Genomic DNA, 72,089 nt, shown 5'->3' on the forward strand with positions numbered 1-72,089 from the left:
ATTATATCAATAAAACGATTTAATTTGTCTAATCGTCAATTTAAACTTTAAATAACAATTTGAATATGATAACATTTTAAATAAATGTATACTCGTTACATTGATAATTTAGATTTAATATATTAAAATATGAAAAAAATAATAAAAATTAATATTTTTAAATACGTTATATTCAAATTATCTATATAATGATATTTGCATTTTCCAATTTCATCAATGTGTTTGATGGTTATGTAGTGCTTGTCTTTTTTTATGCCCAACTTTTTATATAGTTTCTCATAATTAACATATGGAAATAAATCGTGCTTTGTCTGTATTAATCAATCGTGCAAACATGAATATGACATAAATAATAAATGTGTTATAATTTTTTTAAATAAATAGTATTATTTATATTTTTATATACAATTATTTTATTAAATATTCTCAAATTATTATTTAGATTTTAAAATATTTTAATTCATTCTTTAAAGTGTGAGTATTATATCAATAAAATTAATTTATTTTTGTAGTTGTCAAATTAGGCTTTAAATTTTAATTCTTGCGAATTCATCATATTAATAACTTGATTCAAACATATTAAAAGCATGACAAGATTATAAAATTTAAGAGTATTATTTCTTTTTTATTTTAACACATTAGATTCAAGTTGCCTATATTTGAGCAAACATTTAATGCTCAAGCTAATTATTAAGTTAATGGAAAAATAGGATAAATCTCAAAATTATACATGAATTTTAGCCTAATGTATAATTTTATACATGAATTTTGATTTTGTGCAGTTTTATAAGTGAAATTTCGATTCGATTCGATTCAATTCTCACAAATTTTTAACACAATTATTGATATAACAATAGTTTATGTTTATCTATTGCATAAACAAATAATTATATTTATCCACTACAAAAAATAAATTGATGTATTTATTTCTTTAAATGTGTATGATTAATCAAAATTAAAGTTTCATATATATATATATAATTGCACCATATCACAGTGCATATATCAAATTACACAATAAATCAAAGTTCATTATAATTTTGAGATTTATCCTTAGAAAAATTAAATTGGTATGATTATAAAATCTTGAGAATTCAATTAGAATGTTTCGAAATTTAAAATCTAATTGAAATTTTGGGTTATGATTTGCAAATGGATAGTGCAAGTAATCATTTTATATGTTTTTATTTTATTTATTCTCTTATTTTAAAGGAAATTTATTTCATATATTATTAGTAAAGTTTAAAAACTAAACAAACAAAGTTAAGTGGGTGGCACGTATCTTTTTAAGGTGAAGTAAAATAATTTATCTTTTGGTGAATTATAAGAAGAGAGCAAAGCTCTAACAACAACGCTACTAGCGCAATTTAAACTCAAGTCACATTTGGGGCGGTGAACACCCTCACCATCAAACTAACACACGGGATTCAAGTTAAATAATGTTTTTTAATGAAAGGTGTGATAGAATTTAAAACTTACTTGTAAAATTAAAAATTTTCATTGATAATACATTAAATGCTAACCTTATTTTAAGTACTTTTTGGGGGGTTAATGCACTATTTGACTTGAATTTGATAATTATTCTAGCTTGAACTTTTTTGTTTCAAGTTAATCCTTCAACGTGGCAATTATTTACACATTGAGACTTTTTTTTGGTTCAAGTTAGCATTTGATATTTCATCTAAAAAAGGTTCGAGCTTCTATATGGGAACAATTACTGAGTTTAGAAGTTAACTTGGACAAAGAAAAAGTCTAAGCCATGGGAACAGTTGGCTAGTTCAGGTCCTAATATTAGAACAATTGCTAAGTTCAGAGATTAACTTGAATAGAAGAAAAATTCAATATTAAACCCTAAAGTGGGAATAAATGTCTAGTCCAAATCTTAATCTAAGAATAATGATCAAATTCATAAACTAACTTTAAAAAAAAAATCAATTTAAATTCTAACACGATAATAATTGCCAAATTTAAACCCAAATATTACTTTATCGAACTTGGTATTTTCTTTTGTTTGCCTAATCCATTTCACAATGAGGGCGGGTGAGGTTTACAAAGTAAAACATTTTACATTCTTTTTCTACTGAAAGGTGTTGTTTACGTTAAGAGAGTGTTAGTTTCTTGCAAAGTAAGATATTCTTTTATGCTTAGTAAAGAATCAAGCAAGATGGAAGAAAATTAGAGTTTGGCTCCTTTTTACTTTTGTAGCTTAGTAATTGGTTTTACCGTGTGTGCAGCTTTTGAAGCTCATTTCTCCGACATATTTCAATTATATTGACAAATTTTGCCCAAGTTGTTGTCTTTGTCAGACATTTTACACAATGGGACCATTTCCACCAATCAACATTCTTTTCATTTAATTATACTACTTGGGGGGTGGATGGATCCACATCTGTGTTTCATCTTCTTCCAATCATTCTCATTTGACTCCTCCTCTTGCAGTAACCAAACACTTCTTTGCTTGATTTCTGTTTGAACCAGCAATGGCTGAAGCAATTGCATTCGACCTCGCCCTACAGCTTATTACTAAATTGAGCTCCTTTACTCTCTCTCAAATTGGACTGTGTTGGAATGTCAAAGATGACCTCGACGACCTCAAAAGCACCGTCTCTACAATCAAAGCTGTGCTTCTTGACGCAGAAGAGCGATCCGTGACCAGCCAACTCGTCAAGGATTGGCTTGAAAAGCTGAAAGATGTACTTTACGATGCTGACGACTTGCTCGATGATTTCTCTACCGAAGCTTTGCGGAAAGATCTATTGGGTGGGAACAAGCTGACGAAAGAGGTACGCCTTTTCTTCTCGAGCTCAAACCAGTTTGCTTACGGTCTCAAAATGGGTCGGAAAATTAAGACCATTAGGGCCAGGTTGATTTCAATTGGAAGTGAAGCCAAGGTGTTCAACTTGGTAGAGCGTGACCGTCCCATGGAAACCTCTTTCATGACTAAAAAGAGGCAGCTAACGCACTCTTTTAAAGATAAAATAATAGGGAGGGGCGATGATAAAGCAGCTCTTCTAAAACTCGTGTTAGAGTTTGAAAGTGAAGAGAATGTTTATATCATTCCAATTGTGGGGTTTGGAGGGTTAGGGAAGACTGCTTTGGCTCAGTTTGTCTATAATGATGAAATGGTCGAAAATCATTTTGAGTTGATGATGTGGGTGTGTGTTTCAGATGTTTTTGATGTCAAAATAATTGTAGAAAACATGATCAAATCTGCAACAGGCAAAGCACCCGATCAAAATCTCGAAATGGACCAATTGCAAAAACAACTTCGGGAAATAATTGGTGGGAAAAAATATTTGCTTGTTTTGGATGACATTTGGAATGAAGAGTGGGAAAAATGGGTTAGTTTAAAAGAGTTATTAGTAGGTGGGGCTAAAGGAAGTAGGATAATAGTAACTACTCGCTCTTTGAGAGTAGCAAAGATTACTAGTAAATGTCAGCCTTATGTTCTGAAGGGCTTGTCTGATAATGATGCTTGGTCTTTGTTCAAAGAGGTAGCATTTGAACAAAGATCTGCAGACTCAACAGATTCAGGCTTTGTGGAAATAGGAAAGCTGATTTTGGAAAGGTGTTGTGGAGTTCCCTTAGTCATAAGGACGATAGCTGGTACTTTATCTTTCAAAGAAACTAAAAGTGAGTGGCTTTCTTTTAAAGATAACGAACTTGCTAGAATATCTCAGAACGAAGGTGAGATATTACCTACACTTAAGTTGAGTTATGATCATCTCCCGTCTCATTTGAAGCATTGCTTTGCTTATTGCCGATTGTATCCAAAAGATTACGAAATTGAAGTACAAGCGCTTGTTAAATTTTGGATTGCACAGGGTTTCATAAAGCAATTGAATCAAAGTCAATCTCTCGAGGAGATCGGGTTTGGGTATTTTAAAGATTTAGTTGAAAGGAGTTTCTTTCAAGAGGTAGAAGGAGACTTGATGGAAGAAATGAGATGTAAAATGCATGATTTAATGCATGATCTAGCTGAATCAGTAGCAGGGATGGAGAGTAGTATTGTAGATTCTAATAAAAATGCAAGTGATGTTGGTGAAAAATGTCGCCACATATCAATTAATCCTTCATTAATTCCTTTGTTTAAGGGAAAGAAGTTGCGAACCTTGTTACATTTTCAAGACGGAATAATTCAAGATTTCAGCTATGAAACTTGGGATTTGATAATTGCAAATTGTAGATGCTTGCGTGTATTGGATTTGCGGTGGTTAGCTACTGAGATGATTTCACCCTCCATTTACAAGTTGAAACATTTGAGGTACCTTGATCTTTCTTGCAATTTCCATCTTAAGATTCTCCCAAAGAGTATTTGCAAGATTCAGAATTTGCTAGCGCTGAAACTTGACTTTTGTACTAGGCTTAAAGAATTGCCAAAGAAGATTGAAAAATTGGTGAATCTTATCCATCTTGGGTGTAAATATTGTTGGGATTTAACTCATATGCCACGTGGAATAGGGAAGCTGACTTCACTTGAGACGTTAAGCATGTTTGTAGTGGATAAAGATGGGTCCCATGGCGGTGCAGATCTAAGTGAATTGAGACTGCTTAACAACTTAAGGGGAGATCTAGAAATAAGAAATTTGGGATTCGTAAAAAATGCAAAAGAGAAGTTTAAGGCTGCTAATTTGAAAGGGAAGCAGCATTTGAGATCTTTGGTTTTACAATGGGGCGGTGGTAACCATGATGATGAGAAGTCACTTGAAGACCTCCAGCCCCATCCTAATCTCAAGGAGCTCTGTATTCGAGGATGGAGGGGTGATGCCAAGTTTCCAAGTTGGATTTCTTTTCTCACAAATCTCGTCAAATTTTTCATAAGTGATGGTAATTTCAAATATTTCCCGTCCTTTGCTCAATTGCCCTGCCTTGAACTGCTGGAGATTGGGGGTTGTACTAAGCTGGAGTACATGGATGATAATAGCCTAAAAGGAAGTCAAGGAGAACCACAATCATTCTTCCCATCGCTTAAGCTTCTTAACCTCGAGGATTGCCCAAATATGAAGAGTTGGTGGAGAACGACAAAACCAATCGATGATGATTCCAATGAGGACGACACAACAGTTATGGGAACATCAACCATGGCATTTCCTTGTCTTTCCTCTTTAACAATTTACAAGTGCCCTTTGACTTTAATGCCACTGTATCCATCACTCGATGAAGATCTAATGTTGTCGAATACCAGTTCAAGGCCGTTAAAGCAGACTATCAAGATGAACATCAATGGTAAGGCCCCATCAGCTTCAACCTCTTCTCTTCCACTCTCCAAATTGAAATCTTTCCATGTACACAGCATTGAGGGGTTGGACACTCACACGCTAGATGAGTGCCTGCAACATCTCACCAGCCTCAAAAGATTAACAATAGGAGATTGCAAGGAGGTTGATTTAGAGGGCATGCAATGGGAACCCCTTAAGAATCTCTCTTATTTAATGGTTCATGATATTCCAAAGCTGGTGTCTCTCCCCATTTGGCTTCAACATCTTGTTCAATTGAAAACATTAGAAATTCATAACTGCAATGGATTGAGGTCACTGCTTCCTGTGTTCCAACATCTCACTTTCCTTGAAGAGTTTGAAGTAAATGGCTGCAAGGAGCTGGAGTTATCTGGAGCTGGCATCCAAATATTCCAAGATCATACAAGCCTACGCTCTCTAAGGCTGCAAAATATTCCAAAGTGTCAGCATCTGCCGGAGTGGCTTCAACATCTAGCAAATCTGCAACTGCTTTATCTCGTTAATTTGCCCAATTTAACATCTCTTCCGGACGAGATGAGTTGCCTAACCAGTTTGGAGTATTTAGAAATAAAAGAAATTCCTCAGTTGGAGGAAAGATGTCGGAAGGACATTGGCGCTGACTGGCATAAGATTGCTCACATCCCCGAGATTGGGTTGGATCAGGTTGGTCCGTCCTTGTTATTTATTTATTTTGATGATCTTATCTTTTTTTGAAGAAAAATAAGAGTGGTATATTGAATCTCCAAGTCAGGGGTCTGATGCCATTTTTCATTGAAGTTGGATACTGTTAATTTCCTTGTTAAATCCCTTTGCTTTCATCCTACTTATCATCTTTCATAATATTTTTGGTGATTTATGCAGTAAGGCATTGGAGAAAGGCATTAGTGAACTTCAATCATTTTATATGCATAAAAAGAGGTGCTAATTTATCTATTTGCTTTTTACTTTTAAATCATAATAATAACTTGACAATTGCTTCTAATAATTTAATTCTAAAAAGATCATTGATGTGGAGAGAGAGGCCTATGAAGCCTTCAAAATAGTTGTACTATATGCTCTGCTTTCTTCATTTAAGCACTTACCTATCATATCTTTATATATATTTATGTTTTCTCTTAATATATGCCAACTGATTATTATCTTAGATAGTACCTGTGCTATTGACAGGCTTTTGGAGGTATTCAAATTCATAATATTCATTGATGCAGGGCACTCTTTTAGCTGTTTGGAATTCCAGCCAAATTTGTTATTGAAGGTCCAAACAGGAAAAAAAAAGAAGATGCTTCAGAATATTTGGTGCTGAGGTTGAAGTTGATAAAATGTTTCATTATTTATATATCAACAGCATTATAATAAACACACATATGTGCAAATATAAGGCTGATAATGGTGAGCACTTTAGTTTTGAGGTGTAAATAAATAATGGATTTGTAACATATTCCATGTTGGCATTTACAATTTTCAGGTTCTTTGTTGCTTTTGGAAGAGTCGTTGTTCAAGCATGACAATTGCCAGACATATTGCATTTGAAAATTTATTATTCCACTTTACATGGAGCTTATTCAGAGCTTGATTCATAGTAGGAAAACCATCTTAGTGTCGAATGTGAATTTTCACTTGCATAACTAAAATGAGTTGGGAGAGAATTTACTTCATTGTACAAAAGTGAGATTGCATCACGTGTTTGAGGGGTTAAGCTTAAATCATTTCTTTATAGTGGATTCATCTTTGGGCAAAGCCCCGCAGACGTAGGATGAGTTCCGAACTGCGTAAACATCTTAATTGTGTTCTTTATTTTCCTTGTTGCATAATATGTACCAACTCAAGAAAAAACACATTTTTAATGTTCCAAACAGTATTCAAATGCAGGGATGCACAATTGATTATGAGACAATAATTGTTTTTGACGGCATTCAAAGGCTATGTTCAATTATAATGCTTGAATTAGGACCCTTCCAAAAGATGTCGATTTCCTGCCTGTATATACATATGACTTGTGTGTTGATGCTTATGTTGGCACGCGTTAAATTACAAGTTGAATAACACCTTGTAATTTGTTATTGTCATTTAAACAAAACATAAGGCTTTTCCTTTGGAATCTCGATGCGACGAGGTACTGCAATCCTCAAAAGGAAGGAAGGACATGGGCAATGGCAGGGGCGTTTCTTGGTGAGCTAATGAAATCAAAGTCTCCTAGGAGGATACTAGCCCATCAATTCCCTCTATATAGCAACAATGAACCTGCAAACTATAAATATCAATATACAGTATGATAAAATTGATCTTGTATAGACCGAGCAGTGTCCAAATGTAGAAGAAACACTTACTCTTAGTAAAAACATAACTCCATATTTTGTGCACAAATGGTGGCCAAACACAAATCCGTTGTCTATGCTTTTTGATTCCAAGTTTAAGAAAGGGCCAAACATTGGGCATCCTCATCCTCATCTGTAATAGTAACAAATTCACATTCCTATTAGTGTTTACACCTCAAAACTCAATTCCAACTTGATCAAATTTACTTTCAAAACATAACTTGATTCAAGATAAAAATAAACTTGGACTTCTTTACCTAGCAAAAGATGAACATGATTCTCAAAAATCCAAGGTTTTCGAAACCGGACCAATAGTAAAACTGATCAGGCCACCAATTCATCGGTTCAACAGGTGCAATTAAATAAATCATTAAAAAATTCATAAAAAATAAAAACCTGATTTAACTGCCAGGTTCAACTAGTTTTTCGCCCAATACAATCATCCATACCGGTTCCTAGGCCAATCAATTCAATGCCCTTCTCCAAACCAGGATCCTGGTCCGGTTCAAATAACCTTGACTAAACCTAAAAAACTATTTAAGTTCGGATTTCAGTTGGTGTTCTATATATTAGCTCAAAAAAGAAAAACCCTTAAGTAGGCTTACAAACCACTCTAAGTCAGACATTAAGGTATTTAAATTCAGCTTACTCAATAGCCCAAGCTTGGCTAACCAATAATTAAACCGAATTCCGCTAACATTAGCAAAACCAAAACACGAAAATCTCAACTGTAAATAAGTTAGAGATAAATTTCAACCAAAAAGTGAAAAAACAGGAAGGAAGCAATAGAAGTAGAAAAATAACTGGATTCATATAATCATATGAATATTTATAGATGCCATTGGTCACAACCTCAAATATACAATGGACTGATTTCGTACAAACAACAAGATTGATCCAATGATTATCATCACGATGCACCAATTCTACACTTCCACATTTAGTAAGGCTGCTTTTTCAATTTTGGTATGTAAAACACTAATGACTAATTAAGCAACACAGATAAAGAAAAGGATGTTGTTAATGTGCATATATAACCAGATTAGATAGACCAGAATTCTGTTGCCGACACTTTTTATTTCTATAACTAAAACCATGGGATAGGAAAAATAGCTCAACCCTGAAGAAAATTGGAATAACCCCTAGCTGGCATTTGTTCTGCAGAATTTGGTCAGGAAAAATAATCTTACCTATCGAGTTGATTTAAAATCAGAAGATGGCACTTCAGTCATTCTAGAAGGTAGAGTTTCTAGCCTTGGTGTACGACCTCGGCCATTCCAAAGTCTGAATGAAGCATATCCACTCCGCTCCCTTCAACAACTGTCATTCTAGGAGTTAAGGATTACACATTCACCTGTTGTACCTCTGAATGTATAAATAAGTTTGTGTGCTTTTTTCCTGCCTTTGGGGGGTTAAGCAGATAGATTAGCTAAAATTTATAGAAGGATATAATCTGTCATCCACTTATCCATAATGCTAACATTGGCATCTGATAGAAGCCAATAATCCGCATCATTCTGAAAACAAGGGCCAAAAAAGTTAATAGACAAAATTATCAATTTTGGTGCAAGATGAAGTCCTAGGGGGAGAAGGTGTTTGAATCTTGGACCTTACCCTCCTAAAGAGGGGTAACCAAGGCTTCTAATGAATTATTCCAGATTACCTAAATTCATAAATAATCTTTGACATGAACCACTGTCCATATATATGATGTTTGTAAAGCTTGGCTAGTGTAGTAACTGGTCAAGACTTATGTCCATATCTGACGGAACAATTCTCACCATTTACCCAACAGACTATTGTGAAGCATTTATATAAGAGCAGATCTGATGAGTTTGCTGTGCCTGTGGTTCAATCTCCTTTTGGATGCTCACTGTATTGACCAACTCAACTTGGTTTTCATTAGAGCCAGAACTTGAAGCAAATGGGACACTCAGAGGTTGTTCAACACCATTCATCTCTTCAAATTTCTCCTCAAATTGGCTGAGGAAGCAACAATGGAAAAGAAAGACATTAAAACAACCTATCTTCTTATCATCAATTAAACTTATTCCAAAGAACACCTGACTAGGTAAACAAAAATCGGACCCAGTGTGCTTCTAAGGAATATCCTGTATCTCCTTTGTCGGTAATCAACATCCTGTAATATATAGGAGCAATGCGACCATGAGTTTAAATCATGAAAGTGGAAAATGGTAGTAACTCATTAAAATTCTCTATGCCATCTTACTTCATCAGGATCAGGTACTTCGAGAGTTGTTCCATGTGGAGCTTTAATTTACTATCAGGGTTTCTTTCTGCCAAAACCAAGGTGTCTTGAAGATTAGTATCAAATGCAGAATATCATTGCAGAAGTGTTAATTCAGAAGCATGAAATAAACGAACCTGAAAACAAGGTATACCCTTGATGTCCTCTTCAGTCACAAAAAGCAACCTGAAACAGTGTGAAGATATGTAAACGTATAATTTTTTTTGCAAACAATTAGCAGTTAAACTTCCATTAATTGGATCACAGTGCAAGGCAGACAAGAAAATCGTACTTCTGGTTGTTGTCATTCTCACTCAAATCCCTAAATCTTTCCTGCATTTCTCTGCAATATTTTAGAAGCATCAGCATTACTAAACAGGTTCAAGATAGTAACAGTTGCTACTTTAACAAGAGAATAAGCCATGCACAACCTTATTTGATCATCTAATCTCCTCTCTTCCATGGAAAGGTTCTCAATTTCCTCCTGCACTAAAGAACCGAAATTAAGCTCATAGTTATAAGAAACAAGCAGCACAAATCAATCAATCAGGAGTGATTGAAAATTCTCTTGAAAGTCATTAACAAAAATAAAGAAACAGAAAACATCCTAATGAACCATATCAAGAAAATTTGTTGGCTGGATGTCAATGAAATGAAAATTGACATTACTTTCACGTACCTGTATTACAGAGACATCACCATCTGTTTTTCCTGGCTTTGAAGCACCAACACCCCTAGTAAATTTGATTAATCCTCAAATAAGTTTCACATTTTTCAAACGTTAACCAGAATGACAAACCAAATTAAGACATCAAATTCTTGAAAAATGATTAACATCATCAGTAATTACTTCCACTGTATTCTGTTTTTGAACTTCTTTTCGATAAGACCAATGCCCTCCAAGACATCTGTTATATCATATATCCTCCTCTTCTGCACCTGTTACAACATTTACAGGGAAAAATAAAAGACAAAAGAACCCTTTAAGTAACATGAAAAAATACTCAACAAACACCCAATGATACATAAGCTCACTAGTATGTCATTACCTCCAATGTTTCGGCAGCCTTATTTAGGTCAAGGATACCATCTTCAGCATGCTTCATCAGATTGACAAACTTTTTCGTCAACGGACTAAAAATGGTGACTGCATTATTGTCTTTCTCACCATCCATAGCAGGTTAAGGAGCTAAAACAGACTATGTTAAAAGAAAAAAGAATGGGCAGTAAAGATTACCTAAAGGACTATCTAAACGGCAGCTGCCAGCAGATCTAAGAGGAGATGGACAACCTGCCAATTATCATATATAAAGTCAGTGATTCCTCTTCTACAAAATCCATCTCTCTTAATTCGAGCAATGAGGTATTGATGATAGAGCCGTGGAGTGAATCATAAGTTTCCTTCTATGGACCAAGCCAGTAGGAAATAGTATCGCACCAGCATTTGACACAGGTGTGTGAGGCAATGATTTATTGGCTTTTGATGTCTTTGATCTATTATTTATCCTTCCTCCTTTAGCATATACAGGTGTCTGGAAAGGACTGTTGGATATGCTGGTAAACCCCGGACTGCTTGTCCATTGGCTAGACTCAACATCATTTTTGTCTGCTGCACTCTTCCTTTTTAATTGCTGAGAAAAATCAGCAATATTTCAAAGTACAGCCAATGGCAGGCAAAATTACAAGGTCCCTTAGTATTTGTGCACGGTTATATCTACGTTAACAACCAATTGAATTAAAGAAAATAAAATAAAAAAGAGCACAAGTTTAACAAATGCATATGTACGAGAGCTTGTACAAGAAAACTTACTGTTAGCCATAAGAACCATCAGAAATGCTTCGCTACTTGATTCAAAAGTTAATTCACAAAGGCCAAAACTCAAATAGATAAATGCCATGACAAAATCAAGTAAAGTAACTAGTAATTCACTTGTTATCGCGTTGAAGACAATAAAGAAAAAGAATATAATATATGAATATAATTTTGTCCGGAAAACTAGCAGAGCAGTCGTATTATACATAAGGGGGGAAACTATAGTGATAGACATTATGGATATCAACTGAATCGTTTTTCAAACATCCATCAAAAGACAAAACATCAAAAGAACTAACACCCATTAAGCTTTCTTCATATGGAGCATGAGGCCAGCATTCATTCAATTTCAACTTAGTACAGCAAACGAGCACTTTAATCTACCAAAACTCCACTATATCATCAAATACATCATCACAAACGGAAATACCTCACACATTAAAATACAGACATCACAATTTCACTGCAGAAACAAATAATGCTACTCATAATTTATCCCCTAAGAAACTTAGCCACCATGAAAAGCTCTATTCGTGAACAGATTGAAAGATCACACACACAAAAAAAAGAAAAGAAAAAGCAAATGACATGAAGCGTTAAGTGAGAGTACAATTCTCATCAAAATTGAAATAATATACTACTAATTACATGACAGCCACCGTTTTCAAAAGAGAATTTTTAAACTCACTGGAGATCTCACAACAATTGCTCCAACTTCTTGATCGGCGACGATTCCACGACTATTACTAGATGAAAATCTGTGATAATCATCGGGATGAACAAACGGCGGCTTCGTCGAATCGAAGGCCAGGTGACGACGTATCGGCGTAACAACCGGAGGAACCGTCGAAGCTGGTAGCGTTGAAGCCGTAGGAGGAGGTTGATACGGCAGCGTGAGACCATCCCGGACATGGAGGTTTAAGTTCAGACATTAGAGAGAGTAGAAAAGGAGGGAAAAGAGAGGGAATCTTTTGTATATAATTATAAGTTAATGTGCTAATTTCATTTGTTTTTACCTTTTTGAACTCTTACTTTTTTCAATTTTTCAATTTCATCCTAAAATAAAATTCAAATACATATATAAGGGTTGAAGTACCGGTATTATAATTATAGGGACTGCATACAAATTAGTTCCTCTATCATTAAATGGTTAATTTATTATCGGTACTATTAAAATTGATCTATTAATGTTAAATCTCTTAAAATTTAACTTTATTTGGTTCTTTTTAATAGTAGTAGAATAAAATTAGTTCATTTAATAATAGAGTGACTGATTTTAAACTTTCCAAATATTTTAACCCTTATATAAGCTAAAATATTGTTTTTTTTTTAAATTAATCAATAGATTTGTCTATAATTTGGTTAGGGTACAATTTTTTTTAAAAAAAATTTCTTCACGCTGACCCTATTTCATTGTTCTTTTAATATTAAAAATTAATAATTTAGTAATATTTATATATTTTTTATAACTGTGTTAAATAAGTAATTTAGTGAGTTTGAATATTATAGTGGTGAGATTAAAGTTAATTATGGAATATGTATTTCAATTCAAATGCAGATGTAGCAATTAGATAAAAATAAAAAATTACTATTAAGAACATTAAGTTAAAACGTATGTATATGTAAAATAAATAATTAAGAATATATTTAAAAATAAAATATTTTAAATAATAATTAAAAATATCAAAACTATGTTTATATTAAAAAATAATTAAAATTATATTTTATATTAAATTATAAAATATACATAAGAATTATATGTTTTAATTTTTTTTGTTAAATTAGTAGTTAAAATAACTAAAAAAATTATTTCATTATTATTTACTTTTAAACTTTTATGTTTGAATTTTTTATTGTTGCACTATTTTAATTATGTACCACAATATGAATAATATTATTTTTGAACTAATTACATAAAATAAAAATATATTATTCAATGAATAAAAAATAAAATCACGTATAATAATATTCAATGAATAATATCAAACCCCTAGTACTTGAAAGTAGTTATAGAGACCAATCATGGCAGAAGCCAAAATTCCAAGCGTCTAACTGTGATTTTTCTCTTTATTTTCCTTATCAAAATACAAGTAATTTTCAATAACGTAACAAGGTGAAAGCCTAATTCCAAGCATTCAAATAAACTATAAGAGAAGAAACGTAGCCAAATTTGGAATTAAAATTTTCAAAAATTTTAAACAGTTTAATGAGAATTTCAATAAAAGGGTCTAATTAAAATTTATAAAACTATTAAAGGGTTTAAATAAAATTTAAAAGAAATTGAGGAGTCTAATTAAAATTTTTTAAAAAAATTGAAGGCTTAATGAAAATTTTCCAAATTTGGGGGGTGGGGGCAAGGGGAGCTTTGACTCATGTTACGTTTTGTCCCGGGTAAATTTTTTTAAAAGAGATCTATTAATTCATTCAATAAATCAATGAACAATTTAAGAAAAAAACAAACAAACAAACACTCGTAGGCCTTAAAGAACAAGCTCCATCAATATAATAAAAGCTTCAGCTTCAGTATCAATAGAATATTATAGCACGTTGACAATGGGCTCTATCACAACTGAAGCACAACATATCAGAAGCGATTGTAATCACTTAATACAATAAGAAAATCAACCCCAGATGGTCCAAAGCGACGAGCATAAATCAGTAAAAGAACCAAGCATCCACCAAACTAGAGAAGACAACGACTAAACCAACCCTAAAATTATTTGCAAAAGCAAAACTAAATGCATAATCAAGACTAAAAAGCATACTATAAGAGTAGACAAAACTTCTAAAAGTCAATACTTATTAAACAATAAAAAATATATAAAACTTAAGATAACACGAGTCATGAAATCATTTATTATTTTGAAACTCTCAAAACAGAAACATATTAAGAAGTCAACGAAGAGCTATCTACTTTCTAAAAGAAACTATCGGTGGTCGATGGTATTATAAACGATGATAGGCACCGTCATCTATCCATCACAACTTGTGAAGACAATAAAAATACCCACAAATAGATCTGTAAACTGAAAAAAAGAGAAGATGCATGGAGTAAATAAGAAGAAGAAAGAAAAAGAGGGTTATGGGTAGAAAAAACAGGCGGGCGGTAGTTAACCCGTTCTGCCCCCGAGTAATTTTTGAAACTATACAAATCATACTGAATTGAAATTATATGTTTGTGTATTTAAATCAAATTAGATTGCAACTAAAAAACAATTTATGTAAGGTTAGATTAAATTAATGAAAATTTGAAAAAGAAAAAAAAATTCTCAAGAAACATTACATGGAAATGTAACTTTTTTAATGTCTAAAATTGTATTGCTAAGTGGACCTTAAACGAAGACGCAAGAGTTAAAGAAATAAGGTTTAAATTATGTCATAGAAATTCTGAAAAAAATTTAACCTTAATGTATCGAAAAATAATTTCTATTAATCACACAATTATCTAGAAATTGCAAACATTTAGATTTTGTTCACATATTAATTGCCTTTTTTTTTTCTTTCTATTTCCTCCTATTTACTATAACAAAATTAAAATCCCCCAAGTCCTATATATATTTTTTGTAAATTTAGAACTTAGTTTGTATATTTTTATTTTTAAGAATTTAGTCCTTATACTTTTTAAATTTTAAAATTCAAGTTCAACTGTTAACACTGTTAAAATTATTTTATTAAATTCAAGTTCATTAAAATGTCATATTCTTAGTTACATGGCTACCAAGTAAGTAATTTTTTATTTATTTCAAACTGTCACACTAACAAATTCAACAAAAAAAAATTTAACAGTGCTGACAATTGGACGTGGAAGCGATTTGCTGACAGTCCCCTGACTTCGCGCTGACGTGGACGCGATTTAGGGGAAAATGGCCCATTCCGATAAATAATAAAATATCAGGCCCATTTCGGTAAATTTAAAAAAAAAGTGGTTTTTTTGGTATTTTGCCCGAGTACAAAGACATATGACATATTTTAACTTAAAAAAGGGCAACATACTATAGTAGTCACCCAACTAAGTTTTTCTTTTTAGTCACTCAATTATGAAAAGTTACAAAATAGTTACCCAGCGATTCAAATTTATCATTTTTATCATCAGTTGCTCATGAAAAAAAATAGAAAACACCAAAAATCCAAGATAATTGGGTGGAAAAAAAGGAAAAAATAATAGTTTATTGAATATTTTGAACTTTTTATAATTAAATAAAAAATTAATAATTTAGTGATTATTTTATAACTTTTTAAATAGTTGAATGACTTAATGATGTTAAATAGAGAACGCAAAAATAAATTTAAAACAAAGATAAACAAAAACGATGTACTTAACGACGTTATTTCCTTCTTCTCCAATCAAAACCCCGTCGCTTTGTTCCCCAATAGTAATATAAGCCGAACACCTTACATCAATATGATACCTCCCAGGGACCATTCAGAAATTTGTGTCAAACAACATTAAACATGGTGGGACCATTTCGAATCAAACAACATTGTTTTCATTTAATAATAAATGTGTTATTTGTATTAAATATTCTCAATTTATTATTTAATTTAAAAAATAATTTATAAATTCCAAAATATTTTAATTAAATTTTGAAAGTATGAATATTATATCAATAAAATTATTTCATTTTTATAGTTGTCAATTTAGGTTTTAAAATTTCACTTCAGATTTGACATGAATTAAATTGTAAATACTTGCGTACCATCATATTGATAACTTGATTCTAATATATTAAAAACACGATGAGATTATAAAATTTAACAGGATTATTTCTTTTTTTAACACATTAGATTCAAGTTGTCCATATAACACGTACACGTGTTTTAAATAGGTCTCCTATCATATTTGAGCGAACATTTAATGCTCAAGTTAACGGCTAAGTTAATAGAAAAATGGGATAAATCTCAAAACTATTTATAAATTTTGGCATAATATGTAATTTTATACATGAATTTTTAATTTAATTCAATTTTCACAAATTATTAACACAATTATTAATATAATATTATTTTATATTTATATATTGTATAAGCAAATAACTATATTTATCCACTACAAAAATAAATTGATGTATCTATTTCTTTAAATATGTATGGTTGAATTAAAATAAAAGTTCATGTATAATTTTAAGATTTATCTCTAAAAAAATTAAATTGGTATAATTATGATATCTTAAAGAATTCAGTTAAAATGTTATTTGGGTTATAATTTGGGAATGTATAGTGCAAGCAATCATTTTATATGTTTTAATTTTATTTATCATCTTATTTTAAAGGAAAATTATTTCATTCATTATTGATAAAGTTTAAAAATTAAACAAATAGAGTTAAATGGGTAACACATACCTCTTTAAAACCATCCAAATTTAGTAAGGCTGCTTTTTCAATTTTGATATGTAAAACACTAATGACTAATTAGGCAACTCAGATAAAGAAAAGGATGTTGTTAATGTGCATATATAACCAGATTAGATAGACCAGAATTCTGATGCCCACACTTTTTATTTCTATAACTAAAACCATGGGATAGGAAAAATAGCTCAACCCTGAAGCTGGCATTTGTTCTGCAGAATTTGGTCATGAAAAATAATCTTACCTATCGAGTTGATTTAAAATCAGAAGATGGCACTTCGATCATTCTAGAAGGTAGAGTTTCTGGCCTTGGTGTACGACCTCAGCCATTCCAAAGTCTGAATGAAGCACATCTACTCCGCTCCCTTCAACACCTGTCATTCTAGGAGTTAAGGATTACACATTCACCAGTTGTACCTCTGAATGTATAAATAAGTTTGTGCGCTTTTTTCCTGCCTTTGGGGGGTTAAGCAGATAGATTAGCTAAAATTTATAGAAGGATACAATCTGTCTTCCACATATCCATAATGCTAACATCGGCATCTGATAGAAGCCAATAATCCGCATCATTCTGAAAACAAGGGCAAAAAAAGTTAATAGACAAAATTATCAATTTTGGTGCAAGATGAAGTCCTAGGGGGAGAAGTTACTGTTTGAATCTTGGACCTTACCCTCCTAAAGAGGGGTAACCAAGGTTTCTAACGAATTATTCCAGATTACCTAAATTCATAAATAATATATATGATGTTTGTAAAGCTTGGCTAGTGCAATAACTGGTCAAGAAAAAGGGCACTGACGTCCATATCCGACGGAATAATTCTCATCATTCCCCCAACAGACTATTTTGAAGCATTTATATCAGAGCAGATCTGATGAGTTTGCTGTGCCTGTGGTTCAATCTCCTTTCGGATGCTCACTGTATTGACCAACTCAACTTGGTTTTCATTAAAGCCAGAAGTACTTGAAGCAAGTGGGACACTCAAAGGTTGTTCAACACCATTCATCTCTTCAAATTTCTCCTCAAATTGGCTGAGGAAGCAACAATGGAAAAGAAAGACATTAAAACAACCTATCTTCTTATCATCAATTAAACTTATTCCAAAGAACACCTGACTAGGTAAACAAAAATCGGACCCATTGTGCTTCTAAGGAATATCCCGTATCTCCTTTGTCGGTAATCAACATCCTTGATCTAGATATACATGGAGTTAAATATACATGGAGTTCCTCAGTTGGAGGAAAGGTGTGAGAAGGACATTGGTGCGGATTAGTATAAGATTGCTCACATCCCTTCATGTTGGTCTTTTCATTAATTTCCTTATTGAAATACTACTTCTTTAACTATCATTTTTCATAATATTTTTGCTAATTTGTGCAGTCACCCATCGGCCTTGGCTTGAATTTCTCTGATAGGCATTTGACAATTTTAAGAATTTAGATGCAGAAAAAGAGGTGGTAATTACTTAATTGCTTTACATTTTTAAATCATAATAATTTCACATTTTTAAATATGTATGGTTGAATCAAAATAAACGTTTATGTATAATTTTAAAATTTATTTCTAGAAAAATCAAATTGGTATAATTATGATATCTTAAGAATTCAATTAGAATGTTATTTGGGTTATAATTTGCGAATGCATAGTGCAAGCAATCATTTTATTTGTTTTAATTTTATTTATCATTTATTTTAAAGGAAAATTATTTCATTCAATACTAATAAAGTTTAAACAAATAGAGTTAAATGGGTAACACATACCTCTTTAAAGTGAAGTAAAATAATTTTTTAATGGGTCACTATGATCATTGGATCATGTTGATTGAGAATTTCTTGCAGGCATGTGTTAGGCCGTGTAGGCCACACGGGCTGGCTAATTGGGCTGTGTGGACCCATTTTTTGAAAAAATTCACCTAAGCCCATATGACTCTAAAATTTGTAATTAGGCTTTCCGTAGCGCCATACTACTTCATTAAGGCTTGGAAACAATGTATTTGTTAATATGCTTCTGTGTATGATGTGTTTAAGGTATGTGGAATATATTTGCATGATCTGATACTGATAGCTCTCATGGTATGTTCTGATTCGCTATGTCTGTATATGTGTGTATGATGTGTGATTTTGTTAATTTGTATTTCTAAATCGGCCATATGACCATGCATGTGACATTGTGGCTTTTCTGTTAAGGTGATTTGTAATTATGATATATCTATATACAAAGCATGAAATCACATGCTTACTAATTTTTGTTAAGAATATGAATGCATGTTCAACATGCTTATCATTCTGTTTCAGTTTATGCATGCCACGTCACAATGCATTGGGGTTGGGATATTATGGTATGGAGAAAGTGTCAGCTGTTTAATCATCTACATTATCTGGTGATTTATTCACATTTCTCTCTACATTTATGGTGGCTCGACCACACACATATGTTATTTTGACAACTTGGCTACAATATAGTGGCTTGTCCACATATATTCGATCTGATTGTTTTAACTTCAATCTCTGGTGGCATTGACCAGAATTATTATGTTGGTGTGATTGGATAGACGAGTTTTTGGGAACTCTATTTGGTGTGTATCGGAGTTGGGTAGGATGTTTTCTATATAAAAAAAACCAGCATTACGTTTTTTGGAAAAATATTGCATTGACATAAGCACGCATTCTCAGTTTTGCTCAAATCATCGTTATGAAAGTCTTTGTGATTCTGTGAATTGCTTGCTGTGTTATTTGAGTTCTAGGTTTGAGTTTGTTACACACTGAGCTTTATAGCTCACCCATTTGTTTAATCTTTGACTTTTAAGGTAATCTTGAGTTTGGGATCGAACGGCGTGTGAGAGTTTGAATTGTTTTCTCGATTAAATAAATAAGATGGTTGACTTTTTGGACTGTAAAGTCATTTTGGACTGGGTTTTGATTATCGTTCTTTTTGTTGGATTTCATATTTTTAACATTAGACTACATAATTGTAGGAGTTATCAAACTAAAATTTTGTTTTCAAAACTGAGAAATCTGAAGTTTCTCCTGCAACGATTAAGTAATCATGTATTTTTCTGTAAACCAATAGTTGGTTTTTAATAAATATTTGCCTTAGTATTGGAAATAATCTGCCAACATTAGTACTTTCAAAACACGCAATTTTGAATTCAAATTATAGGTTCTAAATAGGTGTTTTCAGACTTTAGGTTTTCTAAACATCTATGAGAGTTTTGTCAATTTTTATGCTTTCGAAACATGCACTGAGTTTAATTAGAACAAAAATTTTTGAACAAGTTGATGTAAATATTCCTCAATATTCGGTCATAATTAACTTTTATGCTGGGTTGGGGGTGTTATACAATTACTTATTCTTCCTATAACCTTATAATGTTATCATTAAAAAATTCGAGTTGTAATACTTTGTGAATTAAGTTTTACTTTTTATAGGTGTTGATAGCCTAATAGATAATTTTTTTAGTGGACTTATTCTTTGACATACGGGTGAAATAATTATTTGGTTTTATTGGAAGCTGTTTCAAGGTTTGGTTCAATCAATGGTTGTAATCCTTCTTTGAACGAGAGAGGATTTGAAATAGATTGAAGTGTAGACTTGACTTGTTTAAATTTAAGCAAGCAGTATGATAATTTTTAGGTGTTTGGGGTTTTTCCTTTCTCTTGGGGCATGGTTTTGAGGATGAAAGATGATTTTTTAAAGAGAGGTTATGCTTTACGATTTGACAGGGGTTTCATATACTTTGTTATTATTTTTATGATTTGTTATTTTATTTTAGTTGTCATTTATTTCATTTAGGTGAGATTTAATTTAAGGCGTTTTGGGTATGAGCAATGTGTTCTATTAATTGTAATATCGTTATCTCATTAGGAGTTTCGTATGTATGTAAACAATAAATTAAAAATTAAAATTTTTCTAACGAAGCAGTCATGTCTAATTAATTGTTTAACTTAGTTGTATTACTTTATTTTGAAGAATTAACTGAAAATATTAATGTTAATAATAAATAAAATGCCACCACTGTTAATAATATATATTAACGCATTTGATCACCTCTATATATATATATATATGTATGTACACCTTGTGGAAACATGATTATATATAAACGATAACATAACGGTAACATATAGAACTTATCAACGGTTATTAGCTCTCTATATAAACGTTTGAATAGCCTTATGTTACCATACATGTATATATATAATGATGCTAAATTTATAATAATAATAAAATATCTCACCAAAGCAACTCATAAACACCATTAGTGTTAACAATAATAAAGTTTAAGTAATGAAAAAAAAGTTATAATAATATGTAGTGTTGATGGTAATATAGAAATGAAAATCATAAACTCCACCTACAATAGACAGATATATGTTAGACAATTCAGTATCCTAAACACTTCAAGTCTGTAGTTACAGCAGGCACTCTATATTAATCAAAATTCCCCACTTCCTAAAAGGTTGCAGTTAGAGTATTCTACAACAAAAAATCCCTGTATAAAGCATCCATTAATTTTATGCCCTTCTAAAACTTAAAGATTAACTCCTAACTACTTCACACAAATAAATTAACATCAAAAAAGAAAAGGTAGTTTCAAGTCTCAGCCACTACAAAAGCAGAACCTTACCAAACTCGACTTAACTTTCTCCACAAACTCATTCTTCTTAAATCCAGCAAAAATTTCAACTGTCGATTTTTTCTTCTCAAACTCCCTGAACCTTGTCTTCAACACTCGAGTTGGTTCCCATCCCCCAAATTGCCCTTCCTCGTTAAGCTTCTCACTCCTCACCTTCTTAAATTCGATAATTCCTTTCATATTCTCCTCCATGGTTCCAAACACCTCCGCCGCGATCGTACTCCTTATTCTCGACAACTCTATCCCTAAGTTCGCCCTCGGTCCACATTTCTCCATCACTTTCCGGCTAATCTCCGGCACCGAATAAACCCGACGAAACTCCGATATCTTAGGATGAAGTTTCTTCATGAATTCGATCTCCGAAGATTGTCGGATCGGCGGTACCTTAAAATTCGGTGTCGCTGAGTAAATCAAGTTTCTTCATGGTGTACGGTAAAATGAACATGAAGATATATTTTTAAAGTTGAAGTAGATTGGTTGATTAGTTTCGAAATTGATTTAGGTATCGGTTTATAATAAAATGTTAGATTAGTTCATTTATAAATTAATTGAATTGGTTGGCTGAATTGATTTTTTTATATTATTTTAATTTAAAACAATTATTCTATTAAACTAGATGTATCGGTTAGAGCCATCTAACTGATGATTTGATCGGTTTAACTAGACCTGTTCATGGATCGGATTATCTGTCTAGGCTCAAAGGCTCACCCGATATTTGGGTAAAAATATTAGGCTCAAAAGATGGGTTTGTGCAAAAAATTTATGCCCATTTAAAATATGGGTCGAGTTCGAGCTTGAATGTTCAAACCTGACCTGACTCAGCCCATTTTTAAGTTTATAATATTTTATATTATGTAATTTAGAATACATTAAAAAAATAAACTTATATTAAATACATAATATTACTCTAATGTAAACATTAAAATAATATTAATATTACTATATAAAATAATTAAATAGATAAAAAATGTATAAAACTATTAAATATTAAAATAATATAATATAAATATTTTTAAAAAATAAAACTAATATGGGTGGGCCTAAAATGGGATTGGGTTAGTCTTTTGCAAATATGGACTGATTTGGATAAAATTTTAAATCCATATTTCGAGCTGCGCCGAGCTTGGACAAGCAAAACGTATATTAATATCATGCTTAGGCTTGTCCCGAAGGCGACCCATGAGCACTTTTAGGTTCAACCATCGACCTGGTTTTGAAAATCTTGCATGTAAAATACCTAAAAAAAATCAATGTTTTTAGAACTAGACCGATGGTCGAACTGGTCAGGCCATCAGTTCGTTGATTCAGCCAATTCATTTAAATAAATAATTTAAAAATTAAAAAAATAGTTCAACTGGTTTTTTTTCCAATTCAGTTCATATCGATTTGTGATTTAATCGGTTCGAAACTATTTTTCAGATTGATACCTCAACTAATCCTCAATCCAACCGATCCAATCAATCGATTTAATCTATTCAAACAATCATAAAAAAAAAATCAATCAAGTAAACATGAATGCTATTTAAATTTTAAAATATTTTAATTAATATTATATCAATAAAACGATTTAATTTGTCTAATTGTCAATTTAAACTTTTAAATAACAATTTGAATATGATAACATTTTAAATAAATGTATACTCCTTACATTGATAATTTAGATTTAATATATTAAAAATATGACAAAAATAATAAAATTTAATATTTTTTAAATACATTATATTCAAATTATCTATATAATGATATTTGCATTTTACAATTTCATCAATGTGTTTGATGGTTAAGTAGTGCTTGCCTAAGTTTTTTAAGTTTTTCTTCTTTTTTTTTTTATGCCCAACTTTTTATATAGTGTCTCATAATTAACATATGGAAATAAATCGTGCTTTTTATGTATTAATCAATCGTGCAAACATGAATATGATATAAATAATAAATGTGTTATACTTTTTTTAAAATATGTGGTATTATTTATATTTTTATATACAATTATTTTTATTAAATATTCTCAAATTATTATTTAGATTTTAAAATATTTTAATTCATTCTTTAAAGTGTGAGTATTATATCAATAAAATTAATTTATTTTTGTAGTTGTTAATTTAGGCTTTAGATTTCAATTCTTGCGAATTCATCATATTAATAACTTGATTTTGACATGTTAAAAACACGATAAGATTATAAAATTTAAGAGTATTATTTCTTTTTTCTTTTAACACGTTAGATTCAAGTTGCCTATATTTGAGCAAACATTTAATGCTCAAGCTAATGATTAAGCTAATAAAAAAATGGGATAAATCTCGAAAACTATACATGAATTTTAGCCTAATGTATAATTTTATACAAGAATTTTAATTTTGTACAATTTTATAATTGAAAATTCGATTTGATCAAATTTTCACAAATTTTTAACACAATTATTGATATAATAATGGTTTATGTTTATATATTGCATAAACAATTAATTATGTTTATCCACTACAAAAAATAAATTGATGTATTTATTTTTTAAATGTGTATGATTAAATCAAAATTAAAGTTTCATATATATATATAATTGCACCAAATCAAAGTTCATATATCAAATTGCACAATAAATTAAAGTTCATTATAATTTTGAGATTTATCCTTAGAAAAATCAAATTGGTATGATTATAAAATCTTGAGAATTCAGTTAGAATGTTTTGAAATTTAAAATCTAATTTAAATTTTGGGTTATGATTTGCAAATGGATAGTGCAACTAATCATTTTATATGTTTTTATTTTATTTATTATTCTATTTTAAAGGAAATTTATTTCATATATTACTTGTGAAGTTTAAAAACTAAACAAACAACACATACCTTTTTTAAGGTGAAGTAAAATAATTTATTTTTTGGTGAATTATAAGAGAAGAGTAAAGCCCTAACAATAATAACGCTACTAGCACAATTTAAACTCAAGTCACATTTGGGGCGGTGAACATCCTGACTATCAAATCAACACACGAGATTTAAGTTAAATAATGTTTTTTAATGAAAGGTGTGATAGAATTTAAAATCTACTTGTGAAATTAAAAATTTTCATTGATAATACATTAAATGCTAACCTTATTTTAAGTATTTTTTGGGGGTTAATGCACTACTTGGCTTGAATTTAGTAATTATTCTAGTTTGAACTTTTTTATTGAAAGGTGTTGTTTACGTTAAGAGAGTGTTAGTTTCTTGCAAAGTAAGATATTCTTTTATGCTTAATAAAGAAACAAGCATGATGAAAGAAAATTAGAGTTTGGCTCCTCCTTTTTACTTTTGTAGCTTAGTAATTGGTTTTGCCTCATTTCTCCTACATATTTCAATTATTTGTAGGGACCCGCATTGACAAATTTTGCCCACGTTTTTGTTTTTGTCAAACATTATACACAATGGGACCATTTCCACCAATCAACATTATTTTCATTTAATTATACTACTTGGTAGGTGGATGGTAACATCTATAAAAATACTTTAGTCTCTGCATGTATGGATCCACATCTGTGTTTCATCTCGTTCCAATCATTCTCATTTTACTCCTCCTCTTGCAATAACCAAACATTTCTTTGCTTGATTTCTGTTTGAACCAGCAATGGCCGAAGCAATTGCTTTCGACCTCGCCGTAGAGCTTATTGCTAAATTGAGCTCCTTTACTGTCTCTCAAATTGGACTGTGGTGGAATCTCAAAGATGACCTCGACGACCTCAAAAGCACCGTCTCTACAGTCAAAGCTGTGCTTCTTGACGCAGAAGAGCGATCCGTGACCAGCCAACTCGTCAAGGATTGGCTTGAAAAGCTGAAAGATGTACTTTACGATGCTGACGACTTGCTCGATGAACCTTACCAAAAGGTTCCAGTTAGAGTATTCTACAAAAGCAGAACCTTACCAAACTCGACTTAACTTTCTCCACAAACTCATTATTCTTAAATCCAGCAAAAATTTCAACTGTCGATTTTTTCTTCTCAAACTCCCTGAACCTTGTCTTCAACACTCGAATTGGTTCCCATTCCCCAAATTGCCCTTCCTCGTTAAGCTTCTCACTCCTCACCTTATTAAATTCGATAATTCCTTTCATATCCTCCTCCATGGTTCCAAACACCTCCGCCGCGATCGTACTCCTTATTCTCGACAAGTCTATCCCTAAGTTCGCCCTCGGTCCACATTTCTCCATCACTTTCCGGCTAATCTCCGGCGCCGAATAAACCCGACGAAACTCCGATATCTTAGGATGAAGTTTCTTCATGAATTCGATCTCCGAAGATTGTCGGATCGGCGGTACCGTAAAATTCGGTGTCGCTGAGTAAATCAAGTTCTCAATTTCCCTATCGAAACTCGCTGCGATATTCTTGAACGAGTTCGCTCGGTCTTTCATGAGCCGTAAATCCGCGTCGGCCGAATCACGTACTTCTCTCCACCCTTTCGAAATGAACGAGAAAGCACTCGAACTTGAGTCCGCCGCCGTCTCCACCGCCGGAGTTTGTCTCCCGTTGTTCATGCGGGAAAATTCATCTTAGGGTTCAGCTCTTTTTTCCGTTACCCCCAAAAAGGAAAACTTCTTTCGGATCTAACAGAGCGTGAGAATATATTGTTTAACTTTTTTCCGTTCATCCAACCAGTTCGTTTAAATAAATAATTTTAAAATTTTAAAAATAGTTCAACTGATTTTTTTTTCAATTCAGTTCATATCGATTTGTGATTTAATCGGTTTAAAATTATTTTTCAGATCGATATCTCATCTAATCCTCAATCTAACCGATCCAATCAATCGATTTAATCTATTCAAATAATCATTAAAACAATTAATCATTAAACATGAATGCTATTTTAATTTTAAAATGTTTTAATTAATATTATATCAATAAGGTTTATTTAAATTTTATATCAAAGTCTCCTAGGAGGATGCTAGCCCATCAATTCCCTCTATATAGCAACAATGAACTTGCAAACTATAAATATCAATATACAGTATGATAAAACTGATCTCGTATAGACCGAGCAGTGTCCAAATGTAGAAGAAACACTTACTGTTACTAAAAACATTACTCCATATTTTGTGCACAAATGGTGGCCAAACACAAATCCGTTGTCTATGCTTTTTGATTCCAAGTTTAAGAAAGGGCCAAACATTGGGCTTCCTCATCCTCATCTGTAGTAGTAAAAATTCACATTCCCATTAGTGTTTACACCTCAAAACTCAATTCCAGCTTATCAAATTTACTTTCAAAACTTAACTTGATTCAAGATAAAAATCAACTTGGACTTCTTTACGTAGCAAAAGATGAACATGATTCTCAAAAATCAAAGGTTTTCGAAACTGGACCAATAGTAAAATTGATCAGGCCACTGATTCATTGGTTCAACCGGTGCAATTAAATAAATAATTAAAAAGTTCATAAAAAATAAAAACATGATTCAACAGCCAGGTTCAACCAGTTTTTCGCCCAATACAATCATCCATACTGGTTCCTGGGTCAATCGATTCAATGCCCTTCTCCAAACCAAGATCTTGGTCCGATTCAAACAACGTTGACTAAACCTAAAAAATTATTTGTCTTAAGTTCGGATTTCAATTGGTATTTTCAATATTAGTTCAAAAAAAGAAAAGGATGTTGTTAATGTGCATATATGACCAGATTAGATAGACCAGAATTCTGATGCCCACACTTTTTATTTCTATAACTAAAACCATGGGATAGGAAAAATAGCTCAACCCTGAAGCTGGCATTTGTTCTGCAGAATTTGGTCATGAAAAATAATCTTACCTATCGAGTTGATTTAAAATCAGAAGATGGCACTTCGATCATTCTAGAAGGTAGAGTTTCTAGCCCTAGGGTACGACCTTAGCCGTACCAAAGTCTGAATGAAGCATATCTACTCCGCTCCCTTCAACACCTGTCATTCTAGGACTTAAGGATTACACATTCACCTGTTGTACCTCTGAATGTATAAATAAGTTTGTGTGCTTTTTTCTTGCCTTTGGGGGGTTAAGCAGATAGATTAGCTAAAATTTATAGAAGGATACAATTTGTCATCCACATATCCATAATGCTAACATCGGGTAAGTTGTTCATTTATAAGTATAAATAAGTTTTATAACCACTGATATGATATAAATTTATATATTATGTAAATTATGTAAATTGTGTATTATATAAGTTATGTAAGCTGTGTATTATGTAAGTTATGTAAGTTGTGTATTATGTAAGTTGTGTAAGTTGTGTATTACGTAAGTTATGTATTATGTAAGTTATGTAAATTGTGTATTATGTAAGTTATGTAAGTTGTGTATTATAGGGTTATGTAAGTTATGTAAGTTGTGTATAATGTAAGTTATGTAAGTTAAGCATTATGTAAGTTGTGTATAATGTAATTATGTTATGTTTTTCAAATATAAACCAATATGGCATTTTTCTTAAAAAAAATACTGAATTTTATTTAAATAATTTACATTGTTATTTTATATTATAAAATATTAATTTCGAAAGTGTCAAAAATTAATTTTAGTTTTTATCCAAATAAATATTTAACTTGAATTTGTATCAAAGTAATTTGTTTATGAAAGGATAAGATTTTATTTTTATGCGATTTATTTTATTTAAGAAAATAGCGTAGTCCAAAAAATTTTATATTATTTATATTATTGAATTGTTTAGTCATATTGAATATTTATATTAAAATTGAATTATAAATTATGCCATAAAATATTAATGTAAAAATTTTATATTGGTATCAATTTCACATTTTATTTTTAAAATAACTTTTATTAAAAATAATATTTTTACATTTAATATATTTTTTAATTCCAAAATACATAGTGGCAAGAATCTGAAGATAACTGAAACAACTAAGATAGCAAAGAAGCTAACCAATATATAAAAAAGTAATAAATAAATTATGAGGTGATAAAAGTTAATAAAAAATTGATTAAGGTGGACAAATTTTATTACGCTAGGTGACAGTGATTACAAGGACCCAAAATTATTTTTTAAAATTTAACTCAAACAAATATATTCGATTCGATTCGAATTCCATCTCACTCGACTCGATTCGAGAAAACTTCAGATATAATTAGAATGATAAAATAAAATTTGAAAACTTAATTAACTCGAAAATTTTAGATCCGATTCGACCGAATGCTCAACCCTAAAAAGATTGGTCAAAAAAAGTTTTCATACTTATTTCAACCAGATTAAGAAAATAGCATAGTCCAAAAAAGATGGTTGGTAAAAATCAAAATCCCCTTAATTATCAACACTAACAATTGGGTTTCATTTATTTTAAAATTTCGAGAATATAAATTAAGTAAAACATGCATCCATACCAAATAATTGACTTTGGCAGGCGTTTATCTTATCATCGTTGCACAAATATTATTTTAAATTTTAATATACTTTTTATAATAAAAAAATTTCTTCTACAGAAATTTTACTTTTTTTTAATAGCTTCACGTGCTATGATTTTCCGGTATCGTATGGATTAAAATATATAACAAAATAATAGTTTAAGTATTATTAAATAAAATAAAATACATATTGAAATAAAAGAAGTGTTATTATTTGGGTAAAAGAATAAAAAAATTATAAATTCAAAATATATCTATCCTCTTATTTAAAATTTAAAACAGCCTCAAGGTATTCTATAGAATAATAAAATAAAGTTATTTGTCCGAATAAATAACATATTTATGTTTATTTCTGATTTAACAATCAATATTCATGTCTCTATCTTCTTTTTAAAAATCATTTCTAATTTTATTTAAAACAATGGATTAAAATCATGTTTTTATTTGAAGTTAGTTGTTGTATAATTCCTGTCATTCGGTTGAATTTAGATTTACAATTTTCAGTAACAGCAGTGTGTAAATGATAGAAAAACAAAACATACTAGATAAAATGGCTACACAAGAGAAAATGCTCTTTATTGATAATAAATTAAGCTACACAAGCAAAAATGGCTAAAGGAACAAAACATGGTACAGAAAGAGAAAATAGAGAAACAAAAAACTGCTACAGAAACAGTAAATTCTGTGTTCATATTCCTTTCTAAGCTGCAAGATTTGTTACCAAGTAAAAGAATTGAATTTCAAGAAAGAAAACCAAACAAATAAATAAAATTTGTGATTTAAACGAAGTCTAAATTTGATTATGCATCAGTTAGCCCCAGTGTACTTTCATCAAACAATAAATCTCTAAACCTATGGAAAGAAACATAAAGCAGACAGTCAGCAGCAAAATAAAATGATATTAACAAGACTGTCAAGAAAACTCATCCAAGACAGTAAGCAAAATAAAGAAACATAAAGCAGACAGTAAGTCCTAAAATTCATCCAAGACTGTCAAGATAATCTATGCTAAACTCCAACTCATTTCCAACCTATCGTCACCACCAACAAGACATTTATTCCAAACAATTGAAAGCATTACCTATATAAAAGAAATGAAAGCATTGCAGAATACGTCCCATAAACCGAGAAGACGACGATGAAGACAAATGAACACAAAATAAACCGAGAAATGAAAGCATTACCTTGACGACGAGGAAGATAAATGAAAGGAGCGAAAACCCTATACACAGAGAAGACGATTTCACTTAATTTCAGGCTCATCAACAAATTACAAACAAAAAAATTTACAACAACAAGAAAACCCAAAGTTTAATTATACGGGCAAAGAAAAAAATCGAACCTTCTTCGTCTTCTCTGTGTGGGTTATGTAAGTATGAAAGAAACCGAAAGATGCGGCAGAGGATGAAGTATACATTTAAATTCAAGCCATTTTGATAGGAATTTATTTTAAAATACATATGTGGACTCCCCACCAATGGAGCTAAGCTAGGAATATAAAGAAAATTATAAAATCTGTCCTAATCCCTACCAAATAACCAACCATCCAATAAATGCAAGCATCCAGTAGCTAAAAAGACCCAACTCGACAGCCTAGTTATTGCCTAACATCACAACGGAGTTTCAGTCTTGATTCTTTTATAAAGAACCATTTTAATTTTATAACCTTTTAAATATCTTTTATGATTTTTGCATGACATTGTTATGAAATTGATCCTTGACAATAAACAGAAAAATTTCGCAGAAATGTATAAATGGCATGACTGCATCAAGAAAATCAAAATTTATCACTAAAAGGAAGAGACGGGGGAACCTTTGACTCTTGAGGCTCCTTGCAAATTGCTTTCTGCAAAATAAACACACATTCCAAAAGGATTTTCAAATTACAGTAATCAAGATAAAAAGATCATAACATAAACATCTAGAATATACAAACAGAAGATTTGAAAGCTAAAATGTTCAACATAGAACTAAAAACCATAAATTAGAGCTGGATGGTTAGCAACAAATAGAACAAAACTCCTGCTTTTATTGAAAGTTATAGGGTGAGCAAACTAAAATTATTATGCTTCAAGTTACACCACTTTTTCCATCACAGAAACTTTATGTTCTAAACAAATAAATTTATACTTTATTAGCATGGCACCAAGAGTAAGTGATTCCCATAATACAAATTAAAGAATATTTGTTTCAATTGCCCTGGTGTAATTGATTGGTCAAAAGAAAAGGTATATACTTCCTCCTAAATATCATGACCTAATTGCTCTTCTGAACAATGCCTAATCAGTAAGAAAAGAAAATGGTACTTCCTAATAGGGAAATTGAATCAGTTCAGATACTACTTTTGAAGTACTAAGTGTATCAAAGTAAAAGAAGGACCAAATAACCAATTAGGCTAAGCTAACACTCACTGTTAGAGGTCAATGAATGCAATAGAACTAAAGCAGGAAAACCAGCCTTACTACCCTTCAGGTCTGGAAGCATGCTCTTTGCAACAGTACTCACTGCATCTATAGCCTGGGGATATGAACCAATAGATTAAGACAATAATTCTAAAGCAGCCATTATTTGATGGTCCTCTTACTAGACAATAATAAATGTCCATTGGATTTGGCCTTTAAAAGCCATAACTACCGTGTTTATTTTGGCGGATAGTTTACAAGTTAATGAAGGCCCTAGAATCCAAACATTACCATAATTTTCATATCCTTTTAAATCATAAATACACCGTCTTCATTCAAATCACTGACATGCCCATTCTGATTTAAACTACATCCAAGAAACCAAAATAAAAAATGAAACAATAGAATTTCCCACTTAACAGTCACGGTCTAAGATTCAATCAAACCCTTGACTAGGAAGAGAATGAATCTTCTAAGACCCATTAAATTATTTTTTAACATAAAAAATCAGTCAAGCTTATTAAAACCTCCAATGGACTTCTGAGATTTTCTAACATTTTGATTTAGTTAGACAATTCAGTATCCTAAACACTTCAAGTCTGTAATTACAGCAGGCACTCTATATTAATCAAAATTCTCCACTTCCTAAAAGGTTCCAGTTAGAGTATTCTACAACAAAAAATCCCTGTATAAAGCATCCATTAATTTTATGCCCTTCTAAAACTTAAAGATTAACTCCTAACTACTTCACACAAATAAATTAACATCAAAAAAGCAAAGGTAGTTTCAAGTCTCAGCCACTACAAAAGCAGAACCTTACCAAACTCGACTTAACTTTCTCCACAAACTCATTATTCTTAAATCCAGCAAAAATTTCAACTGTCGAATTTTTCTTCTCAAACTCCCTGAACCTTGTCTTCAACACTCGAATTGGTTCCCATTCCCCAAATTGCCCTTCCTCGTTAAGCTTCTCACTCCTCACCTTATTAAATTCGATAATTCCTTTCATATCCTCCTCCATGGTTCCAAACACCTCCGCCGCGATCGTACTCCTTATTCTCGACAAGTCTATCCCTAAGTTCGCCCTCGGTCCACATTTCTCCATCACTTTCCGGCTAATCTCCGGCGCTGAATAAACCCGACGAAACTCCGATATCTTAGGATGAAGTTTCTTCATGAATTCGAACTCCGAATATTGTCGGATCGGCGGTACCGTAAAAGTCGGTGTCGCTGAGTAAAATCAAGTTCTCAATTTCCCTATCGAAACTCGCTGCGATATTCTTGAACGAGTTCGCTCTGTCTTTCATGAGCCGTAAATCCGCGTCGGCCGAATCACGTACTTCTCTCCACCCTTTCGAAATGAACGAGAAAGCACTCGAACTCGAGTCCGCCGCCGTCTCCACCGCTGGAGTTTGTCTCCCGTTGTTCATGGCGGGAAAATTCATCTTAGGGTTGCAGTTCTTTTTTCCGTTACCAAAAAAAAACTTCTTTCGGGTTTTTTACAAAATTATTATAAAAAAAAATAAAAAAATAACAAAAATATTATAATTTTTTTTTATTTATTAAAATATTATAATTTTTTTATTTACCAAAATATACCAAAAAACAGAAAAAAAAAACCAGACAATAGCCTGATCAGGCCAATCACATTGGCGGCCCCAAAGGTGCCAAAGAGATTGGCGGCACCAATGGTGCCAAAGGACTAAAATGTAACCATCTGTAGTTTTAAGGATTTGACGTGTAAATTTACCATTTTAAATTTTGAAAGTGAATTGAAGTGTGGCGTTCGGGGTGCACTAAAATTAAAATGTGGTTAATTGCCTTCTAAGTTCTCCTTATTTATTATTTTATTTTTATTTCCCTTCAACTCACTTTTTTATTTAATAAATAAGCCCTCAACCTATTTTTGTAGTTAAATAAGCTCTTAATCTATGATTTTTACTCATAAAAGCCCTTTATTTTATCATTAAAGTAAATATATTTTACCTAAAGTAAAGCTATTTAAAAAAGTATAAACTAATTCGCATTTTATGTATTATTTTGGTAATTTGATGAGAATAGTTTATTTAAAAAATTTACTAAATTTGATGAGAATAGTTTATAATTATAATTTATTTTTCTATTTGGATTACATTTATGGGTGATCAGTTTTATTATTACTTCTGGTTTTTCAATAAGGCATGCATGGTATTTCTATTAATTTTTTTAATTAAATCTAATATTAGTTAAGTGATAATTAAGATACTTAGAATTCTAATTAAGTAATAACTTTATTTTAATTTAATAAACTATTCTCATTTAATAACTCTATTTTAATTTTAAAAAAATTAAGTTAATACTTAATTAACATGTGAAAATGAATTGTGCTTTGTATTTGTCAATCATGGTGGACGGTAATATGAATATGATGATATATTTTTAAAAAGTTGAAGTAGATTGGTTCATTAGATTTGAAATCGATTTAGGTATCAGTTTATAATAAAATGTTAGATCAGTTAATTCACAAATTAATTGAATGGGTTGGTTGAATTGATTTTTTATATTATTTTAATTTAAAACAACTTATTCAATTGAATCAGATGTATCCGTTAGACCTGTTCAAGTAATGATTTGATCGGTTCAACTAGATCTGTTCATTGGTCGGGTTATCTGCCCAGGCTCAAAGGCCCACCCGATATTTGGGTAAAAATATTAGTTTTTTGCAAATATGGATGGACCTAAAATGGGATTGAGTTAGTTTTTTGCAAATATGGACAGGTTTAGGTAAAATTTTAAATTCATATTTCGGGTTACGCCCAGCTTGGACAAGCATAAAATATATTAATATCATGCTTAAACTTGGCCCGAAGGCTACCCATGAGCACCTTTAGGTTCAACCATCAACTTGATTTTGTAAATCTTGCATGTAAAATACCTAAAAAAATTAATGTTTTTAGAATTAGACCGATCGTCGAATTGGTCAGACCATCAGTTCATTGATCCGACCAGTTCATTTAAATAAATAATTTAAAAATTAAAAAAATAGTTCAACTGGTTTTTTTCCCAATTCAATTCATATCGATTTGTGATTCAACCGGTTCGAAACTATTTTCCAGATCGATACTCCAATTAATTCTCAATCCAACCGATCTAATCAATCGATTTAATCTATTCAAACAATCATCAAAAAAAAATCAATCAGGTAAACATGAATGCTATTTAAATTTTAAAATATTTTAATTAATATTATATCAATAAGATTTATTTAAAATTTAAATTGATTTATAAAATTTAAAATATTTTAATTAATATTATATAAAACGATTTAATTTGTCTAAATGTCAATTTAAACTTTAAATAAGAATTTGAATATGATAACATTTTAAATAAATGTATACTCCTTACATTGATAATTTAGATTTAATATATTAAAAATATGATAAAAATAATAAAATTTAATATTTTTTAAATACGTTATATTCAAATTATCTATATAATGATATTTGCATTTTATAATTTCATCAATGTGTTTGATGGTTAAGTAGTGCTTGCCTCAGTTTTTTAAGTTTTTCTTCTTTTTTTTTTTATGCCCAACTTTTTATATAGTTTCTCATAATTAACATATGGAAATAAATCGTGCTTTGTATGCATTAATCAACCGTGCAAAACATGAGTATGACATAAATAATAAATGTGTTATAAATTTTTAAAATATATAGTATTATTTATATTTTTATATACAATTATTTTTATTAAATATTCTGAAATTATTATTTAGATTTCAAAATATTTTAATTTATTCTTTAAAGTGTGAGTATTATATCAATAAAATTAATTTATTTTTGTAGTTGTCAATTTAGGCTTTAAATTTCAATTCTTGCGAATTCATCACATTAATAGCTTGATTTTAACATATTAAAAACATGACAAGATTATAAAATTTAAGAGTATTATTTCTTTTTTCTTTTAACACATTAGATTCAAGTTGCTTATATTTGAGCAAACATTTAATGCTCAAGCTAATGATTAAGTTAATAGAAAAATGGGATAAATCTCAAAACTATACATAAATTTTAGCCTAATGTATAATTTTATACATGAATTTTGATTTTGTGTAATTTTATAATTGAAATTTCGATTTGATCCAATCCTCACAAATTGTTAACACAATTATTGATGTAACAATGGTTTATGTTTATATATTGCATAAACAAATAATTATATTTATCCACTACAAAAAATAAATTGATGTATTTATTTCTTTAAATGTGTATAATTAAATCAAAATTAAAGTTTCATATATATATATATATATAATTGCACCAAATCAAAGTTCATATATCAAATTGCACAATAAATTAAAGTTCATTATAATTTTGAGATTTATCCTTAAAAAAATCAAATTGGTATGATTATAAAATCTTTGAGAATTCAATTAGAATGTTTTGAAATTTAAAATCTAATTTATATTTTGGGTTATGATTTGCAAATGGATAGTGCAACTAATCATTTTATATGTTTTTATTTTATTTATTATTCTATTTTAAAGGAAATTTATTTCATATATTACTGGTGAAGTTTAAAAACTAAACAAACAAAGTTAAGTGGGTGGCACATACCTTTTTGAAGGTGAAGTAAAATAATTTATTTTTTGGTGAATTATAAGACGAGAGTAAAGCCCTAACAATAATAACGCTACTAGCACAATTTAAACTCAAGTTACATTTGGGGCGGTGAACACCCTGACCATCAAACTAACACACGGGATTCAAGTTAAATAATATTTTTTTAATGAAAGGTGTGATAGAATTTAAAACCTACTTGTGAAATTAAAAATTTTCATTGATAATACATTAAATGCTGTTAGTATCGTCCCGATTAAGCAACGAACAAGTAAAAAAGTAGAAGAAATTGAGAAGATGAACACACAAATTTAACGTGGAAAAATTCCTCCAAAGAGGATAAAAAACCACGGGCAAAGATAATTTTACTATAATGGCAGAAGAAGGAAGAGTACAAAAGATGGAGATAAAAACTAAACCCCGAAAACCCGAAAAACAAAGACCCTCAAAACGTAAACACAAAATTCTCTGAATGTGTTATGAGTTCTAATCTAATGGGCGTGTAATTTTTTCTAAGATTGTAAAAGAGCCTATTTATAGGCTAAATTAGTAAGTCAAATAAACTATACTAATAAATGCTAAATATATTATACTAATAAATACTAAATCTTCTAGAAAGAAAATATATTTTTGTTTAACTTGACTTGCAAGCAATCTCTTAGAATTTGGGTCACACAATTCTAACAATCTCCACCTTGACACGAATTCTTTCAATGCCATCTTTGCCAAAACCCGCCACGGGCCTATCTTGAACTATGCAGAGAATTAACTGAGTCGAATCTATGCTTAGAAGCTGGAAGACTTCTAGCCTTCGACTTGTGCACTGCCAAATCAAAACTAACCCGGGTCTGATTTTCACAAATACAGTACCCTAACTTTTCAAAACCTGCATCCAAAGAGAACCTCTCTTCAACGAAACAGTCATACCTTTTCCCTCCTATGACCAAGTTGCCTCCGCTTCAAATGAGTTGACTTTGACTCCGTAACGGACAAGGGACGTCCGATTTCACCGATCACTGTAGAACCTTCCAGAATATAAAGACTGCCAGTTCTTTTACCTTTTAACAAAACGAGAGCTCCACGAGATACTTTAATGTCGCTCGACTCGATGTTGATTTTGCATCCTTTCAAGTCTAAAATACTCAATGAGATGAGCTTCTTTAGTAAATCAGGTACATACCTGACATTTGAGAGTATCCTAATCGTCCCATCGTGTATCCTAATTTTAACAGTACCAATACCAATTATTTTACTAGATGAATCGTTTCCCATGTGCACAACTCCACCTTCAACTGAACTGTATGTGGAGAACCATTCTCTATTGGGACACATGTGGAAAGAACATCCTGAATCTAGGATCCACTCAGACGTAAGCTTGGAGTTATCGCTCGTTGACACTAACAAGAAATCATCACCGCCTTCATCGACCAAATTAGCACCAGCTACATCTTCCTCGTTACTCTCAGCAGCTCTTTTATTTCGCAGTTTATAACAATCTGCTTTGACGTGACCTAACTTTTTACAATAGCGACACATTTTGTCTCGTTTCTTTGATGCTACCAAAACGGAAGCTTGCCTATCTACTTTGCTATTCAAACCAAACTCATTGTCGAGTTTGTCTCTACTCAACAAATGACCCTTCACATCTTCGAACGAGAGTTTGTCTCTGCCATAAATCAGGGTCTCTCTAAAAGACTTGTATGAAGAGGGTAAAGAGCACAATAATAGCATAGCTTGATCTTCATCGTCAATATGAACCTCAACGTTCTTTAAATCATTTAAAAGAGTAACAAATTGACTGATGTGATCTCTAAGAAGCTCACATTCGTTCATGCGAAACGTAATAGACGTTGTTTCAACGCTAAACGGTTAGCCAGAGACTTAGTCGCATAAAGAGTTTCTAACTGTTTCCACAAGGCGAATGAGGTCTTCTCCATCAATACCTCCTGCAATACTGTATTCGCGAGGCACAACTGGATTGCAGACAAGGCCTTTTTATCAAGCTCTTCCCATTCTGTTTGATTTAGATTCTCATGCTTTTTCCCTGTAACAACCTTTTTCAAGCCGTTTTGAACTAGAATTGCCATCATCCGAACTTGCCACAGATTGAAATTTGTCTCACCATCGAACTTCTCAATTTCAAACCTTGTTGCTTCCATCTCTGAACGGGTTAATCTATGAAAATTAAACTAGCTCTGATACCACTTGTTAGGATCGTCTCGATTAAGCAACGAACAAGTAAAAAAGTAGAAAAAATTGAGAAGATGAACACACAAATTTAACTTGGAAAATTTCCTCCAAAGAGGATAAAAAATCACGGGCAAAAATAATTTTACTATAATGGCAGAAGAAGGAAGAGTACAAAAGATGAAGATAAAAACTAAACCCCGAAAACCCGAAAAACAAAGAACCCTCAGAACGTAAACACAAAATTCTCTGAATGTGTTATGAGTTCTAATCTAATGGGTGTGTCATTTTTTTTAAGATTGTAAAAGAGCCTATTTATAGGCTAAATTAGTAAGTCAAATAAACTATACTAATAAATGCTAAATATATTATACTAAAAAATACTAAGTCTTCTAGAAAGAAAATATATTTTTGTTTAACTTGACTTGCAAGCAATCTCTTAGAATTTGGGTCACACAATTCTAACAAATGCTAACCGTATTTTAAGTATTTTTTGGGGGGGTTAATGCACTATTTGGCTTGAATTTGGTAATTATTCTAGCTTGAACTTTTTTGTTTCAAGTTAATCCTTCAACGTGGCAATTGTTTACACATTGAGATCCTTTTTTCTTTTATTCAAGTTAGCCTTTGATATTTCATCTAAAAAAGGTTCGGGCTCCAATATGAGAACAATTACTAAGTTTAAAAGCTAACTTGGACAAAACAAAAGTCTAAGCCATGGGAACAGTTGGTTACTTCAGGTCCTAATATGAAAACAATTGTTAAGTTCAGATATTAACTTTGACAAAATAAAAGTTCAATATTGAACCCTAAAGTGGGAATAAATGTCTAATCCAAATTTAAATCTGAGAACAATTATCAAATTCAGAAATTAACTTAAAAAAAAATTAATTCAAACTCTAACACAATAACAATTGTAAAATTTAAACCCAAATATTACTTTATCGAATTTGGTATTTTCTTTTGTTTGCCTAATCCATTTCACAATGTGGGCGGGTGAGGTTTACAAAGTAAAACATTTTACATTCTTTTTCTATTGAAAAGTGTTGTTTACGTTAAGAGAGTGTTAGTTTCTTGCAAAGTAAGATATTCTTTTATGCTTAATAAAGAAACAAGCATGATGAAAGAAAATTAGAGTTTGGCTCCTTCTTTTTACTTTTGTAGCTTATTAATTGGTTTTACCGTGTGTGCAGCTTTTGAAGCTTATTTCTCCGACATATTTCAATTATTTGTAGGGACCCGCATTGACAAATTTTGCCCAAGTTTTTGTATTTGTGCATAACCCCAACTGTCAAGTATTTGTCGAACATTAAACACAATGGGACCATTTCCACCAATCAACATCATTTTCATTTAATTATACTTCTTGGTGGGTGGATGGTAATATTAATAAAAATACTCAACTCTCTGGATGGTAATATTAATAAAAATACTCAAGTCTATGCATGAATGGATCCACATCTGTGTTTCATCTTGTTCTGATCATTCTCATTTTACTCCTCCTCTTGCAATAACCAAACACTTCTTTGCTTGATTTCTGTTTGAACCAACAATGGCCGAAGCAATTGCTTTCGACCTCGCCCTCGAGCTGATTACTAAATTGAGCTTGAATGTTCAAACCTGGCCTGACTCGACCCATTTTTAAGTTTATAATATTTTATATTATGTAATTTAGAATACATTAAAAAAATAAATTTATACTAAATATATAATATTACTCTAATGTAAACATTAAAATAATGTTAAAATTACTATATAAAACAATTCAATAAATAAAAAAATGTATAAAACTATTAAATATTAAAACAATATAATATAAATATTTTTAAAAATTAAAAATAATATAGATGGGCCTAAAATGAGATGTTAGTCTTTTGCAAATATGGACAGGTTTAGGTAAAATTTTAAATTCATATTTCGGGTTACGCCGAGCTTGGATAAGCATAAAGTATATTAATATCATGCTTAAGCTGGGCCCAAAGGCGACCCATTAGCACCTTTAGGTTCAACCATCAACCTAATTTTGAAAATCTTGCATGTAAAATACCTAAAAAAAAATCAATGTTTTTAGAATTTGACCGATGGTCGAATTGGTCAGGCCATCAGTTCGTTGATCCAACCAGTTCATTTAAATAAATAATTTAAAAATTAAAAAAAATAGTTCAACTGGTTTTTTTTCCCAATTCAATTCATATTGATTCGTGATTCAACCAATTCGAAACTATTTTCCAGATCGATACCCCAACTAATTCTCAATCCAACCGATCCAATCAATCGGTTTAATCTATTCAAACAATCATCAAAAAAAAATCAATCAGATAAACATGAATGCTATTTAAATTTTAGAATATTTTAATTAATATTATATCAATAAGATTTATTTAAATTTTAAATTGATTTATAATATTTTAAATATTTTTATTAATATTATATCAATAAAACAATTTAATTTGTCTAATTGTCAATTTAAACTTTAAATAACAATTTGAATATGATAACATTTTAAATAAATGTATACTCCTTACATTGATAACTTAGATTTAATATATTAAAAATATGATAAAAATAATAAAATTTAATATTTTTTAAATACGTTTTATTCAAATTATCTATATAATGATATTTGCATTTTACAATTTCATCAATGTGTTTGATGGTTAGGTAGTGCTTGCCTAAGTTTTTTAGGTTTTTTTTTTATGCCCAACTTTTTATATAGTTTCTCATAATTAACATATATAAATAAATCGTGCTTTGTATGCATTAATCAATCGTGCAAACATGAATATGACATAAATAATAAATGTGCTATAATTTTTTTAAATATATAGTATTATTTATATTTTTATATACAATTATTTTTATTAAATATTCTCAAATTATTATTTAGATTTTAAAATATTTTAATTCATTCTTTAAAGTGTGAGTATTATATCAATAAAATTGATTCATTTTTGCAGTTGTCAATTTAGGCTTTAAATTTCAATTCTTGCGAATTCATCACATTAATAACTTGATTCTAACATATTAAAAACACGACAAGATTATAAAATTTAAGAGTATTATTTCTTTTTTCTTTTAACACATTAGATTCAAGTTGCCTATATTTGACCAAACATTTAATGCTCAAGCTAATGATTAAGTTAATGGAAAAATGGGATAAATCTCAAAACTATACATGAATTTTAGCCTAATGTATAATTTTATACATGAATTTTGATCTTGTGCAATTTTATAATTGAAATTTTGATTTGATCCGATTCTTACAAATTGTTAACACAATTATTGATATAACAATGGTTTATGTTTATATATTGGATAAACAAATAATTATATTTATCCACTACAAAAAATAAATTGATGTATTTATTTCTTTAAATATGTATGATTAAATCAAAATATGTATTTATTTCATATATATATAATTGCACCAAATCAAAGTTCATATATCAAATGGCACAATAAATCAAAGTTCATTATAATTTTGAGATTTATCCTTAGAAAAATCAAATTGGTATGATTATAAAATTTTGAGAATTCAATTAGAATGTTTTGAAATTTAAAATCTAATTTACAATTTGGGCTATGATTTGCAAATGTATAGTGCAACTAATCATTTTATACGTTTATTTATTTATTTATTATTCTATTTTGAAGGAAACTTATTTGAAGTTTAAAAACTAAACAAACAAAGTTAAGTGGGTGGCACGTACCCTTTTTAAGGTAAAGTAAAATAATTTATTTTTTAGTGAATTATAAGAGGAGAGTAAAGCCTTAACAACAATAACGCTACTAGCACAATTTAAACTCAAGTCACATTTGTGGCAGTGAATGCCCCTACTATCAAACCAACACACAGGATTCAAGTTAAACAATGTTTTCTTTAATGAAAGGTGTGATAGAATTTAAAACCTACTTGTGAAATTAAAAATTTTCATTGATAATACATTAAGGATATGTTTGGTTCAGTGTATTACCTAATACAATACAGGCCGAATACGCGCGTATTACATGACGCCTCTAATCCGGCGTTTGGTTCGCTGTAATAGGCATTACGGGCGTAAACCAATCCCGACTTAATCCCCTTTTTCGCTGCTTTTGTAATCCCTTCCCAAATCCCTGTAATACCTATTACGTCCGCCTTCCGTCCCCTGCTCTCTGTTTTACCCTCCCTCCCTACCCGACCCTCTCCTATTCTGTCCTCAAAATTTCTCCTTCCATCTCCCACCGTTTTTGTTTATTATTCTGTCCTCATCGTTTCTTCAATCTCTGTCTCCTCCCATTTCCTCCCAACCCTATCTGCAACTCTCTACTGCTCTTCAATATTTTCACAAAATTGGAAATACCTGATAGCTGAATCCAGTGAATCCTTTGAAAGTGAAGCATTTTTCGGGTCATCACCTCTAATCCAATATCGGGTGAGTTTTATTTCGGACCGAAATTAATCTGCCAATTCTTTTGTTCGACAATCTTTTATCAAATATTTTTGCATGGTTATGAATCTTTAGTCTTCAGTAGTTTCTGTTGAAATTGCTATTTTATTTTATGAAATTGTTGCTGATTTCATTAGAATTATTGTATAATTGCACTTGTGGCTTTTTATTCTTCAGTAGTTTAATGCTGATTTCATGGTTATGAATCTTTTACTCTTCTGTAGTTTTAGTTAACGAAAGTTTTTTTGGGTTTAATATCCCTTGCTTTCTGATGGTGATTTCATATAAATTATGTGCGGTGTAATTTATAAATCCTGATTTTTGAAAGAGCAACATCAAAAAGTTTAAAGCATATACTTCTTTCAGTAAATTATATTTCCATTTTCGTATGACAAATTTTACATTCATGAGTTGAGTTTCTATTTTCCTCATTGTTGCCAAAGATGGCACATTATTCCGTGCAATATTTTTATGTTTTGTTAAAGTTCCAGTAATTCAGTAATATGATTTAGAGAGAGTAGATATCTTGTTTAATAAGTACGTGTTTTGTATACCCTATTCGAATTTGCAGGTGGAACAGTTGGAATCATTTCGGATGCGATATTGATGAAAAGATGGTAAAAGAAACCGGTAAATATAGTATTAGTAACCATATATATGCTTTTTTATTTGAAATTATTTTCTTTTCTTTTTTTTTCAAAGTATTATATACATTAGCTTAAACATGAATATTTTTTGTTTTTATTGACAGCTGATGCTCTAGTTTCAACTGGTCTTTCCAAACTTGGATATGTATATGTTAATATAGGTATATGCTGTTATTATAATTTTTCATTTACTTTAATCTAAAAAAATAAATACCCTTTACTTGTCATCATTGATTTTCAACATTTTTGCTTTCTTAGATGATTGCTGGGCTGAAATTGCTCGTGATGACAAGGTAATTAGAGCTTTGGATGTTCTTAGTATGTAAGGATTAAAAAATATTTTTTTGTGGCTTATAATTATTGGATTTTGATCAAATTTCAGGGCAATATAATGCCTAAGAACTCGACATTTCCATCTGGGATAAAAGCTTTGGCAGATTATGCTCATAGCAAGGGTCTTAAGCTAGGAATCTATGGAGATGCAGGGTAATGTACTTACTATTGATGCTCAATTGTATGAATCTTGCATAGGTTATATGACAATTGCTTATGGATTTAATAGTGTTTTCATTTGTACAGGTATTATACTTGTAGTAAGACAATGCCTGGTTCACTCGGTTTCGAAGAACAGGATGCTAAAACCTTTGCTTCCTGGGTATGATTTTCAGTGATCATTTCCCTTGTTTTAATTGAACCTAAAGCTTAATCAAGTTGGTTCGTGCGATAATTGTTTTGTATGCAGGGTATTGATTATTTGAAGTATGATAACTGTCACCATGATGGATCAAAGCCAATTGAAAGGTGGTGTAGTTGTCTTCTTTGTTTTGATTTGCAGCCATATTATATGCTTATATATTGCTTTAATTTTTCGTGTAGATATCCTGTTATGTCTAAAGCTTTGAAGAAGGCTGGCCGCCCCATATTCTTTTCTCTGTGTGAATGGTACTGTCTAAATCACAGTTTGATTTAAGCTTTTAATTTAAGTAACGATTTTCTGATTCTTTTTTTTTTACTTTGCCATGTGTTTGATTTTTTGTTTCTTAGGGGAGAAATTCACCCTGCTGAATGGGGTTTCCATGTAGGAAATAGCTGGAGGACAACTTGTGACATAACTGATACATGGGAAAGGTAAAGATTTGTTAACGTATTTGGAGGATGTTAGAGTTGGCCTAGAGTATAACTTACGATATTTTGTTGCCTGGCAGTATGATTTCGAGAGCTGATCAAAATGAATTGTATGCTCAATATGCAAGGCCCGGTGGTTGGAATGGTTAGAGTTTTCTTCTAGTTCTGCAATTTTTTTTGAACCATATTAAATGTTTTGTGATTACAATTCTTGTTATATCGATAGATCCGGACATGCTTGAGATCGGGAATGGAGGGATGACGAAAGATGAATATATAGTACATTTCAGCTTATGGGCTATTTCCAAGGTATTACAATTGATATTCACCTTTTTTATGCTTGTTGATATGCATGATGTTGCATATCTGGTCTGAAAAACATGAATGCTATTGCAGGCTCCTCTTCTTCTCGGCTGCGACATAAGGAATATGACACAAGAGACTATAGAGATCATTTCAAACAAAGAGGTCATTGCTGTTAACCAAGGTACATAATTAGAAGTACAGTTCTTCAAAAACGCTTTAATGCATCAATAGTTATCGAACTTTTTTAACTTAATGCGATCTTCTGCATTAGATTCTTATGGTATTCAAGCTAGGAAGGCTAGGATGCACGGTGATGAAGAGGTGAAACCTATGCAACAACCCCTTTTGCTTAACCATATGATCATATAACATGCTCGGATTGGTCACTTACCTTTTTGGTGCCTTGTAACAGATTTGGGTTGCGCCACTTTCCAGCTATAGGACAGTAGTTGTCATTCTCAATAGGGGTTCAGTTCGCTATTCTGTAACCGCGTTCTGGGAGGATATGGGACTAGACCCCAACACTGTAGTTGAAGCTAGGGACCTTTGGGAGGTACTCAAATTATAGCTACAAGCTTTATAGTATATCCTACTGTCATTTTCCATTGCTTTAGTTCACTTATTCATGCACATATATGAATCTCTTGCAGCATAAAACACTGAAGAACCGATTTGTGGGCAATATTACAACAATGTTGAACCCTCATTCATGCAAAATGTATGTGTTGAAACCAATTTCTTGAACTTAGTGATTCTTGAATTGGGTCACTTTCTTTTCTTTTTTTCTTTTGGATTAGCATTTTGGAATTAGGAATTAGTTCTTTAATAATATTTGATGAAGAAAGCTTTCCTCTTTAATGTAGTTGGATTAGCACTTGTAATTAGTTTCTTAATAATATGAATGAAGTAAGCTTTTTTACTCCAATGTCAGATGTGGTTGCTGTACTCTTGCAGATTTTTTTCATATTTATTCATTAGATTCAAGTCATTGAAGATGATAAAAACAGAAATGAATTGGACTTAATTACTACAAATCCAGGTCTCCAAATTGTATTATATATTATGGTTTGAGTAAATTCATATAAGAATATTAATTATTAAGAATTTTATTAAATTATATATTTTAATTAAAATATATTTAATAATAATTATGTTTAAATATGATTAAATTATTTATTATTGATATTAATCTTATTAAAATTTAAATAAAATAATTTACCAAAACAAATTTCTGCTAATTATTAAGAATTTTATTAAATTATATATTTTAATTAAAATATATTAAATAATAATTATGTTTAAATATGATTAAATTATTTATTTTGATAATAAATAATCTTATTAAAATTTAAATAACAATAACAATAATCATTTACCAAAACAAAATTATGCTAAGGGTATTCTGGTCATTTTAGTTTTCTCCATTATGCTATTACACCTCTATTACATTCAACCAAACACAGTTTTACTATTACGCCTCTATTCCATTACATTCAACCAAACAGTTGATTTGCTATTACACCTCTATTCCATTACACCTCTAATCCAATCCAATACACCTCTAATCCAATGCAGCGAACCAAACGTGCTCTAAATGTTAACCTTATTTTAAGTATTTTTTGAGGGTTAATGCACTATTTGGATTGAATTTAGTAATTATCCTAGCTTGAACATTTTTGTTTCAAGTTAATCCTTCAAGATGGCAATTGTTTACACATTGAGACCTTTTTTTTTGTTCAAGTTAGACTTTGATATTTCATCTAAAAAAGGTTCGAGCTCCAATATGATAACAATTACTAAGTTCAGAAGTTAACTTGGACAAAAGAAAAGTCTAAGCCATGAGAACAGTTGGCTAGTTCAAGTCCTAATATGAGAACAATTGCTAAGTTTAGATATTAACTTTGACAAAAAAAAGTTCAATATTAAACCCTAAAGTGGGAATAAATGTCTAGTCCAAATTTAAATCTGAGAACAATTATCAAATTCAGAAATTAACTTAAAAAAAATTAATTCAAACTCTAACACAATAACAATTGCCAAATTTAAACCCAAATATTACTTTATCGAATTTGGTATTTTCTTTTGTTTGCCTAATCCATTTCACAATGTGGGCGGGTGAGGTTTACAAAGTAAAACATTTTACATTCTTTTTCTACTGAAAGGTGTTGTTTACGTTAAGAGAGTGTTAGTTTCTTGCAAAGTAAGATATTCTTTTATGCCTAATAAAGAAACAAGCAAGATGAAAGAAAATTAGAGTTTGGCTCCTTCTTTTTACTTTTGTAGCTTATTAATTGGTTTTACCGTGTGTGCAGCTTTTGAAGCTCATTTCTCTCACATATTTCAATTATTTGTAGGTACCCGCATTGACAAATTTTGCCCAAGTTTTTGTACTTGTGCATAACCCCAACTGTCAAGTATTTGTCAAACATTAAACACAATGGGACCATTTCCACCAATCAACATTCTTTTCATTTAATTATACTACTTGGTGGGTGGATGGTAACACCTATAAAAATACTTTAGTCTCTGCATGTATGGATCCACATCTGTGTTTCATCTTCTTCCAAGCATTCTCATTTTAGTCCTCCTCTTGCTGTAACCAAACACTTCTTTGCTTGATTTCTGTTTGAACCAGCAATGGCCGAAGCAATTGCATTCGACCTCGCCCTAGAGCTTATTACTAAATTGAGCTCCTTTACTCTCTCTCAAATTGCACTGTGGTGGAATTTCAAAGATGAACTCGACGACCTCAAAAGCACCGTCTCTACAATCAAAGCTGTGATTCTTGACGCAGAAGAGCGATCCGCGACCAGCCAACTGGTCAAAGATTGGCTTGAAAAGCTGAAAGATGTACTTTACGATGCTGACGACTTGCTCGATGATTTCTCTACCAAAGCTTTGCCGACAGATCTATTGGGTGGGAACAGGCTGGCGAAAAAGGTACGCCTTCTCTTCTGGAGCTCGGGTTGGAAAATTAAGACCATTAGGGACAGGTTGATTTCAATTGGAAGAGAAGCCAAGGTGTTCAACTTGGTAGAGCGCGACCGTCCCATGGAAACCTCTTTCATGACTAAAAAGAGGCAGCTAACGCACTCTTTTAAAGATAAAATAATAGGGAGGGGCGATGATAAAGCAGCTCTTCTAAAACTCGTGTTAGAGTTTGAAAGTGAAGAGAATGTTTACATCATTCCAATTGTGGGGTTTGGAGGGTTAGGGAAGACTGCTTTGGCTCAGTTTGTCTATAATGATGAAACGGTCGAAAATCATTTTGAGTTGATGATGTGGGTGTGTGTTTCAGATGTTTTTTATGTCAAAATAATTGTAGAAAACATTATCAAATCTGCAACTGGCAAAGCACCAGATCAAAATCTCGAAATGGACCAATTGCAAAAACAACTTCGGGAAAAAATTGGTGGGAAAAAATATTTGCTTGTTTTGGATGACATTTGGAATGATGAGTGGGAAAAATGGGATAGTTTAAAAGAGTTATTGGTAGGTGGGGCAAAAGGAAGTAGGATAATAGTAACTACTCGTTCTTCTAAGGTAGCCAAGGTCACTAGTAAATGTCAGCCTTATGTTCTGAAAGGCTTGTCTGATAATGATGCTTGGTCTTTGTTCAAAGAGATAGCATTTGAACAAAGATCGGCAGACTCAACAGATTCAGGCTTTGTGGAAATAGGAAAGCTGATTTTGAAAAGGTGTTGTGGAGTTCCCTTAGTCATAAGGACGATAGCTGGTACGTTATCTTCCAAAGAAACTAAAAGTGAGTGGCTTTCTTTTAAAGATAACGAACTTGCTAGAATATCTCAGAACGAAGGTGAGATATTACCTACACTTAAGTTGAGTTATGATCATCTCTCATCCCATTTGAAGCATTGTTTTGCTTATTGTCGACTATATCCAAAAAATCATGAAATTGATGTACGAACACTTGTTCAATTTTGGATTGCACAAGGTTTTGTAAAGCAATTGAATCCAAGTCAATCTCTTGAGGAGATCGGATTTGGATATTTTAAAGATTTAGTTGAAAGAAGTTTCTTTCAAGAGGTAGTAGAAGGAGACTTGATGGACGAAATGAGATGTAAAATGCATGATTTAATGCATGATCTAGCTAAATCAGTAGCAGGGATGGAGAGTAGTATTATAGATTTAAATACATTTGCAAGTGATGGTGGTGAAAAATGTCGCCACATATCAATTAATCCTGCATTAATTCCTTTGTTTAAGGGAAAAAAGTTGCGAACCTTGTTACGGTATCCAAACAAATTTTCTCCAAATTTGAGCAAAGAAACTTGGGATTTGATAATTGCAAATTGTAGATGCTTGCGTGTATTGGATTTGCATTCTTTAGGTAGTCAGATGATTTCACCCTCCATTGACAAGTTGAAACATTTGAGGTACCTTGATCTTTCTTATAATCTCCGTCTTAAGTCTCTCCCAAAGAGTATTTGCGAGATTCAGAATTTGCTAGCGCTGAAACTTGATGGGTGTATTCGGCTTGAAGAATTGCCAAAGGAGATTGGAAAATTGGTGAATCTTACCCATATTGGGTGTAAAGATTGTTTTCGTTTAACTCATATGCCACGTGGAATAGAGAAGCTGACTTCACTTGAGACGTTAAGCATGTTTGTAGTGGATAAAGATGGTGGCGGTGCAGATCTAAGTGAATTGAGACTGCTTAACAACCTAAGGGGAGAGTTAAGAATAAGAAATTTGGGATTCGTAAAAAATGCAAAAGAGGAGTTTAAGGCTGCTAATTTGAAAGCGAAGCAACATTTGAGATCGTTGGTTTTAGAATGGAATGCTGATATTGATGATGAAGATGATGAAGATGATGATGAGAAGTCACTTGAAGACCTCCAACCCCATCCTAATCTCAAGGAGCTCTGTATTCGAGGATGGAGGGGTGATGCCAAGTTTCCAAGTTGGCTTTCGTTGCTCACAAATCTCGTTTATATGAGAATATATCGGGGTAATTTCAAACAAGTCCCGTCCTTTGTGCAATTTCCCTGTCTTAAAGGGCTGGAGATATATGATTGTACTAAGCTGGAGTACATGGATGATAATAGCCCAAAAGGAAGTCAAGGAGAACCACAATCATTCTTCCCATCACTTAAGCATCTTTTGCTCTTCAACTGTCCGAATATGAAGAGTTGGTGGAGGACGACAAAACCAATCGATGATGACTCCAACGAGGACGACACAACAGTTATGGGAACATCAACCATGGCATTTCCTTGTCTTTCCTCTTTAGAAATTGAAAATTGCCCTTTGACTTTTATGCCACTGTATCCATCACTCAATGAAGATCTAATGTTGTCGAATACCAGTTCAAGGCCGTTAAAGCAGACTATCAAGATGAACATCAATGCTAATGCCCCATCAACTTCAACCTCTTCTCTTCCACTCTCCAAATTGAAATCTTTCAATGTACACAACATTGAGGGGTTGGACACTCGCACGCTAGATGAGTGCCTGCAACATCTCGCCAGCCTCAAAAGATTAACAATAAGAGATTTCAAGGAGGTTGATTTAGAGGGCATGCAATGGGAACCCCTTAAGAATCTCTCTCATTTGAAGATTGATGATATTCTAAAGCTGGTGTCTCTCCCCATTTGGCTTCAACATCTTGTTCAATTGAAAATATTAAAAATTCATAACTGCAATGGATTGAGGTCACTGCTTCCGGTGTTCCAACATCTCACTTTCCTTGAAGAGTTTGAAGTAAAGGACTGCAAGGAGCTGGAGTTATCTGGAGCTGGCATCCAAATATTCCAAGATCATACAAGCCTGCGCTCTCTATGGCTGCAAAATATTCCAAAGTGTCGGCATCTTCCGGAGTGGCTTCAACATCTAACAAATCTGCAACGGCTTTATCTCGTTAATTTGCCCAATTTAACATCTCTTCCGGACGAGATGCGTTGCCTAACCAGTTTGGAGTATTTACAAATACGAGAAATTCCTCAGTTGGAGGAAAGATGTCGGAAGGACATTGGCGCTGACTGGCATAAGATTGCTCACATCCCCGAGATTGGGTTGGATCAGGTTGGTCCGTCCTTGTTATTTATTTATTTTGATGATCTTATCTTTTTTTGAAGAAAAATAAGAGTGGTATATTGAATCTCCAAGTCAGGGGTCTGATGCCATTTTTCATTGAAGTTGGATACTGTTAATTTCCTTGTTAAAATCCCTTTGTTTTAAGCCTACTTTTTACTTATCATCTTTCATAATATTTTTGCTGATTTGTGCAGAAAGGCATTGGAGGAAGGCATTAGTGAACTTCAATCATTTTATATGCATAAAAAGAGGTGCTAATTTATCTATTTGCTTTTTACTTTTAAATCATAATAATAACTTGACAATTGCTTCTAATAATTTAATTCTAAAAAACCATTGATGTGGAGAGAGAGGCCTATGAAGCCTTGAAAATGGTTGTACTATATGCTCTGCTTTCTTCATTTAAGCACTTACCTATCATATCTTTATATATATTTATGTTTTCTCTTAATATATGCCAACTGATTACTATATTAGATGGTACCTGTGATACTGACAGGCTTTTGGAGGTATTCAAATTCATAATATTCATTCATGCAGGGCACTCTTTTAGCTGTTTGGAATTCCAGCCAAATTTGTTATTGAAGGTCCAAACAGGAAAAAAAAGGAAGATGCTTCAGAATATTTGGTGGTGAGGTTGAAGTTGATGAAATGTTTCATTATTTATATATCAACAGCAATATACTGAACACACATATGTGCAAATATAAGGCTGATAATAATGGGATTTGTAACATATTCTATGTTGGCATTTGTAATTTTCAGGTTCATTGATGCTTTTGGAAGAGTCGTTGTTCAAGCATGGCAATTGCCAGACATATTACATTTGAAAATTTATGATTCTACTTTACATGGAGCTTTTTAAGAGCTTGATTCATAGTAGGAAAATTATCTGAGTATTGAATGTGAATTTTCACTAGCATAGCTAAAATGAGTTGGAGAGAATTTACTTCATTGTACAAAAGTGAGATTGCATCAAGTGTTTGAGGGTTTAAGCTTAAATAATTTCATTGTACTATGAAGTTCATAGTGGATTCATCTTTAGGCAAAGCCTCGCAGACGTAGGACAAGTTCCGAACTGCGTAAACATCTTAATTGTGTTCTTTATTTTTCTTGTTGCATAATATGTACCAACTCAAGAAAAAACACATTTTTAATGTTCCAAACAGTACTCAAATGCAGGGATGCACAATTGATTATGAGACAATAATTGTTTTCGACGGTATTCCAAGGATATGTTCAATTATAATGCTTGGATTAGGACCCTTCCAAAAGATGTCGATTTCCTGCCTGTATATACATATGACTTGTGTGTTGATGCTTATGTTGGCATACATTAAATTACAAGTTGAATAACACCTTGTTATTTGTTCTTGTCGTTTAAACAAAACATAAGGCTTTTCCTTTGGAATCTCGATGCGATGAGGTACTGCAATCCTCGAAAGGAAGGAAGGACATGGGCAATGGCAGGGGTGTTTCTTGGTGAGCTAAGGAAATCAATGTCTCCTATGAGGATTCTAGCCCATCAATTCCCTCTATATAGCAACAATGAACCTGCAAACTATAAATATCAATATACAGTATGATAAAATTGATGTCGTATAGACCGAGCAGTGTCCAAATGTAGAAGAAACACATACCCTTACTAAAAACATAACTCCATATTTTGTGCACAAATGGTGGCCAAACACAAATCCGTTGTCTATGCTTTTTGATTCCAAGTTTAAGAAAGGGCCAAACATTGGGCATCCTCATCCTCATCTGTAATAGTAACAAATTCACATTCCCATTAGTGTTTACACCTCAAAACTCAATTCCAACTTGATCAAATTTACTTTCAAAACATAACTTGATTCAAGATAAAAATAAACTTGGACTTCTTTACCTAGCAAAAGATGAACATGATTCTCAAAAATCCAAGGTTTTCGAAGCCGGACCAATAGTAAAACTGATCAGCGTGTAAAAGCCATAACTACCGTGCTTGGTTTGGTGGATAGTTTACAAGTTATTGAAGGCCTTAGAATCCAAACATTACCATAGTTTTCATACCCTTTGAAATCATAAGCATACCATCTTCATTCAAATCACTGACATGCCCATTCTGATTTGAAGTACATCCAAGAAACCAAAATAAAAAATGAAATAATAGAATTTCCCACTTAATCTAAGATTCATCAAACTCTTGATTTGGAAGAGAATGAATCTTCCAATGAACTTGTGAGATTTTCTAACATTTTGATTTAGTTTAGACAATTCAAGTGTATAATTAATCAAAATTCTCCACTTCCTCCAGTACAACAAAAATCCCTGCATAAAGCATCCATCAATTTTATACCCTTCTAAAACTCAAAGATTAAACTTCACACAAATAAACTAATACCAAAGAAGAAAAGATAGTCTACAAAAGCAGAAAAGGAAAACCTTACCAAACTGGACTTAGGGCCCGTTCTCCTTTGCGATAGAAAAAGACTTTTTCAATAAAAAGTCATTTTCTCTTAAAAGGAACGAAGAACGGCCTCCATTTCGGAAAAAAAATCGCCATCGGAGAAGTCCTTTTCTCCAGATGAAGAAGTTAAAATTTTCTCCTTTTCTTCAGCCAAAAGTGCTTTTGGCTGATAATTTCCATTTTTCTCCCCCAAAAACTGTTCTTCCCTCTGGTTCTTTGCCTGAAATATCAAGTTCTTTGCCTTTGTTTCTTTTCCTCAGGTTCATTGATGCTTTTGGACGGGTCGTTGATCAAGCATGACAATTGCCGGACATATTGCATTTGAAAATTTATTATTCCACTTTACATGGAGCTTATTAAGAGCTTGATTCATGGTAGGAAAACTATCTGAGTGTTGAATGTGAATTTTCACTTGCATAGCTAAAATGAGTTGGGAGAGAATTTACTTAATTGTACAAAAGTGAGATTGCATCAAGTGTTTGAGGGGTTAAGCTTAAATCATTTCTTTGTACTATGAAGTTCATAGTGGATTCATCTTTGGGAAAAGCTCCGCAGACGTAGGACAAATTCCGAACTGCGTAAACATCTTAATTGTACTCTTTATTTTCTTATTGCATAATACGTTCCAACTTAGGAAAAAACACATTTATGTTTTTTTAGTGTTTCAAACAATATTCAAATGAAGGGATGCACAATTGATTATGAGAAAACAATTTTTTTAGACAGTATTCCAAGGCAATGTTCAATTATAATGCTTGGATTAGGACCCTTCCAAAAGATGTCGATTTCCTGGCTGTATATACATATGACTTGTGTGTTGATGCTTATGTTGGCACACATTAAATTATAAGTTGAATAACACCTTGTAATTTGTTCTTGTCGTTTAAACAAAACATAAGGCTTTTCCTTTGGAATCTCGATGCGACGAGGTACTGCAATCCTCGAAAGGAAGGAAGGACATGGGCAATGGCAGGGGCGTTTCTTGGTGAGCTAAGGAAATCAAAGTCTCCTAAGAGGATACTAGCCCATCAATTCCCTCTATATAGCAACAATGAACCTGCAAACTATAAATATCAATATAAAGTATGATAAAATTGATCTCGTATAGACCGAGCAGTGTCCAAATGTAGAAGAAATACATACCCTTACTAAAAACATAACTCCATATTTTGTGCACAAATGGTGGCCAAACACAAATCCGTTGTATATGCTTTTTGATTCCAAGTTTAAGAAAGGGCCAAACATTGGGCATCCTCATCCTCATCTGTAATAGTAACAAATTCACATTCCTATTAGTGTTTACGCCTCAAAACTCAATTCCAACTTGATCAAATTTACTTGCAAAACATAACTTGAGTCAATATAAAAATAAACTTGGACTTCCTTACCTAGCAAAAGATGAACATGATTCTCAAAATCCAAGGTTTTCGAAACCGGACCAATAGTAAAACTGATCAGGCCACCAATTCATTGGTTCAACAGGTGCAATTAAATAAATCATTAAAAAATTCATAAAAAATAAAAACCTGATTCAACTGCCAGGTTCAACCAGTGTTTTGCCCAATACAATCATCCATACCGGTTCCTAGGTCAATCAATTCAATGCCTTTCTCCGAACCAGGATCCTAGTCCGGTTCAAATAACCTTGACTAAACCTAAAAAACTATTTAAGTTCGGATTTCAATTGGTATTCACAATTTTAGTTCAAAAAAGAAAAACACTTAATGTAAGCTTACAAACCACTCTAAGTCAGACATTAAGATATTTAAATTCGGCTTACTCAATAGCCCAAATTCCGCTAACATTAGCAAAACCAAAACACGAAATTCTCAACTGTAAATAAGTTAGAGATAAATTTCAATCAAAAAGTGAAAAAACATGAAGGAAGCAATAGAAGTAGAAAAATAACTGGATTCATATAATCATATGATTATTTATAGATGCCATTGGTCAATACCTCAAATATACAATGGACCGATTTCGTACAAACAACAAGATTGATCCAATGATTATCATCACGATGCACCAATTCTACACATCCACATTTAGTAAGGCTGCTTTTTCAATTTTGATATGTAAAACACTAATGACTAATTAAGCAACTCAGATAAAGAAAAGGATGTTGTTAATGTGCATATATAACCAGATTAGATAGACCAGAATTCCGATGCCGACACTTTTTATTTCTATAACTAAAACCATGGGATAGGAAAAATAGCTCAACCCTGAAGAAAATTGGAATAACCCTAGCTGGCATTTGTTCTGCAGAATTTTGTCACGAAAAATAATCTTACCTATTGAGTTGATTTAAAATCAGAAGATGGCACTTCGGTCATTCTAGAAGGTGGAGTTTCTGGCCTTGGTGTACGACCTCAGCCATTCCAAAGTCTGAATGAAGCATATCTACTCCGCTCCCTTCAACAGTTGTCATTCTATGAGTTAAGGATTACACATTCACCTGTTGGACCTCAGAATGTATAAATAAGTTTGTGTGCTTTTTTCCTGCCTTTGGGGGGTTAAGCAGATAGATTAGCTAAAATTTATAGAAGGATACAATCTTTCATCCACATATCCATAATGCTAAAATCGGCATCTGATAGAAGCCAATAATCCGCATCATTCTGAAAACAAGGGCAAAAAAAGTTAATAGACAAAATTATCAATTTTGCTGCAAGATGAAGTCCTAGGGGGAGAAGGTGTTTGAATCTTGGACCTTACCCTCCTAAGATGGGTAACCAAGGCTTCTAATGAATTATTCCAGATGACCTAAATTCATAAATAATCTTTGACATGAACCACTGTCCATATATATGATGTTTGTAAAGCTTGGCTAGTGTAAAACTGGTCAAGAAAAATGGCACTTACGTCCGTATCCGACGGAACAATTCTCATCATTCCCCCAACAGACTATTGTGCAGCATTTATATCAGAGCAGATCTGATGAGTTTGCTGTGCCTGTGGTTCAATCTCCTTTCAGATGCTCACTGTATTGACCAACTCAACTTGGTTTTCATTAGAGCCAGAACTTGAAGCAAGTGGGACACTCAGAGGTTGTTCAACACCATTCATCTCTTCAAATTTCTCCTCAAATTGGCTGAGGAAGCAACAATGGAAAAGAAAGACATTAAAACAACCTATCTTCTTATCATCAATTAAACTTATTCCAAAGAACACCTGACTAGGTAAACAAAAATCGGACCCATTGTGCTTCTAAGGAATATCCCGTATCTCCTTTGTCGGTAATCAAAATCCTGTAATATATAGGAGCAATGTGACAATGCGTTTAAATCATGAAAGTGGAAAATGGTAGTAAGTCATTAAAATTCTCTATGCCATCTTACTTCATCAGGATCAGGTACTTCGAGAGTTGTTCCATGTGGAGCTTTAATTGCTATCAGGCTTTCATTCTGTTAAAACCAAGGTGTCTTGAAGATTAGTATCAAATGCAGAATATCATTGCAGAAGTGTTAATTTAGAAGCATGAAATAAACGAACCTGAAAACAAGGTATACCCTTGATGTCCTCTTCAGTCACAAAAAGCAACCTGAAACAGTGTGAAGATATGTAAACGTATAATTTTTTTGCAAACAATTAGCAGTTAAACTTCCATTAATTGGATCACAGTGCAAGGCAGACAAGAAAATTGTACTTCCGATTATTGTCATTCTCACTCAAATCCCTAAACCTTTCCTGCATTTCTCTGCAATATTTTAGAAGCATCAGCAGTACTAAACAGGTTCAAGACAGTAACAGTTGCTACTTTAACAAGAGAATAAGCCATGCACAACCTTATTTGATCATCTAATCTCCTCTCTTCCATGGAAAGGTTCTAAATTTCCTCCTGCATTAAAGAATAGAAATTAAGCTCATAGGTATGAGAAATAAGCAGCACAAATCAATCAATCAGGAGTGATTGAAAATTCTCTTGAAAGTCATTACCAAAAATAAAGAAACAGAAAACATCCTATTGAAGCAATGGTTAGCATAGCAATCACATGTTTTATTATTATTATTATTATTATTATTATTATTATTATTTGGATGTAATGATATAACTTAGTTGTATTCCAACTAAGTTTGTTAGTGGTAGTAAGTGGTGATTTATTGATGAAACTTAGTTGTATTCCAACTAAGTTTGTTAGTGGTAGTAGGAGGTGATTTATTTTAAGTGGATGTAATGATGAAACTTAGTTGTATTCCAACTAAGTTGTCAAGTTGTAAGCTTGTATAAATAGGCTTTATGCCATTTTAAAAAAAATGAATAAATTCAATCAAGATTTCATCCATATACTCTCTATTTTAACTTTGCTTAAAATTTATTTCATTTTTCTTCTTTGTTTCTGCCGCAAGTCTCGATTCTTGCTCGGCAAGCTTTTTGTTGAACCTTGCTATTTGTTGCACTTAGCTCCAACAATTGGTATCAGAGCCTATTTCTTAAGGGATCTGTTATACAAATTCATGGCTTCATCAAGCTTTTCACCAGCTGCACCTCAAGTCTTCAATGGAGAAGGCTACCACATATGGGTGGTTAAAATTAAGACCTACCTACAAGCTTTCGATCTGTGGGAGGTAGTCAACTCAGATGTTGAACCAGAGCCACTTAGAGGCAATCTAACAGTGGCTCAAATCAGGCAGCATGCTGATGAGAGGACCAAGTGGCACAAAGCCATGTCTTGCATCCAGAACTCAGTGTCAGATGTGATTTTCACAAGGATTATGGCCTGTGAATCACCAAAACAAGCCTGGGACAAGTTGCAAGAGGAGTTTCAAGGGACAGAGAGGACAAGGCAGCAACAGTTGCTGAACTTAAGGAGAGATTTCGAGAATTTGAAGATGAAGGAAGAAGAAACTATCAAGCAATACTCTGACAGGATTATGGCTGTGGTTAACAGCATTAGGCTCCTTAGAGAGCAGCTCAAGGAAGCTAGGATAGTGGAGAAGGTTATTGCAACTTTGCCCGAGAGGTATGAGGCAAAAATCTCATCTCTCGAAGACTCAAGGGACCTGTACACCATCTCCCTGACAGAGTTGATCAATGCTTTATATGCTCAAGAGCAAAGAAGAGCAAGCAGACTGGAGGAGCATCAAGAAGGTGCCTTTCAGGCAAGAACAAACACTGCCTACAAAGGCAAGAAGGCCTAGAGAGACAAGCCAAGGACTGATGTTGCAAGAAAAGAGGGTCAGACTTGCAAGCACTGCAGAAGGGCTGGTCATCCAAAAGAAAAATGCTGGTTCAATCCAGATGCTGTATGTCAGCATTGTAAAAAGAAGGGTCATGTTGAGAGAGTCTGCAAGAGCAAGGCTAAATCAAGGCAGAGTCAGTTTCAACATATGAAAGTTGAGGCTCGAGTAGCTAAGGAGGACAGTGACCAAGAGGAGCAAGTCTTTGCTGTGTTATGCTCAGCTGCTCAAGAAAGGTTCTCATCTGGTTGGCTTCTAGACAGTGGATGCACCAACCACATGACACCTGATGCTGCAATCTTCAAGTCTTTAGACAGAAGCTGCAGAACTAAAGTCAAGATAGGAAATGGACATTTTATTCAAGCTGAAGGCAAGGGTGATGTGCTGATATGCACCCCCACAGGTGCCAAAGTGATTTCAAATGTGCTTTTGGTGCCTGAAATTGACAGAAACCTGCTCAGCATAGCTCAGTTGCTGGAGAAAGGTTATTCTGTTGTGTTCAAAGACAACCAATGCCAAATCAATGATCCAAGTGGATCCAAGCTGATGGCAGTTCCTATGGCTAATAAGAGCTTTGTAGTTGACTAGACTAGGGAGTCAGACATTGCCTACACAGTCACATCAGATGAATCCAAGCTTTGGCATCAAAGACTGGGACATGCCAACTTCAGATCGATGGCTCGAATGGTCAGAGAGGACTTGGCTGAAAACTTCATCAACTCAGTGGATCATGATGATGTGTGTGAAGTGTGTCAGCTAGGAAAGCAGGCCAGACTCCCATTTCCCTCGAATCAAGCCTGGAGAGCCTCTGAAAAACTCCAACTGGTGCACACTGATGTGTGTGGCCCTATGAGGACTGAGTCATTAAGTGGAAACAGGTACTTCATACTGTTCATTGATGATTTTTCAAGATATTGCTGGCTTTACTTCCTAAAACAGAAATCAGAGGCGGCCTCAGTGTTTTGGAAGTTCAAGACTGCTGCTGAGACTGAAACAGGTTGCAAGCTGAAGTCCATAAGGTCTGATAATGGGACTGAGTACACCTCAGCTCAGTTCCAAGCCTTCTGTGATAAGGCAGGCATCAAACATCAACTTACCAACACATATACACCTCAGCAAAATGGTGTAAGTGAAAGGAAGAATAGGAGTTTGATGGATATGGCCAGGTGCTTGATGATTCAGAAGAATCTGCCTAAAGCACTATGGGCAGAGGCAGTTAACACTGCAAACTACATTCAAAATAGGCTTCCAACCAAGGCCTTGGATCAGAAGACTCCATTCGAAGCCTGGTTTGGATTCAAGCCATCACTGGCTCATCTGAAGGTCTTTGGATGCATCTGTTATGCTCATGTACCTACTGTCAAAAGGGACAAATTGTCTGAAAGGGCTCGACCTGGTATTTTGGTGGGCTACAGCACTGTTAAGAAGGGCTATAGGATCTTGGATCCTTCAACAAAGAAAGTGTCAATCAGTAGGGATGTGGTATTTGATGAAAAGTAATGTTGGAACTGGGAAAAACATGAACCTGAGGAAGTTTCAGGAGGACTTGCAGCAGATCAAGCTGAGCCAGATCAAAATGTTCCTGAAATGGACATTGATGATGAACCAGTTAGAGGAACAAGACCATAGACTGAGATTTATGAAAGAGCTCATGTAGCCATAGCTGAACCAAGCAATTTTGAAGAGGCTGAAGCTCAGCAAGAGTGGAAGCAGGCAATGGCTGAGGAGATTAGCATGATTGAGAAGAACCAGACCTGGGAATTAGTTGAAAGGCCAGTCAAAAGGAAGATAATTGGGGTGAAATGGGTGTACAAAGCCAAGCAAAATGCTGATGGTACCTTGAACAAACTGAAAGCAAGGCTAGTTGTCAAGGGGTTCAGTCAGAGGTATGGCCTGGACTACCTGGAGACCTTTGCACCAGTGGCCAGGCTAGACACCATCAGATTACTGATTGCCTTAGCAGCACAGCTCGAGTGGAAGATCCATCAACTCGATGTGAAATCAGCCTTTCTGAATGGTTTCTTAGATGAAGAGATCTATGTTGAACAACCACAAGGGTTTGAGATAGCTGGCAGAGAGCATATGGTCTACAAACTGAAGAAGGCCCTATATGGTTTAAAACAGGCTCCAAGGGCCTGGTACAGCAGAATCGATGGCTACTTGACTAATTTGGGATTCGATCGAAGCAAGAGTGAGCCAACACTGTATGTCAAGAAGCAAGGGACACAAACACAGCTCATTGTATCCCTATATGTTGATGACCTGCTGGTGACAGGAGGAGATCGAGCAGTGCTGGTCGATTTCAAGACCAAGATGCAAGAAGTATTTGAAATGTCTGATCTAGGGGAAATGTCTTATTTCCTTGGAATGGAGGTGACTCAAGCACAAAATGGGATATTTTAAGTCAGAGAAACTTTGCCACAAAGATTCTGACCAAGTTCTCCATGCAAAACAGTAAAGCAACTAAAACACCTGTTGCTGTTGGAGAAAAACTATCGAGCCAAGGTGATTTTGAGAAGGTTTGTAAAACAACCTACAGAAGTCTAGTTGATTGTCTGTTATATTTAACTGCCACTAGACCAGACATAATGTATGCTGTAGGATTGCTCTCAAGGTTCTTGCATTGTTGCAATAAAAAGCATTTACAAGCTGCTAAGAGAGTGCTTAGATATGTCAAAGGCACTTTGAGCTATGGTTTAAGGTACAGCAAGGAAGGAAATCTGAAGCTGGTTGGCTACACTGATAGTGACTGGGCTGGCTCGATAGATGACATGAAAAGCACCTCAGGGTATGCTTTCAACCTTGGTTCAGCCATGTTTTGCTGGAGCTCGAAGAAGCAAAGTCTGGTGGCTCAATCTACTGCTGAAGCAGAATATGTGGCAGCTGCAAGTGCTGTCAACCAAGCCATTTGGCTAAGGAAAATCTTAGCTGATTTGAAAGTGCATCAAAAGGAAGCTACTGAGATCTTCTGTGACAACCAATCTTCAGTTGCAATTGCTAAAAATCCAGTGTTCCATGGAAGAACAAAGCATTTCAGCATCAAGTTGCATGTTGTTCGAGAAATGGAGCAAGCTCAGGAAGTGAAGCTGATCCATTGTAATTCTGAGGATCAACTTGCAGACATTTTGACTAAAGCCCTTAATGTTACAAGGTTCGAATGTCTAAGAAGGAAGCTAGGTGTTTGCTCCATGCAAACCAAGGAGGAGTATTGAAGCAATGGTTAGCATGTAGCAATCACATGTTTTATTATTATTATTATTATTATTATTATTATTATTATTATTATTTGGATGTAATGATGTAACTTAGTTGTATTCCAACTAAGTTTGTTAGTGGTAGTAAGTGGTGATTTATTGATGAAACTTAGTTGTATTCCAACTAAGTTTGTTAGTGGTAGTAGGAGGTGATTTATTTTAAGTGGATGTAATGATGAAACTTAGTTGTATTCCAACTAAGTTGTCAAGTTGTAAGCTTGTATAAATAGGCTTTATGCCATTTTAAAAAAAATGAATGAATTCAATCAAGATTTCATCCATATACTCTTTATTTTAGCTTTGCTTAAAATTTATTTCATTTTTCTTCTTTGTTTCTGCCGCAAGTCTCGATTCTTGCTCGGCAAGCTTTTTGTTGAACCTTGCTATTTGTTGCACTTAGCTCCAACACATCCTAATGAACCATATCAAGAAAATTGGTTGGCTGGATGTCAATGAAATGAAAATTGACATTACTTTCACGTACCTGTATTACAGAGACATCGCTATCTGTTTCTCCTGGCTTTGAAGCACCAACACGCCTAGGAAATTTGATTAATCCTCAAATAAGTCTCACATTTTTCAAAGGTTAACCAGAATGAAAACCAAATTAAGACATCAAATTCTTGAAAAATGATTAACATCATCAGTAATTACTTCCACTGTATTCTGTTTTTGAACTTCTTTTCGATAAGACCAATGCCCTCCAAGACATTTGTTATATCATATATCCTCCTCTTCTGCACCTGTTACAACATTTACAGGGAAAAATAAAAGACAAAAGAACCCTTTAAGTAACATGAAAAAATACTCAACAAACACCCAATGATACATAAGCTCACTAGTATGTCACTACCTCCAATGTTTCTGCAGCCTTATTTAGGTCAAGGATACCATCTTCAGCATGCTTCATCAGATTGACAAACTTTTTCGCCAAGGTATTGATGATAGAGCCGTGAAGTGAACCATAAGTTTCCTTCTATGGACTAAGCCAGTAGGAAATAGTAATATAGTATCGCACCAGCATTTGACACTGGTGTGTGAGGCATTGATTTATTGGCTTTTGATGTCTTTGATCTATTATTTATCCTTCCTCCTTTAGCATATACAGGTGTCTGGAAAGGACTGTTGGATATGCTGGTAACCCCCAGACTGCTTGTCCATTGGCTAGACTCAACATCATTTTTGTCTGCTGCACTCTTCCTTTTTAATTGCTGAGAAAAATCAGCAATATTTCAAAGTACTGCCAATGGCAGGCAAAATTACAAGGTCCCTTAGTATTTGTGCACGGTTATATCTAAATTAACAACCAATTGAATTGAAGAAAATAAAATAAAAAAGAGCATAAGTTTAACAAATGCATATGTACGAGAGCTTGTACAAGAAAACTTACTGTTAGCCATAAGAACCATCAGAAATGTTTCGCTACTTGATTCAAAAGTTAATCCACAAAGGCCAAAACTCAAAGAGATAAATGCCATGAAAAATCAAGTAAAGTAACTAGTAATTCACTTGTTATCGCGTTGAAGACAATAAAGAAAAAGAATATAATATATGAATATAATTTTGTCCGGAAAACTAGCAGAGCAGTCGTATTATACATAAGGGGGGAAACTATAGTGATAGACATTATGGATATCAACTGAATCGTTTTTCAAACATCCATCAAAAAACAAAACATCAAAAGAACTAACACCCATTAAGCTTTCTTCATATAGAGCATGAGGCCAGCATTCATTCAATTTCAACTTAGTACAGCAAACGAGCACTTTAATCTACCAAAACTCCACTATATCATCAAATACATCATCACAAACGGAAATACCTCACACATTAAAATACAGACATCACAATTTCACTGCAGAAACAAATAATGCTACTCATAATTTATCCCCTAAGAAACTTAGCCACCATGAAAAGCTCTATTCGTGAACAGATTGAAAGATCACACACACAAAAAAAAGAAAAGAAAAGAAAAGAAAAAGCAAATGACATGAAGCGTTAAGTGAGAGTACAATTCTCATCAAAATTGAAATAATATACTACTAATTACATGACAGCCACCGTTTTCAAAAGAGAATTTTTAAACTCACTGGAGATCTCACAACAATTGCTCCAACTTCTTGATCGGCGACGATTCCACGACTATTACTAGATGAAAATCTGTGATAATCATCGGGATGAACAAACGGCGGCTTCGTCGAATCGAAGGCCAGGTGACGACGTATCGGCGTAACAACCGGAGGAACCGTCGAAGCTGGTAGCGTTGAAGCCGTAGGAGGAGGTTGATACGGCAGCGTGAGACCATCCCGGACATGGAGGTTTAAGTTCAGACATTAGAGAGAGTAGAAAAGGAGGGAAAAGAGAGGGAATCTTTTGTATATAATTATAAGTTAATGTGCTAATTTCATTTGTTTTTACCTTTTTGAACTCTTACTTTTTTCAATTTTTCAATTTCATCCTAAAATAAAATTCAAATACATATATAAGGGTTGAAGTACCGGTATTATAATTATAGGGACTGCATACAAATTAGTTCCTCTATCATTAAATGGTTAATTTATTATCTGTACTATTAAAATTGATCTATTAATGTTAAATCTCTTAAAATTTAATCTTATTTGGTTCCTTTTAGTAGTAGTAGAATAAAATTAGTTCATTTAATAATAGAGGGACTAATTTTAAACTTTCTAAATATTTAACCCTTATATAAGCTAAAATATTATTTTTTTTAAAAAATTAATCAATAGACTTGTCTATAATATTATTCTTTTAATATTAAAAATTAATAATTTAGTAATATTTATATATTTTTTATTATCTTGTTAAATAAGTAATTTAGTGAGTTTGAATATTGTAGCGGTGAGATTAAATTTAATTTTGGAATATGTATTTCAATTCAAATGCAGATGTAGCAATGAGATAAAAATAGAAAATTACTATTAAGAACATTAAGTTAAAACGTATGTATATGTAAAATAAATAATTAATAATATATTTAAAAATAAAATATTTTAAATAATAATTAAAAATATCAAAACTATGTTTATATTAAAAAAATAATTAAAGTTATATTTTATATTAAATTAAGAATTATATGTTTTAATTTTTTTGTTAAATTAGTAGTTAAAATCACTAAAAAATTTATTTCATTATTATTTACTTTCAAACTTTTATGTTTGAATTTGTTATTGTTGCACTATTTTAATTATGTACCACAATTTGAATAATAGTATTTTTGCATTAATTACATAAAATAAAAATATATTATTCAGTGAATAAAAAATATATAAAATCACGTATAATAATATTCAACGAATAATATTATTTTTCTCTTTATTTTCCTTATCAAAACTCAACTAATTTTCAATAATGTAACAAGGTGAAAGCCTAATTCCAAGCATTCAAATAAACTATATAACTATAAGAGAAGAAATGTAGCCAAATTTGGAATTAAAATTTTCAAAAATTTTAAACAGCTTAATGAGAATTTCAATAAAAGGGTCTAATTAAAATTTATAAAACTATTAAAGGGTTTAAATAAATTTAAAAGAAATTGAGGAGTCTAATTAAAATTTTTTTAAAAAATTGAAGGCTTAATGAAAATTTTCCAAATTTGGGGGGGTGGGGGCAAGGGGAGCTTTGGCTCTTGTTACGTTTGTCGAGTAATTTTTTTTAAGAGAGATCTATTAATTCATTCAATAAATAAATGAACAATTCAAGAAAAAAAAATATCAAATACTCATACGTCCTAAAGAACAAGCTCCATCAATATAATAAAAACTTCAGCTTCAACATCAATAGAACATTATGGCACGTTGACAATGGGCTCTGTCATAACTCAAGCACAATATATCAGAAGCGATTACAAGCACTTAATACAATAAGAAAATCAACCCTAGATGGTCCAAAGCGGCAAGCATAAATCGGCAAAAGAACCAAGCATCTACCAAACTAGAGAAGACAATGACTAAACCAACCCTAAAATTATTTGCAAAACCAAAACTAAATGCATAATAAAGACTAAAAAGCATATTATAAGAGTAGGCAAAACTTCTAAAAGTGAATACTCATTAAACAATAAAAAATAAATAAAAACATATAAAACGTAAGATAACACGAGTCATGAAATCATTTATTATTTTGAAACTCTCAAAACAGAAACATATTAAGAAGTCAACGAAGAGCTACCTACTTTCTAAAAGAAACTATCGGTAGTTGATGGTATTTCAAACGATGAAAGGCACCGTCATCTATCCATCCCAACTTGTGAAGACAACAAAAATAACCACAAATAGATCTATAAACTGAAAAAAAGATAAGATGCATGGAATAAATAAGAAGAAGAAAGAAAAGAAGGGTTTATGGGTAGAAAAAACAGGCGGGCGGTAGCTAACCCGTTCTGCCCCTGAGTAATTTTTGAAACTATACAAATCATACTTAATTATAATTATATGTTTTTGTATTTAAATCAAATTAGATTGCATTAAAAAAATTATGTAAGGTTAGATTGAATTAATGAAAATTTGAAAAAGAAAAAAAAATTCTCAAGAAACATTACATGGAAATGTAACTTTTTTAATCTCTAAAATTGTATTGCTAAGTGGACCTTAATCGAAGATGCAAGAATTAAAAAAATAAGGTTTAAATTCTGTCATAGAAATTCTGAAAAGAATTTAACCTTAATGTATCGAAAAATAATTTCACAATTATCTAGAAATTGCAAACATTTAGATTTTGTTCACATATTAATTGCATTTTTTTTCTATTTCCTCCTATTTACTATAACAAAATTAAAATCCCCCAAGTCCTATATTTTTTTGTAAATTTAGAATTTAGTTTGTATATTTTTATTTTTAAGAATTTAGTCCTTATACTTTTTAAATTTTAAAATTCAAGTTCAACTGGTTAAAATTATTTTATTAAATTCAGGTTCATTAAAATGTCATATTCTTAGTTACATGGCTACCAAGTGAGTAAATTTTTTTTTATTTCAAACTGTCACACTAACAAATTCAACAAAAAAAAAATTAACAGTACTAACAATTGGACCTGAAATTTGAACTCTAAAAAGTAAAAAAATTAAATTCCTATAAGTATAAGTATAAAGACTAAATTTCAAATTTATAATGAGTACAAAGACATATGACATATTTTAACTTTAAAAAGGGTAACCTACTTTAGTAGTCACCCAATTAAGTTTTTTTTTTGTCACTCAATTATGAAAAGTTACAAAATAGTTACCAACGATTCAATTTTATCATTTTTATCATCAGTTGGCTAATGAAAATATAGAAAACACCAAAAATCCAAGATAATTGGGTGAAAAAAAATGAAAAAATAATAGTTTATTGAATATTTTGTAACTTTTCATAATTAGGTAAAAAAATACTAATAATTTAATGATTATTTTGTAACTTTTAAATAATTGAATGACTTAACGACGTCAAATAGAAGACGAGAAAACAAATTTAAAACAAAGATAAACAAAAACAATGTACTTAACGACGTTATTTTTTTCTTCTCCAACCAAAACGCTGTCGCTTTGATCTCCGAACGTAATATAAGCCGGACACCTTACATCAATATGCTACCTCCCAGTTACTGCATGGGACCATTCAGAAATTTGTGTCAAACAACGTTAAACATTGTGGGACCATTTCCAACCAAACAACATTATTTTCATTTACTAATAAATGTGTTATTTGTATTAAATATTCTCAATTTATTATTTACTTTTAAAAAAAATTAATTTATAAATTCTAAAATATTTTAATTAAGTTTTGAAAGTATTAATATTATATCAATAAAATTATTTCATTTTTATAGTTGTCAATTTAGCTTTTTAAATCTCACTTCAAATTTGACATGAATTAAATTGTAAATACTTGCGTACTCATCATATTGATAACTTGATTCTAACATATTAAAAACACGATGAGATTATAAAATTTAAGAGGATTATTTCTTTTTTTTAACACATTAGATTCAAGTTGTCCGTATAACATGTACACACGTGTTTTAAGTATGTCTCCTATTATATTTGAGCGAACATTTAATGCTCAAGCTAACGGCTAAGTTAATAGAAAAATGGGATAAATCTCAAAACTATATATAAACTTTGGCATAATATGTAATTTTATACATGAAATTTCAATTTAATTAAATTTTCACAAATTATTAACACAATTATTAATATAACATCATTTTATGTTTATATATTGCATAAACAAATAATTATGTTTATCCACAACAAAAATAAATTGATGTATCTATTTATTTAAATATGTATGGTTGAATCAAAATAAAAGTTTATGTATAATTTTAAGATTTATCTCTAGAAAAATCAAATTGGTATAATTATGATATCTTAAGAATTCAATTAGAATGTTATTTGGGTTATAATTTGCGAATGTATAGTGCAAGCAATCATTTTATATGTTTTAATTTTATTTATCATCTTATTTTAAAGGAAAATTATTTCATTCATTACTAATAAAGTTTAAAAATTAAAAAAATAGAGTTAAATGGATAACACATACCAATTTAAAGTGAAGTAAAATAAATTTTTAATGAAACTTGTGATATTAAAATTTTTCATTGAAATGCTAAACTTATTTAAATATATATTTTTTAGAGTTAATGCACTATTTGGACATGAACTTGACAATTGTTTTCATATTAGAGCTTGAACTTTTTTGTTTCAAGTTAGTCCCTCAATTTGGAGATTGTTTTCACGTTGGGGTCTTTTTTATTTTTTTGGTTCAAGATAGTCATATTTCTTTTAAAAAGTATTCAAGACTACAATATGAAAACAATTACAAAATTTAGAAATTAACTTGAACAAAAGAAAAGTCTAAGCTATGGAACGACTTCCTATTCTAAGCTTGTTTTGGTGTAGTGAATATGACAATAATTACTAAGTTCAAAACTTAACTTGAACAAAAAAAAAATTCAAACCTCAAAGTGAGAATCGTTGTCTAATCTAAGCCTCATTGTGGGAATAAGTGTCATATTCAAAGATTAACTTGGATAAAATAATTTAAACCTTAATATAAGAACAAATACAAAATTTAGACCACAAATAGTGTTTGAATTTGTTATTTTCTTTTGTTTGCCTAATCAATTTTACAATGCGAACTGGGGGTGGCTTTTAATTTTGAGGTTTACAAAGTAGAAAAAATACATTATTTTTCTATTGAAATGTGTCGTTGACATTAAGGGAGGGTTAGATTCTTGTGAGTATTTAATAATGAGGAAAAACTTTTTGGATCCACATCTGTGTTTCATCTTGTTCCAATCATTTTCATTGTCTTCTCTTGCAGTAATCAAACACTTTTTGCTTTGATTTCAGTTTGAACCAATAATGGCCAAAGCAATTGCTTTCGACATCGCCACAGAGCTCATTACTAAGTTGAGCTCTCGTCCGCTCTCTCAAGTTGGACTATGCTGGAATCTCAAACATGTCATCGACGACCTCAAACGCATTGTTCGTACAATCAAAGCTGTGCTTCTTGACATAGAAGAGAAATTGGTGACCGACAATCTCGTTAAAGTTTGGCTTGAAGAGTTGAAAGATGTACTTTATGATGTTGACGACTTGTTCGATGATTTCTCTACCGAAGCTTTGCAAAAAGATCTAATAGGTGGGAACAAGCTAACAAAAGAGGTACGCCTTTTCTTCTCAAGCTCAAACCAGTTTGCTTACGGTCTTAGAATGGGTCGTCAAATTAAGGCCATTAAAGCGAGGCTAACTCTTTTTAGAAGTGAGGCTAACAATTTTGGCTTTATGGTGTGTGACAGCTCGTGTCTTAGGCCGTGTAACTTTTGAAATAGGGACACATAGTCGTGTCCCAGCCCGTGTTCGTGTAACTCTCTGAATTGGGTCACACGGCCAAACCACATGCCCGTGTGTCAGGCCGTAAAACTCTCGAAATGGCCTCACAAGCCCGTGTGCCAAGCCGTGTGTTAGGCCATGTAACAGCCTAACTTACAACCTATAGGGGACACACGGCTGAGACACACGCCCGTGTCTTAGGTCGTGTGGACAAGAAATTGACCAAAATCAAGCCTTTTCCTTCACCAACCTCAAGTATGTACCTAATCACATTTGCACATATGGCCAAGGCATCAAAACCTACTCAAAACATACATAAAAATGACTAATTCACTATACTATTAATCCATACAACCAATATGCTAATAAGGCACCTCAATCTCAAACCATCAAACATACTTAAACATGTGCATATTTGACCATTCATCAACCATTCACCAACAATTCACATCTAACTTATTTCCATACCAAAACTTATCACAATTGACCATAGTGAAACTATATCATTATATACCAAATTGGTCATTCAAAACATGCATCAACCTAGCCATATTAACATAAACCATCAATGCATCAAAGTACCAAAAATACCACAACTCAAAGAAACATTTACATACCACAAACATCAACTAACCCTTAGATATAAGTTCACCTATACATGCCATTATAACCTTAACCAACACATCAAAATCCACCGATATATAATTGCTGGGTAGTGTGGTAGGTCTCCGACGAGCTTCCAAACCGATCGAGCTTCTAATAATCTATAAAACATAGGAAAGAAAACTACGTAAACATATAATGCTTAGTAACTTCGTAAATCATGAACATAACTTACTATTTCAACGCAAAACCTTATAAAATAGACATGAATCAATCCAACATAAGATTGGCACAAGCTTAAGCATCATCAACAACACAAGTTAGTGCTTTAACACATAACTCAACAAAATCATCGCATGGTAAGATATAATACATGAACAGAGCACCAATTAATTCATACTTTCCATAATCATGAATATAAATGCATTGATTTCTAACAATGTATTTGTTAATATGCTTATGTGTGTGATGTGTTTAGGGTATGTAGAATATATTTGCATAATCTGATACTGATAGTTCTCATGGTATATCCTGGTTCGCTATGTCTATATATGTCCGTATGATGTGTGATTATGTTAATTTGTATTTCGAAATCGGCCATATGACCATGCATGTGACATTGTGGCTTTTCTGTTAAGGTGATTTATAATTATGATATAACTATATACAAAGTATGAAATCACATGCTTACTGATTTTTGTTAAGAATATGAATGCATGTTCAACATGCTTATCATTCTATTTCAGTTTATGCATGCCACGTCACATTGCATGGGGTTAGGATATTATGGTATGGAGAAAGTGTTTAATCATCTACATTATCTGGTGATTTATTTACATTTCTGTTTACATTTATGATGGCTCGACCACACACATATGTTGTTTTGACAGCTTGGCTACAATATAGTGGCTTGTCTACATATATTCGATCTGATAGTTTTAACTGCAATCTCTGGTGGCATTGACCAAAATTATTATGTTGGTGTGATTATATGGATGAGTTCTGGGGAACTCTATTTGGTGTGTACCGGAGTTGGGCAGGATGTTTTATATATATATAAAAAAAACCAGCATTACATTTTTGGAAAAATATTGCATTGGCATAAGCACGCATTCTCAGTTTTGCTCAAATCATCGTTATGAAATTCTCTGTGATCCTGTGAATTGTTGGATGTGTTATTTGAGTTCTAGGTTTGAGTTTGTTACACACTGAGCTTTATGGCTCACCCCTTTGTTTAATCTCTGACTTTTAAGGTAATCTTTGAGTTTGGGATAGGATGGCGTGCGGGAGCTCGGATTGTTTTCTCGATTAAATAAATAAGATTGCTTTTCTGGACTTTTTGGACTGTAAAGTTATTTTTGGACTGGGTTTTTGGTTATCGTTCTTTTTGTTGGATTTGATATTTTTAACATTAGACTGCATAATCGTAAGAGTTATCAAACTAAAATTTTGTTTTCAAAACGAAGAAATCTGAATTTTCTGCTGCAACGATTAAGTAATCACGTATTTTTCTGTAAACAAATATATGGTTTTTAACAAATGTTTGCCTTAGTATTGGAAATGATCTGCCAACATTAGTACTTTCAAAACATGCAATTTTGAATTCAAATTCTGGGTTTTAAATAGGTGTTTTCAGACTTTGGTTTTTCTAAACATCTATGAGAGTTTTGCCAATTTTTATGTTTTCGAAACATGCACTGAGTTTGATTAAAACAAAAGTTTTTGAACAAGTTGACGTAAATATTCCTCAATATCTGTTTATAACTTTTATGTCACTGTTTATAACTTTTATGTCGGGTTTAAGTTGTTACACAATTACTCATCCTTGCTATAACCTTATAACGTTGTCATTAAAAAATTGGGGTTGTGATACTTTTTCAATTAAGTTTTACTTTTATAGGTGTTGACAGGCTAATAGATAACTTTTTAGTGGACTTATTCTTTGACATACGGGTGAAATAATTATCTCAACTTGGTAAACAAATTTGGTTTTCATTTTACTTTTTGGTTTTATTGGAAGCTGTTTCAAGGTTTTGTTCAATCAACGGTTGTAATCCTTCTTTGAACGAGAGAG

The 72,089-nt window shown here is 32.2% G+C and overlaps 3 protein-coding genes, 1 long non-coding RNA gene and 2 pseudogenes across 8 annotated transcripts; 3 read left to right on the forward strand and 3 right to left on the reverse strand.

Moving 5' to 3' along the window:
- The first annotated feature begins 2,277 nt into the window (after nt 1–2,277).
- On the forward strand, nt 2,278–6,502 carry LOC107934585 (putative disease resistance protein RGA3). 5 transcript variants are annotated; one of them, XM_016867047.2, is made up of 3 exons: nt 2,286–4,264; nt 4,364–5,900; nt 6,446–6,502. In XM_016867047.2, the coding sequence occupies exons 1-3, from the start codon at nt 2,481–2,483 to the stop codon at nt 6,488–6,490; spliced, it is 3,366 nt and encodes a 1,121-aa protein (XP_016722536.2). In that variant the 5' UTR covers nt 2,286–2,480; the 3' UTR covers nt 6,491–6,502. The 5 variants fall into 5 exon arrangements, 3 of the variants coding, with proteins under 3 accessions (XP_040961111.1, XP_016722536.2, XP_016722535.2); XR_001693949.2 differs by adding an exon at nt 6,099–6,155 and having other exon boundaries at nt 2,290–5,900; nt 6,405–6,502; XR_001693948.2 differs by adding an exon at nt 6,099–6,155 and having other exon boundaries at nt 2,290–5,900.
- Nucleotides 6,503–7,052: 550 nt separating this feature from the next.
- Nucleotides 7,053–12,578, reverse strand: LOC107934568 (transcription factor E2FB-like; annotated as a pseudogene).
- Nucleotides 12,579–29,493: 16,915 nt separating this feature from the next.
- On the reverse strand, nt 29,494–32,826 carry LOC107934587 (uncharacterized). The gene is made up of 3 exons (XR_005920848.1): nt 32,165–32,826; nt 30,285–30,788; nt 29,494–30,164 (listed from the first exon to the last, which is right to left on the reverse strand). It is a non-coding gene; the product is annotated as an uncharacterized lncRNA (long non-coding RNA).
- A 10,179-nt stretch (nt 32,827–43,005) lies between these two features.
- On the forward strand, nt 43,006–45,565 carry LOC107942789 (alpha-galactosidase 1). The gene is made up of 15 exons (XM_016876506.2): nt 43,006–43,052; nt 43,134–43,192; nt 43,314–43,370; nt 43,468–43,502; nt 43,592–43,695; nt 43,789–43,864; nt 43,952–44,010; nt 44,086–44,151; nt 44,254–44,337; nt 44,415–44,479; nt 44,561–44,643; nt 44,731–44,821; nt 44,912–44,961; nt 45,053–45,193; nt 45,291–45,565. The coding sequence occupies exons 1-15, from the start codon at nt 43,006–43,008 to the stop codon at nt 45,381–45,383; spliced, it is 1,110 nt and encodes a 369-aa protein (XP_016731995.2). The 3' UTR covers nt 45,384–45,565.
- A 1,594-nt stretch (nt 45,566–47,159) lies between these two features.
- Nucleotides 47,160–51,431, forward strand: LOC121202852 (putative disease resistance protein RGA4). Its single transcript, XM_016867051.2, has 3 exons — nt 47,160–50,685; nt 50,892–50,948; nt 51,238–51,431. Exons 1-2 carry the CDS (start codon nt 47,278–47,280, stop codon nt 50,913–50,915), a joined length of 3,432 nt encoding a protein of 1,143 aa, XP_016722540.1. The 5' UTR covers nt 47,160–47,277; the 3' UTR covers nt 50,916–50,948; nt 51,238–51,431.
- Nucleotides 51,432–53,817: 2,386 nt separating this feature from the next.
- On the reverse strand, nt 53,818–63,911 carry LOC107934569 (transcription factor E2FA-like; annotated as a pseudogene).
- Nucleotides 63,912–72,089: the final 8,178 nt, after the last annotated feature.

The sequence above is a fragment of the Gossypium hirsutum genome, chromosome D11 (genome assembly GCF_007990345.1).
Source record: "Gossypium hirsutum isolate 1008001.06 chromosome D11, Gossypium_hirsutum_v2.1, whole genome shotgun sequence".
Lineage (NCBI taxonomy): Eukaryota > Viridiplantae > Streptophyta > Magnoliopsida > Malvales > Malvaceae > Gossypium > Gossypium hirsutum.

Bases quoted from the DNA above. Each gene is read 5' to 3' on its own strand.
- LOC107934585 (XM_016867046.2), top strand. From the start codon at position 2,481: ATGGCTGAAGCAATTGCATTCGACCTCGCCCTACAGCTTATTACTAAA. The intron at 5,901-6,445 runs GTTGGTCCGTCC...TCATTGATGCAG, and splicing joins CCGAGATTGGGTTGGATCAG to GGCACTCTTTTAGCTGTTTG.
- LOC107942789 (XM_016876506.2), top strand. From the start codon at position 43,006: ATGGCACATTATTCCGTGCAATATTTTTATGTTTTGTTAAAGTTCCA. The intron at 44,480-44,560 runs GTTAGAGTTTTC...TTATATCGATAG, and splicing joins AAGGCCCGGTGGTTGGAATG to ATCCGGACATGCTTGAGATC. The intron at 44,644-44,730 runs GTATTACAATTG...ATGCTATTGCAG, and splicing joins GCTTATGGGCTATTTCCAAG to GCTCCTCTTCTTCTCGGCTG.
- LOC121202852 (XM_016867051.2), top strand. From the start codon at position 47,278: ATGGCCGAAGCAATTGCATTCGACCTCGCCCTAGAGCTTATTACTAAA. The intron at 50,686-50,891 runs GTTGGTCCGTCC...TGATTTGTGCAG, and splicing joins CCGAGATTGGGTTGGATCAG to AAAGGCATTGGAGGAAGGCA.